Genomic DNA, 50,943 nt, shown 5'->3' on the forward strand with positions numbered 1-50,943 from the left:
AGTATTATTAAACTAATCATAAACCTGGGATCCACTACACATTCTGCAATGCTGCGAACCTTCAACGACTGAAAGTGACTACTTATGATCCAAATACAGCTAAGTAAACATGACCCAATTTGGTCAAGTGGATGAAACTAGGGATAATAGCACTTTTGGATACTTAATAATTTGATCCATTTCAACTCGAGAACCCATTTTTCAAACGTTTCAAGTTGGGAATCGAAAATTCGAATTGTTCCAACTTAGTCACTCGGTCAGTTTTCAGACCTTTTGGGCAGTGAAAATGCTTATCAAATTGTTTGCCTGAAAAAGGCAGAAAGCTGCTAGTGTGGATGGTTTGAAACAAATTTGAATTTTCGATTCCCAATTTGAAACGTTTGAAAAATGGATTTTCGAATTGACTGTGTCAAATTATTCAGTACCCAAAATTACTAGTACCTCCATGAAACTATTTCCCTTGGTGGGATCCCAATAGGTCAACCGGGAGTTCAAATTCACTAGCTTAAGAAAATAATTAATATAACTTCACACTAAACGATGTCATAATCTTTGGGCCCCATATTCTCCATTGCAAACTAGTTTACTAAGAGAAGGAAACTCACATCATATATACAAGTTCAAGCTTGTCAACTCAAGCGATGTGGGATATTTCACTCCGACACGTGTGAGGTGGACGTTCAACAGCTCAACACGTGGAGAATAGTGCGCCTCATCTAGACCTTGGCCCCCTCTAATACCATATCATAATTTGTGGGGCTCATATTCTCCCTTACAAATCTACGTTCAACAACTCAACACGTGGAGAATAGTGCGCCTCATCTAGACCTAAACCCTTACAAATCAATTTACAAAGGGAAGGAAACTCACATCATATGATTCATGCATACAAACCCAAACGATATGATACATTTCACAAAAGACAAAAAAAATATATCTTATTGAAACAAAAAACAGAGATGGTGCGAGAAGCGTAGCCCTCCTAAAATTTTTGGGGGCTCGAGGAAGAACACATACTAAAAACAAAAGCAACAGTGGCCTGGATTTCAAATATCATTCCCTCTTTATATGTTTTTCTACTTTAGCTTTGGCTGCTTTGCTTCAATACTAAATAGTAGCATTGACGGTTTAAGGTTTGTCTTTATTACTAAATAATGTAATAAGATTTATGTTTATATATAGTTCATTCCCTCCTATCTCATTTTACTAGTTGTTCGATCAATCAGAACAAGTTTTCAGCAATCACAAAAGGGCTATTCGATCATTCGCAATCCAAATGTAAAATACTAATGTTTTGCATGAGGACACGGGAAAAAGTTGCGCAAGAATCTTTAAGAGTACCAACCAGAGGTGGCTCAGCTTGACAATTGACTGAGTTGGACACAATTTGTTTTCAACTGGTAACATATTCCTTCACATATTTCGACCCAATCAGGCCTATCACATAGTGAGAGTGCAGCCCGGGGTTTGGATCTGGCCCACGAGTCACAAAGTGTCCGTTGGGCCTGGGATTTCCCAATTTATATATTAAAAAAAAATCTTTAAGAATGCTGAGACCAGCGAACCCAAACAACATAAATATGCAATCAACAGTCGAACTTTAAAACTGAATGGATACATTATATTACTAACCACTGCAGATATTACTGCCAAATAAAATTATCTAGTGTATCAACTACTTTAAGCAAAACCTTTCCTCCATATTGGAAGTTAGGTCTCTCATATGGTGGCTATTGAGGACCCGGGTATCTGACCCAACAACAACAATGACTGTAAACTACCAATTTCAACCACCAACTCACCCTTCAGCTTAATATGACATAACAGAAATGCACTTCGATTCAAGAGTTCAAAAATCACAGCAACCAAAAGCAAAAAACATGAAACAAAGAGTGGATTAATCGTCTTTACGACAACAAATCCAAGTAATCTCTAGGGTGGAATCAATTCGTTGATTCCAAGGATTGAAAATTAAACGGAGTGAAACTAAATCTGAACAAGAAGTTGTACCATGAAAGCAAAAAACGATACAATTGATCTAAGCTGGTAGACCTATGTAATATATCAGTCTCAGTTTAACTAAGTGATGTAATCTCCAAGCTTCAATCACCAATTTTATTGAATCCAGCAAATAAAGATAGATAAACTATACTTGAATTCCAAGTCATATAAAGGTTCTTTAGTTCCCATTTGGCATGATCCCCACGTCGTCTAGTGAAACAAACACAAATGTAATATCCTAAACCCTAAACTGGCCAAAATGCCAAAAAGAAAAAAGTGAGTGAGAGCTGATTCCATCACCTGCAGAGTCAGTTCATTGAACAACTTTTGAAACACTTTGTCTGCAGTTAATCTCCAAAACAAGCCTTCAATGCTGGACTTCAGCTAAAGACCAGGTTCAGGATTCCTTTTCTCAAAACAGAACTCCACGTCGGAGGCGAATAGGACTCCAAAAGGCAATAGTCCGAAAAGACGGCAACCTTTAAATCATGCACTTCAAAGTAAATCTTCAGTTTCAGTTAACTTTGCATATTCTGTTTCATCAATAGCCCCCCTTTTCAATTTTTTCAGAAGGCGATAGTCCCGAGTAAGCTCATCTGCATCTTCAATTGTCTGGGCAGCACGTCTCTGTTTAGCTGTCTTCTTTCTCATGGCACTGGGTCCAACAGTTGCAGGCTTGTTGGGCTTCAGGGGTTTTGGCGCTTGCTGTTGCGCTTCTTTCTTGGCTTGCAAATTCTTTTTCCGTTGTTTCTCACGAGATTTATCCCTAGCAATTGAGGTAAATTATTAGCTATCCCCAGATTCATTTAGAAGATGCAAAGAAATCTAACTTTTATTAAAGAAAAAGGCATGCGGAATCAACAGCTTCAGCATAAAAGTACGCAACAGTCGGACAATTCTAACATTGGAAGTGTCCTCCTTGGTTGCCAAGAACGTTCAGGGGATTAAGTTCCACTCGGATCATTGCAGTAGGTTCTTGAAGCAAAGAAATGGTTTCCAACAACAGATTCAGTTGGAACATTCAACAAATGAATCAAAAAATCAATTTTCAGAGCAAAACCAACTGAATAATATTACTAATCTTCAAGTAAAAAGAGTTCCATCCTGTGGTTATTAACTTGAACATTGACATCTTATCCAGCAATTACTAGATTTTATTTATTTGGGAAATTGTGATGAGTTCTTACTTGAACTTGATGTCCCCCAAATTGATGTCTTCAACTGGAGTGAAACCCTCAGTGGAAAGTGAATGAAGCTTTACCTCAGACATTGATGGGAGTTGCAATAGGCCATAGTCCATCGCCAGTTTCCCTATTTCAAGTTCCTTCCATCTGAAAAATACTTAACTAATATCATAGAGGAAAGAGAGGGGGTTGGCGGAGATAGAGAGATATATGCAAATACGAAAAAAAAATTCAAGGTATAGGTTGTGACCTAAAGATGTAAGAGCAGTGATGTTCTTTATATGCTCGAATAAATGAAACAAATGCCCTGAGTCCTTTCTCCATGACATCACGATCCTTCTTTGCAGCAGATCGTATCTGGAACAAGTAGGAAATAGTTCCAAATCAATTACCAAAAATATAAAAAGAAAATAAAATATGTTGGATTAAATAAAATACAAACAACAGACAATTTATATCAAATGGAAACATTCATGCTGAAAAATGCAAAATTTTTCAGGGTGTAATCACGCCCACCATCATTATGTTACAATCACAGATTTGCTTACCTGTGGAACAACATCAGAAGCATCATCAACAAGATTCCTCTCTTGAAGAGGAACCCTTCTTATGCGAAGAAATTCAACATAAGCTTCCTCCTGCGCATTCAATAAATCAATCAGGCTCATCATACATGAAGAAATAATAAGAAGAAAAAAAATGAAGGGTATTGAGATTTCATATATACAGTCCCAACAATGCACCTTTGGCAATAAATAAACTATAGCACTGCCTTGTCTTCCTAAACGAGCAGTCCGACCAACTCTGTGAATGAAAACATTTGGATCTTGTGGCGGATCGTACTACAATAGCAACAAAATGGAGAAGGGGAAGGGGATAACCCACCCATCAAACATGACGTCATAATATTCATTCACCACCAAATCACAAGAATCAGATAGTCTACACCATCTGGGTAGTCTGAGTCTACACCATCTGGGTAGTCTGTAAGGTACCTGAACTATACAGTCAACACCAGGAATGTCAAGTCCACGTGCTGCCACATCAGTACACAGAAGAACACCACTTGAAAGAGTCGTAAAGGAAGCCAGTGCTTTCTCCCTGGCACTCTGTCCAGAATGAATGAATTTAATTAAAGCATCACATATGACTGTAAATTAGTGAAAATCTAAACCTAAAAGTAGCTGCTGACAATATCAAAGGTTTTACCTGCTTCATCTTCCCATGGAGAGGGATCAAGGAGAAGCCCTTAAGAACAGAAAGACATGGAAGAACCACTCCCCAGTAATCAACACAAGCACAAGTCATGAAGTATCTGGAGGAGTTATATTCAGATTATGCCTAGAACTCTGGCCTCAACCACAAACGAAAAAAGTGCTGGCCACCATTTTAAAAATGAACAGCAACTTACACTATAATTTTTTTAGATTTGTTCTTGATCATGTAATCTACAAGCTGTGATGATTTCTTATCCGCTTCGCATTCCAAATACTACAGAGTCAAAGGAGAAATGAACTTGTGAACAAATGAAAAAGCTCAAGGCACATGTTTTTGCAATAGTAAACAGCAGGCTCGAAAAATAATGGGTGAACCTCCTGGTACGTGAAATCATAGCAAAATCATGCAGTGTTCAACTTATTTCAAAAAAGAAAGCAACTAAAATTCATACTTCAACTACAAACTCCTGACATTGTGGGGAATGGGAAGAGTAGATGTACACAATTTAAAACCCCCATCTCCACCCATTTTTCACTCTCTTTATTTTTGAGAAGATTACACTTATTGGAAGAAAACTGTTTCTGTGATTTCAACCTGCAACATCTCTAATATATTGAAACAAATTTACCAAACACCAAGGATCAGCCTCCCACGTACAAAACTTATTGAAAAAAAACTTTGCATGATAATTGTTCTGAGGTTGGATGAGACTATTTTACTGATAAGTTCTACAAAATGCTAATAATGAGAAAGAGATTAATGATACAGTTCTGATAAAAAACTTTGGAGCACCAACTTGACAGATAATAAAGTTAAAAAACGATTGTTTTCTGATATGTTGGTTGAAATAGACATGGCAGTAAGTCAATATACCTCAAGGTGAAGGCCTGAAGGTGTTTTGGAAGATGACAATTGTTGCGATGATGCTGAATCATTAATGAATTTTGTTTCTGCTTGAACTTCAATCCTCACAGGATTCCTCAATCCTGCTTTGGATAGCTCTGCAACAGCCTCAGTTTGAGTTGCTGAGAAAAGACCAGTTCTTCGAAGCTTTGGCAATCGAGAGATAATATAATTTACCTGCTTCTGGAATCCCATATCCAACAACCTATCAGCCTCATCTAAAATCAAAACCTGTTCCAACCACCAAATGTACCATGAAGATCATTACATCTCCTATAAAAAAAAATGAAAAATAATGGTAATTTTCTGATGGAGGATACAGACTTAACCAGCAGAGGAACTCAATGTACAAAAAGCATAAGCCTCTGGTGACCATTTAAAAACGAGTTTTGTATTTTTCCCCTTCTACAATTTATGCAGTAATTCCCAGTGATTCAAACAGGATTTTTTTTGATAATATAGTTCTTTCCAACATCAACCACAAATTTAAAGGTGAACCAGATGAGGATCGCTAATCTACATTTGAATCTATAATCAATAATATGCAATATGCAATAAGTTATTAGTTTTTCCTTCATTTGTTGCACCAGACAATTAATTGCACTCTCTTTGCAAAATCTCTCTAGGGCGTAGACAAGAAAATCCATGTTTGAATAAGCACCTCGAGGTTTTTAAAATCCAAAGCATCCACGCGTTCCATTATGTCAAATATTCTTCCAGGGGTGCCAATCAGCAAATTTGCACCGTCCTCAATTTTCTTCAAATCTGCTTTTACATCTCCACCACCAACAAGAAGGATGGACTTAACACTCGGCAATGTCGATATGAAAGGTTGCATCACATGAAATATCTGCGATGACAGCTCCCTTGTAGGAGATATAATTACACCCATCACCTGAAAAACTTAACAAATGAAAAACTTGATTCTAAGAAGTAAAATACATAGTATAATTGCTATCGAGCAATGCATATTCATACCATAGTTGAGGCAATTGAACAAAAACTATCAACAACATCAAATTAAAATAAACAAAGAAGCTAATAAACACAAATTACACTTGTACTTAACAAAAGAAAATTAAAAACATCAACAAATTAAGTTACTATAACTTAAATTTACCAACAAAATCAAGCTAAGCATACTTAAACCTCCAATAAATTAAGCTCAGCCCAACATCAAACTCACTTTGCTCTAAAAATTTTCATTCAAAAAGAACATAATGATGCAAAAACAAAAAAAAAAAAAAAAAATCATGCATTTTTCAAGAAGCATACAGAGTATATGGAGTTTTTTCAGGAATAACACTGCTGTATATTTTAATTGGGCATACATCGCCCACTTCCAATTTATTAGGTAAATAGCACCTAGCTGCTATTATGAACAGCGGCTTTAGTTTGTCTTTAGAGAAGCTACTAATAGCAACGGCGAATTAGTGAACAAACGACATGAGTTCTCTATTGTCCCTCTCTGCAATCCTCCACCAGCCTCACTGTGTTCTCCGACTCAGAATCCATGGAAGGTACTTTCAATATGCCACTGTGAGGCTGCTCTCCTGGCAGCACCACCCATTTGTTGCTATTTGGCGCCACAGCAGCTCAAATGTTGGAGACTCTCCGTCAATCTATCCAAAAAAATTTTGCAATCTCAACTCTGTTTCTCCACCGCCGCCACTTCGGAGGGCCCGAGTCTCCCAACTTCATTGTTATATATTGCTGGAAGGGTCTTTGGATCCTTTATGTCCTTGGAAAATTTATTGCAAATGTATTTAGGTCCAAGTCCTCCCTACATATATATAATGCAATTTCATTGATGATTCAATAGCAACAATATTTTGGGCAGCTGGGGCATCTGTCATCACTTCTGGAACAATGACCCTATGTCAAACTTTAGACTTGCAATTTAGATTTGCAAGAAAGAAAAAGAAGGGTCCATTGTCAAATTGCAACCATAGAAAGTCTTTATGAAGTCACTCTCCCTTCTGGTATACACAAATCAAACAAAATACCACAAAAAACAGAGCCAATATAGAAAACAAAGGGTAAGAAGACTTCTCAAGTGCACAACTCAATCGCTGTGCCTTTGGTTTCACAAAACCAGCGACATAGATTTTTTAAGACAAAATCGTATGTGCAAATTCACTGGCAACCTGCCAGGGTCGAGGAAACCATGTCCAACAGAGCTTTGAAATGCCCCGCTCTGTTTGAGAAATCATTTCGTAAGAGGCTAAGGAAAGGCAAAGAAAAAACCAATGATGATCAGACAGTAGCTCTCTTGACCTACACATTAGAAAACCATAAACTGATCTTATGGGAACCAAGTTTTAAAGTTCAGATGATCACAGGCCAAAAGTATAGGGAAGCACTGCATTATCATCTACAAATGTAGCCTGGCAGAACAAACTATGCCATCATTCTCTTCTTCTCTTCCTCGAGCTGCTGCAGCTCAGCCCATCTCTTGGTCCATGCTCTCTCCTTTGCCACTGCAGCCATCTTACATTCTCCATAACTACACGCTAACACCATCCCAAAACCAATTAACTAATCTGCCGTTGCTATTAGCGGCTTTACTAAAGACAAACTAAAGCCACTGTTTGTAAGAGCGGCTAGGTGCTATTACCTAATAAATACAGCAGTGTTATTACAAAAAAAAAAAACTCTTGAGTATATGAGAAGAAAGACATAGTGAAGCAAATAAGATCAGACAAAAAGAGTTCCATATATTTGCTGAATGAAGTAAAAAAAATCCAAAAAATAAAATAGTGTTACTAAAACGCTCAAGTAAAATCAAACGACTTATGCCACCAGTCAATCGTGCTGAATTAAACTATTAACCACATTCCCCTTGGTAAATGGTTCATAGTTATAAAAAAAACTGTTTTCTTCTCTGTAAACAAGGACAAAAAAATGAAACAAAAAGGAAGAGTAAGGGACGCCAACAAACAGTCAAAAGTTACTACATCAATTACTCAGCCGAAAAATTAAAGGACACATCAAGAATTATTTTTCCACAGTTTTCTCAGCAAAAGATAGAGAGAGAGGGGGGAAGGGACCTCGTGAGGTTTGGTAGGCCCTGTGGCGCGACGGAATATCTCAACGAGAGGGACAACAAAAGCGAGGGTTTTGCCCGACCCAGTAGCAGCGTCGACGGCGACATCCTTGAAACTACATAGCAAGGGAATCGTGGCGGCCTGCACTGGTGTGCAGTACTCGAACCCAGCCTCTGTTAGGGCGTTGAGGACCGGTTCCGAGAGTGACGGATTGAGGTCGGAGAACCGCGTGCTTGTTAAGGCTCTGTTTTCCACCATGATTTCAGCCGGAAACAGAACCCGCCGCTCTAACGAAGCACCTTAAGCTCAAACAACAGAAAATTCCACCACACACTTGCACAGAATACCTTCACCTCCCTATAGCAAATAGCAACTTTTCCACAAAAACTATAGTTTCATTAAACCAGTTAAGATAGAAGAAGGTCTCTCTATGGCGGGTTGCTTCACTTGGCGCCTTTTGTCTTCTTGAGCTGTCTCACGAAGTTCTTCTTAGCCCTAATGCGAGGATTGAGTTTTCTTCTTCATTGGAATGTTGGGCTCAGCTTTCATTCACGTTAGTGGGCTGATGCTGGGCTTATATCATTTAATCTATTTATGGGCTTCCTTTTATTGTTTTGGTCATGGCCCACGTGGTATCAATTAAAGCCCAGCTGATCCCTTCCTCCCTTCGTCGTCGTCGTCGTCTTCTTCTTCGACTACTTCAGTACTTCTCTACGCTGATTCTGTGTCCATTCTAATGCTCTGACCTGCAAAATAAACACACATTCATATTATTACAAAACCCCCTAAAATTCACTCAAAATACTCAAATGGGTGTCCAAAAAATCTTTTTCCTTTCAGTTGAAGGTACCTTTCAACGTCTTCCTGGACGAAACGAAGCCCTTGGAGTTCAAGCGGCGTAATTAGTAGATTCCGGTAACAGCTCCGTTCTGCAAGGCACTAGCTCGAGAGTGAAATTGGCGGTCCCTGGATACATCAGAAACGAGGTTTCTAACACAGAAATTGGAGCCGGTGGATGATAAGATATGAAGAGTGCTGTGATAGGCTGAGCTGGCGGTACACGTGTCATAGGATTTTTTGGAAAAGTAACCCCGGTAATAAACATTTTTTAAATATAACAACTCTTCTTCTTTCTATGGAGACATACTACTTCATTGTCATTTTCTATTGTTTTTTACCCATAAACAACGAACAATGAAAGCGACTAAGGTTAGTCTCCTTCATGGTTTCATAGTGTTGATTTACGTTTTTTTTTATGAATTTTCGTTGATATTGCCTTGTACTCTCTTTCTATCGAGACATACTACTTAATTGTCATTTTCTATTGGTTTTTTACCCACGAACAACGAACAATGAAAGCGACTAAGGTTAGTCTCCTTCATGGCTTCATAGTGCTGATTTACTTTTTTTTTTTGAATTTTCGTTGATATTGCCTTGTACTCCGTGAGTGTCTAAATAATGGGTTTGGTGTTCCACTTCGTTTATATATCTGAGAGTTTTAGAAGATGTTAGTGAAGCAGTCTTGCATGTAACATATATGTTATGGTTTTGGGTTTCTTTGGTTACGCTGTAAAAGGCATGCATGTTGGTTGTTTTTCGTTTTCCCATACTATATGGTTATGGCTGTTGGATTAAAACGTAAACGACTTTTCTTAAGTTTTTGTTTATCATGTGGTAGAAAATGTAGTACTATTGATGAAAGTTGTAACTTTTTCGTTGATAACTGTATTATTTTTAGATTGATAAATATATTATTTTTGGTAGAAATTGCAGTTCTGTTCATGAAAGTTTGTAACTTTTCCGTTGATAACTGTATTATTTTTTACGTTGATAACTGTATTATTTCTAGGTTAATAAATACATATATTTAAATTGATAACATATAGTTTTAGTTGATAACTGTATTAGTTTTGTGTTCGTTTATATGTAGAATTCACATAAAATGACATACAAAATTCCCATCAATGAGAGATTTGTTGCAAAGGTTCTGTCGTTTTCTAAGGTATTTTGCAGACTTTATTACGCAACCAGCAGATGGCAATAAAGCTATGCAATTGAAAGTCACATCATGATAAAGCTGCAAAATAGACTTCAAAGGACTAGAGAGGGCAAATCCCTCTCATGGGTAGAACACAAACATCTACCATGATCAATTATCCAATAATAATCAGCTAGATTTACTGATAATCTTGTTGGACTTTCTCATTTTGTCACTAAACGTTTTCATGCAACTAATTGCATGGGTAAGGGCTCATACGAGAAGTGCCAGCAATTACAATTTATTATTATTTTTTGAAGAAGAAATTAAAGCTCTCTCCAGTAGATATTATTAGTTATTGGTGAAAAAGGTTAAACCCATCTTTACACTTGTATGAAACTAACATGTTAACAGAGTTGAATCAGCCAGTTAAAGTTGAGGGCCTACCAATTAAAACATCAAAGCCAAAAGCATTTTGACAATGATAAACTAATTTCACAGTCAACTCCAAGAGGACAGGTAGTAAAATACCAGGAATCAACCTTGCATACAACTATATGAGATCACACAAGCATTTCTGGTTTGTTGATCCAGCAGTGATAAATTTATCTGTCACGGTAACACCGCCAAAAGGAAATTCATGATACACAAGCAATGTGATAAGTACCACATCAGAAGATGTGGGCATGAGGATGCAATTTATAAGTAACCAAATGACATTCACATTGTATCAAGGGTTTTCTAAGGGGATTGGGCCCAAAGTATTTGGCTTGGGGGCCTATTGGGCCTCTGAGAACAGCCTAGCCCATGCGAGGGTGGAGGTTGGGCCCTTGATATAAGGTGTTGGAAGGCTGGTCCTTATCACAATGCCAGAAATATCAAGCATTGAAGGCTAAAATTTCCAAAACACTTACATAATCGCAGGTCCCCAATTTATCGAATGAAAGTGGCCCCTATGAAACAAAATGAAAAAAGAGTTTGTCCTTTTAATTAGCATTAATAAACATGGAAGACCAATTAAATTAGAATAGAAATTCCAAAGGAGAATCTCTTACTTGAACTCCAATTGAATCACATATAACCGAGACAGAGAGTGAGCAATTATGCTTTAACTTAGGATTCTGTTTATCTGTGAATGGGGAACACATAATTAATATAAAATTTTAAATTAATTTGCATTAGAATATTGGAATGTGGAGAAACAGATATCCGTGCCAATATCATCGCGTTCAACGTGTAAGATCATGCTAAATTGCTGGAAGTGAAAACAGATATTGGCATGATATTTTAATCTACAAAAAACACCGGACAAGACCCAAACCTACACACAAACTAATGCAGTCATGTACAACTGCATGCAGCTAGACACAAGGACAAAATTTTCCTACCCATGATGTCAATGACCATGCATGAGGCATGTACGAACTCCAAAGTTCTGCGTACAGGGTAACCTGCATGTACCACACAGATAGTATAAAACGCAGAACAAATAAGTTTTCCAGACTCACCACTGACTATCTTACCAGAAAAGACTAGGAAACATTCTCACTAAGTTTCCACGAAGTCAACCCATTGACAAATACAAATTATCGACCCAGATGTAGGAAATATGTTATAATGAATATGTAAAGCATAATCATTTACCTCCTATGTCATTTGACACCAGGGCACTACATTCCATGCCACATGTGAAGGACCCCACAGTCCTAAATTATCAAATAATGCAGTTTTATTAACAGAACACCCAACATATCTGCAGGGACTTCATACTATTCATATTATGAAAGCAAGGAAAGTGTAATAAACCAAATCAAGAAGCAATATTGGGATGTGGCAGCTTTTATATATAGCTCTAACTTCTGATGTTAGGATGGTGGACTGGATCTGTTTGGGCCATGCGCATTGCCCAAATTTTTTTTAAGGATATTTTGGTCATTTGTCCGTACTATAAATATTCTTATTGTGAAAACCTAGTGATAACAACTTCTTGCATTCAAAAAGACTACATGAGAAAGAGCTTGTAACTTCATAAATAAGATTATCATCGCCTATGAAGCTAGGCAAGATTTGTCGAAGCACATAAAATCATTTGTTACTTGTGTGTGATTGACTTTGGCTTTCAATTTCTCTGTTTTTCGCATTAGTTATTTGCTAATCATATTAATCGCGAATGTCTCGGGCGGTTTCCACACAACAACAGCATTCAACAGCCATTCATGGACATGCCCCTGTAATTTTTTGATTACATTAACGCTATGTTTAGTTAGTCCTGAAATGAGAATGGGAATGGGAACATGAACAAGAATGGGAATGGGAATATGAATGAGAATTCCTTGAATTCTGATGTTTGGTTAGTGAAGGAATTGTGGCAAGAACAATGTATTTCAATGTTTGATATGTGGAGATTCATTGAGGAATAGAAACGAGAATAATTGACAAAAGCCTCTATTATCCAAGCCTTATTAAAATTAGTTCAGTTAGGCATGAAGTGTATATTTTAGCCAACTCGGCACTGAACCAGATTTTACTAACCCTTATGGGATCCAAATTTACGAGAGAAATATAAAAATGTACACATTTTGATTGTCATACCAAAGAACATTATTCCCTTTGACTGCGGAATTGACCATTCCGTTCCGGCTGGAATGGTCAGACCAAACATAGCATATATTCAATGAAAATTCAACTGTCGTATCACAAGGAAGCTTAAGCCAAAGTACGAGGGTAGCAACATATTATGACCAATAATTAATATTTACATAAAATATATTACAGGAGACATCGAATATTGCAAGGAAATATTATTATACCTTTTTCATTTTATAGTACAACAATAGTAGATAAAGTAAGTAGGTTTCGCCCTTTCAAAAGGTAAACAACTCTCATGGATAAGACTCTCGCATTGGGAGGGGTTAGGGACATGCACGATATACGTAGACCTTACCCCCACATAATAGTTAGAAAGACCGTTTCCAGGAATTAAATATGTGACCTATAGGTTACACCTCGACAACACTAGAATGAACTCTACCATTGAGAATGAAGAATACATCAAATTGAACTAAGTACGAAACTTACTGACGGTTAACATCCAGATGATAAAATGGAGAATCATCCAGCTTCTGGCATAACCCATCCGCACCACAAACTTGAATGACGAATTTGAGACTAGAAGTGCCATTGGCAATGGAAAGGTGAGAGACATAGTAGGCTTGCACTTGTGCCTCTCCAAGGTATTCTTGTATCCCTTGCAGCCTTTCACTTGTATTCTCAACACCTTCTTTCGATAGTTTTTCAACATAGATATTGTACTTTGTAAATATCAAATCGATTCCATCTTTCAATTTCCAAATGATCTTGAGACTAACTGTCCTTGAACCGTGAGTATCTGAAGTCCATTCGATATGCTGACCCTCTACCAGCCATGAAGCAGGTGGTGGAAAAACTGAGTTCTGTGTTGAAGTTTTGATGGTGATATCACCAAGGACTGCAAGATATTGTGATGGGGTGTGAGTTAATGTAGCACCTGGGCGCTCCTCTCTGTATTCTAGTTTCTGCCTATTGTTTAAAGGCATTGGCCTGTAGCATACAGCATGTATTTCTGTCAATATGTATCCATTCATAGCAATGCCAGCCTCATTCATGACCCATCCTAGTCCCATGTCTGTCTTTTTTACGAGATGTGGCACGATCACTTTGCTGTATTTACGAGATACTTGATTTCTTCCCCAGGATGCAACAAGTACGGATGTTCTTTCATTCTTGGCAGAAACGAACTCAAGAGACAGGCCCAGTAGAGATTTGCTGTTCGATTTCACCTGCATCAGTTTATGATATCATTAGCGATAAGAACAAAAGGCACATGCTAAAAAATGCCATTTGTTTTATCAATTTGAGCATTATTGTCCAATGTGCATGATAGGTTTAAATATTCATCTTCTATAAGGCAAATGTAATCAGTCTTCCTGAAACTTAGATAGTATATTGTCATCAAAAGCTCTCCTTAGCAAGAGATGCACAAGGACATTGATCTCACGTTGGCGTTCATATTCACATTGAGCGTCGCAACAAATCCTTTGCAACACTTTGACGTCTAGTGGTTTTATCTAAGGAACAAACGAACTTACCGAATATGTAAGGTGAATTGGTGAATTGTCTAAAAGCAGCTCTCCCCGAAAGAGCTGTGTCATGAAATCAGCATCGTCTTCAAGGGTTCCTTTGAATGTCACGTTTCCTCCGCCACTATAAGATGGTTCATTAAAACTACCAAGCAGAACAATGATATTAGTGTCCAATCAGAACCACAAGAAAGGGGAAAATGTAACAAAACAAAAGGAAAGGGAAAAACAACAAATCAAAGAAGAGATTCCACAATGTGCTCCTAAGGTCAGGCTTTGGGCTTATATGTTCATAACTAGTTATCAGATCTAAAATACTTGTACACACTCTCATACAGTTACAACTACAAGTTTATGTCTCAAGGAAGAATGAAATAACCAATAACGTTGACAAAGTTTCATTTTTTTCTTTTATTTAAAATGGAAAGTCAACAAAGTTTCATTCATCTAGTGGTTGACTGGTTGTCCGTCCAAGGCATATTTAACTTGTATAAGGTTTCAGTGAGGGGCCAACTGAGCTGAACAACGTGTAATGAGGCCAAAATTTTTGATCCTCCGGCCCATCAACAAACAGGACTGACCCATGTTCACAAGTTGGAAAAAAAAAAGAAAAAAAAAAAAGAAGCTGGAGCAAGTGAATTAAAATCTATCTGTCATCTTTATTGGCTAATGCTTCAAAACTTCAATGATCTGGCATGTCATGAATAATCAAATCATGATAGTACATGGGCTCTAGAAAGAAAATTATATTTTCCTGGATGGCCAAAAGCTGAGTATGACCTACCCGACAAAGACTTGTAAGGCATTTGAAGTTGAGTCATTGATATTCTCCAGAAACGGCTGCCACAAAAGAAACAAATGACATAAGAAGGGGTAAAAGGAGAAGATGAAAAGGGATGAAATGATAATAAGCCCACAAAAAGAATTTAATATTTGCATTTTCAAGTTTGGACTCCAGTGACAACATTCCATCGTATGCATGGTAGTACAAAGACAAAGATACAAACATAACCCGTATGTGTAAGTCTCTTTTACAAGTAAATCTTGTATGGCATATCTCCTTAATTCTACATCTAAATTCAAAACATTTCAACTCTTTTTCTAGTTTACTTAGTTTCACCACAAGTAGGCATTCAACTTTCTGAGTGCTAGATTGATTATAATGACGTGACTTTTTGAGTGCTTAATTTATAATACTCCTTAAAAGTGGACGCCTTAAAAACAAGCTCTATTATAATGTCTGTGTACTTTTTTGAGTCTTAATTGATTGACATGTGTCCATAAAGGTATTAAAATAAAATTAATTAAATACGACAAAATTAATTTATAGAAGGGACTTTTGGAGTCCGTACACTAGATTATACTTAATTGTAAAAAAGTGCAATCACTAAAACATCCTTTTAAAAAAGTACACTGGGGATCCTTTTTTACCAAAATAACCTCAAATTTGATTTTCTCTCTCCACAAATTGTGATACTTTTAAATAGAATATCCAATTTAGTGCTCAATTTATATCTTTTGCTCATAAAATGATGATATAAATGTTAGAATGTAAATTTAATTGCTTTACATGTCTTTGTGGTTCAATTATGTCATTTTAGTGGATTTTTGGTGTTGATGATACTATAGTGATACATCTCTGCAGCTGTAAATATTTTTTCAAAACAAGCAAGAGATGTACAAACCAAGAAAAGAAAACCAAAAAAGGAAAAGTAATTAGGAAGAAGAAGTATGCATACAGGTTCAATTATATCATTTTAATGAATTTTTGGTGTTCGTGATACTATAGTGATACATCTCTGCACTTGTAAATGTTTTTCCAAAACGAACAAGAGAGGTAACCAAGAAAAGAAAATCAAGAAAGGAAAAGTAATTAGGAAGATGAAGTATGCATACTGGTTTAATTGTATCATTTTAGTGGTTTTTTGGTGCTGATGATACTATAGTGATACTATACTGATACTATAGTGATACATCTCTGCAAAAAACGAGTCAGAGTCCAGATCTGCAAAAAAACGAAGCACAACCCATATTGAACAACGAAGCATAGTCCAGATCTGTCAAAAACGAAGCAGAGCAACTCGACGCAGTCCAGATTGAGCAACGACGAAGAAGGCAATGAAGAGAGGAGAAACTCGGCCAAAAAGGGAGAAGAATGCAACGAAGAACAAATTCAGATCGAGAACCAGAAGAAGAAGAAGAAGAATGAGAGAGAAGGAGATAACTTTTAGTAGAGAAGAATGAGAGAAAGAGAGGACACACTAGAGTTAGGTAGTTGGAGGGAGAAGAAGAAGAAGAAGAAGAAGAAGGAGGGTATTGTAGGTATAAATTAAAAAATATCTTAAGTCAATTGACCACATTACCCTTAAATTGTACTTTTTTACAATTTTAAAAATGTTCATGACTTTTTTACAATTAAGTTGTCCAAAGTGCTCTTATTCCCAATTGTCCCTTTATAGAAAGAGTTGCAATTCTAATATTGAAGCAAAAGATTTTATTCTTTTTCTCTTCTAACATATAAATATTACATAAATACTCAATCAATTGATTAATTTTTTATGTTTTAGTTCTTAACAATAAAAAGAAATAAAAGGTAAAAGAAAGAGATAGAAACAATTAAGGAAGAATTACCCATAGGTCCCTCATTAAAACTTTGTATTTCAGTCCAATTACATTTTGGACAATCCAATATGTCTCTGAAAGTAGTTTGGATAATAATGGCCTTATATATAACATAACCCTAAGATCTTTTTCACCTCTCCTACCTCACGCCACTCTCATCTCTCTTCTCTCCATACCTCACTCTTCTCTCTTCTCTCTATGTAAGATCTGCTTCTCTCTCTCTCTTCAGTTCAAATCGTCTTTCTCTCCCTTCCTTTTTTCAATTTTTTTGAATTTTTTGGTTCGCTTTTTTAGATCTGCACTTCTGAATATGTTATTGATTTGTTGTAGCTGTTGTGGATGAAAAAAAATAAAAAATAAAAAAAATAACGGTTTTTGTGCGATTTGAAGAGGAAAAAGTTTTTTTTGGGGTTAAAAACAGGGACCCTCTCACCGAAAATGAGAGCCTGGTAGAGGATTGAAAATCTTTCGGAATTGATATATTATAGGCAAAAATTGGATATCCTGACAAAAAGTTGAAGAAAAACAACAGCAAAATTTCAATGTTTTCAAAATAGTGTTTTCAAAAATCACAGATCCTAGCAAAAAGTTTCAGGAAAAAAAAAAACAGTGAAATTGTTTTCAAAATAGAGGAATTTGTAGTGACAGAAAAACATTGCAATCTTAGAAATAGTGAAACTCATGAAATTAGGCAAAAATAGATAAATTTGTATTGTTGCAGAGAAATCACACCAATACAAACAAAAGGTGAAATTTCTCAGTTTTTTTGACAAAGTGGAATTTAACTTTTTTGAAACATAATATTTTATAATGTACAGAAAAATTCCACAATTTTAAAACAGTGGAATTTAATGGAAACACAGGCAATACTCTCAAATCATGGTGAAAAAAATACGCAGATCATATGAATATGGTAATTGAATGCATACTTTTTGATTACAACCATCGCAATATACGATACCTCGCTAGAACATATCTCATTAGGGAAATTTCACTGTTTTCAAAGTTTAGGAAAATTTCACAGTTTTCAAAATTTAAGGAAATTTCACTGTTTTCAAAACAACGAAATTTCATTGTTTTCAAAACAGTGGAATGTCAATGATTTTCAAAATAGAGAAATTTGCAATGACAAAAAACATTGCAATTTTAAAACAATGAATTCATGGAATTAGGGAAAAACAGAGATTTAACTGTGAAATTTGGCCTAAAACAATGAAAAGTCACAAACTCAGAAATACAAGAAATTTGACAGGGTTTAGAATTTAAGGTACTTACTAAAAAAGTTTAGGATTTTGAATTTAGACAATTGATTCAAAATCTACAATATTCTAACATTATGACCACCCAAAATACTCAATAACACATTTTAAATCATGATTTAACATTGATTTTCGGGTGAAATTGTAGTCAATTCTAGCCTTAGGGTATAGCCAATTGACTCCTACTAAATTCTAAAATTATGAGCAACCAAAATACTCAATAACACATTTTAAACCATGATTTAACATAGTTTTGGGTGGAATTGTATCCAATTCTAGCCTTATGAATTGTAGCCCCCCCCCCCCCCCAAAAGATCCATGTAACCCCATGCAGGAAGACGTTGAAAGTTCAACTGATTTGCGACAAAAGGGGAGAAATTTGCAATTAGAATAAATTGCATATATAGAAGGTTAGGAAAACCACTTCCACCAGAGGATACAAATCAATTAATGCAATACTAAAGAATCAAGAGGTGTATTTGGTGCACACCTGAAAGCCTTGGCTAGAGATGTTATTCCAACGGGCATCAGAGACTTGTGCTCCCTCAATGAACACATGATAGCCATGACCCTAATGAATGTCAAAGACTGCCCTTTTAGAGGACTGATATGCACAGGTGAATGACTAATGATATAATCTTCCTAAGAGGGCATAACTACTTTTCAGATCATTTTAAGTTTCAAAATCTATACACTGAAACCCATTAAGCTTTTTCTTCATATATTTGTAAGAAAATAGTTACTGTTACCATTGTATTTTATACATCTCATTTTATTGAAGTTAAAATGTGAAAAGACAAAGAGATAAATGTAGCAGCAACCTGATCAAAATTTGAGTAGAAAGGCAGCAGTCTAGGATAACGTTTCACAATTCCCCATGATTTTTCAACAAGGTCCCACCAACTGCAAACACCAAAACACATATATCATTAACACCACAGTTATAAATATGTACTGATGCAAGAAAGTTACATTCATGAGTATCAAACAATTCATAAAAAAATAAAAAAAAAATCTCAGTTTGAAGGATATCTACTAGGTAGCATTATAAAGCATAATTGAGTGTGATAAATCGAAAAATTCTCTGAGCTTAAAGCAGGTAAGTGATTGGAAACATGACTGTGTCAAAGCAGGTAAATGATTGAAAATGTGTCTGTGTTAGAGGAGGATATATGATAGCAGACACAACATCTATAACACAGAGCAGTGTCATTCTTCCCAACCATCTATGATTCCTGCTCTGCTCTATCCTCTCTCGAAAACAAGTGGGACACATGTGGGTCCAGTCCGCATGAGTGGATCCTGCTGAAGTAAGAGAAGAAAAGCTTGGCAGTAGAGAGAAACCTGTTCTTTTATGGTAGTGAGACAATCATGCATGTGCTGCAGAACCATCTGGGAAAAAGAAAGGGTCTTTATCTATCTATGCACTATGAACGTTAGATCATATACAACATGCAGATGATAAGCAAATGAAATAATCAAGCACTCAAAATCGCCGAATGAATGTGTTGCCAGGTATTACAAACTAATTCTTCTATGCTACCACACAACTGTAAACTAGGATGGAAAGATTCAAAGTTTAGGTATGTCATCATAAAGCCTTAGAAATATGTAACCATACCCAATGCATAATACAAAATGTTCATAACCATTTTGCGAAAAAAGATAAAATATATTACCGATTTTGAGCAGTCTGAAAATCAGGCTTCTGCTCAGTCTCATAAACCCATCCAGGAGCAAATATGGCAGCTGATACATCATTCTTCTTTATAACATTGAGTGCAACATTTGTCTGGAGTTCAAAAACTAATCAAGAACCTTGAAAGAAAATGAATGCTTCATTGTACATGAGAGAAAAGCTATATTTCAAGTTAGAAAATAAACAAAAGTCACATGCAGAATTTCAAGTAAGATGCATACATTCCATCCTCCACCACCATAAGTGTTTCTTCCAAATACATCAATTCCCATGTAGACATCAGACCTTCTGCTACCAGCAACTTCTGCTGAAAGTTCAGGGTAGCTTTCCTGCATGATAAATTGATAACTAAGCAACTGTCCATAAGGATGATGGTAAATCACAAATAACTTTCAATGGGAATAAAATGAGAAGAATTACCTCCCATGTATAGTTTACAAATATGCCATCACAAATATCAAAGAAAGGTTTATTATTTTCGTTAAGCTGATCTTGCCAATCAAGGGCTCCATTAATTGTTATGCTATCGTACCTGCAAAATCAACAAACATGAAACCAATAAAAATGTGTATGCTTTACTACAATGCCAATCCACATAACAGATGGTATTTACCAGGCTACCAGCACTCACCATATTACCAAAGATCCAGGCATCAGGGAATGCATAGTCTGGGTTAAGTGACTAACGAATTCTTTCAAATTAGGAATCAGCTCAAGGTCAAGATTGACTTCCATATTGATCTGCAGGTAACAGTTCCTACGTAAATATAGGTCAACGAAAAGCTAAAACTTTAATGAATCGTTGAATTGGAAGGAAGTTCCTTCTCTAAATGAACTTCTCTCTAAAAGCATTGAGGATTCTCAAAATTTATAACATTAACTCCTTAATGTAATATGATACGAGGTGCTCATTAATGTCATAGTTCCTAACAAATTGCTGCCTTTTCTAATAATAATATTGTTCAAAAAAATGTAGATATGAGTAACTATGATACTTTATTTCTGTTAAAATAAAAGATTGATAATATTGATTCGATATATTAAGTAATACAAAGAGACGCCTTATGTAGGGGAATATATGCAAAGTCAAATCTAGAGACTAAGAAACTTAGAAAAAAGGAACAAAATAATTGCGTAAATCAACATAAATTAGGAAACTACATCATAATAATATATTCTAACACCACCTCTCAAACTCAATATAGTAGCACATTATTGAGTTTGCAAACGAAGATCTTTTACTTCAATAAGAGATTGACTGGTGGTCGTTGATTGACTGCACCAGCAATACAAACATGTAAGTGTAGATTGAAACTCCAAAACAAATTGTTGAGTGTACGAAAAAGTATCTACGGACTGCACATGTAGTAAAACCTCCAAAGTGCGAATCAAGACTTAACACCAACGGGAAAAGGAGAGGGCAAATCCATAATAACTAGAAAGTCTCACAAGAAAAGGCCGGGAAAATTACGTAAGAGGATGCCAGTGCTTTGCAAAAGGAGACATAATATGACAACATACAATAATTCTGTATCACAAACATACTTGCGAGTTGCAATAGATCAGCGATTGAGACGAATAAGTAAGCAAACTGTTTTGAAACATGAGGGGTGGTCGAGAATCATGGCCACCGAGAACCCTGCCGGAGTTGATCCACAGCAAACCAAGGACGGATACACTGCTGGTGATTGTATAACGGTGATGGTCAAGATTCTCAACCACCGGAGGGTTTGTCAAAGTTGATTCACGGCCAAACCAAGAATGGACATATAGGGGAATAGATGCAAAGTGAAACCTAGAGATTAAGGAACTTAGAAATAAAGGAAACATAATAAGAACCTAAATCAACATAAATTAGGAAACTTAATCATAATAATATATTCTAACAAAATAGTCTAACAGTTTTTTAAATTGAATAACTCAAATAATTTATGAACACAGTTAGGACTGCAATGAGCAGAGTATTCAGCGAGCTACTAACGAATAGTCTCGGCGCGTATTCGTTCATGAAGGAAAATGAACATGTTTGAACATATTTTTTAAGCTCGGTAAATAAATGAGCCGAGCTCAAACAAAAGTGTGTTCGGCCCATGTTTGAGAACAAGCTTGTTCGTGGTTCGCAGGAAAATACTCATTTAGCGTTCGAAAACAAGCTTGTTTAACTCAAAAAAACACATTTATTAAGCTTATGCGGTGTCCATGAACAAGCTCGACAAAGAATTCGTGAACATGCTCATTATTAGCTCAACAAAAACTCACGAAGAAACTTGTTTACATTGATCAAACCAAGCTCGAGCTCGGTTCGCGGTCTCCTTTGAAATAAGGGAGTCGAGCTTGAACATAAAATCTGAAGCTTGTCTAAAGCTTGGCTAGACCTCAGGCCACTAAAAACCTTAGCGAATGAACAACTTGAACAACGCAAAGCTCGGCTATGCTCATTTGCAATCCTAAACACAGTTCTTCGTTATACCTTAGAAAAATCTTTCGAGTTAAATGATCTTTTTCATGAAGCTCTTTTCGGTTTTTTTAACCCCCAAAAACAAAAGTACTTTAGCTTAAAATTCTTCCTGAATTTTTTCTTCTTTCGATGTTTTGCCAACTTCTATTTAATCTCTTTCCTTGCCCAGTTACTAGGAAAACTACAATAAACTATGAAGTAAAAATCTAATGGATTAGCCAAAGTGAAACATCATGTAGCCATAACAGCTTCACTGGCAATATGAAGTGACCAGATATGAGTCACATGACATACACGCCCTTCAAGCTAATGCAAAAAAAATGAAATACCAGGACAAAAACAGCGAATACGTAATGAGACTAGATGGGCAAATACGCAGAACCACATACCAGCCAGCCATCAAAGCCCAAAGCGACAGAAAGTTCTGCTAATCGTTCAGCATACATTTGAGCAGATTCCTTTGTTTTGAGCAATTCCTTGGAAATCGCAGTCCCTTTTTCCCATTCTGTGATGAAAGTCCCCAACACCTTAGATTCCATAGGCAAAAGCAAGAACATCATGTATAGAGGTACCATTATATCATATGACTCATTCATACCCCCCACACAATTACTGAATATGTATAACCCAAACAGATACTAATCGTTTAACCCCAACCAAAAATTAACATTAGTTACATTCTCACACAATTCAAAGTCAATAAGCCAATAACCCTATCTAGCTCCAAACCTAAAAAGCACTGACCAGTCCAAAACTGCCTCATAACCCACATGAAAAATTACATGAAGTTATATAAGCGAATCAATAAAAAATATACCTTGACACCGTGCCTGTGAGCAGTATTAGTCCAGCAAGGAGGAGGCAAAGTGACCAAATTATGCGAGAAGTAAACGAAGATATCAATCAAGTACCAGTGCCAGATTGCGTAAGCCCCCTCATTATTTCCTCCCTGCACCCACTTATCATCGACATACCCTCCTTGCATATCGTGGCACACGAGGATTCTGGGGCGAGAATCCAAGGGCCCCGATTGGAGCGGAACAGAGGATTTGTTGAAAGGGTAGTGAAAGGACTTGAAATAGGCCCGAGACTCGAGCTCTTCGAGCGTTTCAATGGGGTAGGAGATGGGAATGGACGGCTTCGTCGGATCGAACGGCGCCGCATCGGGTGTGGCCGCTTGAGACTCCGTCGGCTGGGACATGGTGGTGCTGCTGAATAGGAGAGAGATGCAGTGGAGTTTGTGGAGGATTCGATCCCAGTAATTGCGAAGCCATGTGAGGGTGTTGCGGCTAATATACGCGCGCAAGAGATTCTCGAGCATTGATTGATTGATTAATCAATGAGAAAAAAACAAAGACCAACCAACGCTATTTTCTCGGAAAGTAAGTCATCGTCCTGGGAAAATTTAAAGTAGGGGGTCTCAAATTTCAAGTAGTATGGGAAAAATGTTGGCATTCAAACAACAAATTCTTTATTACAAGTCTTCACGTGGGGACATCTTCCCATCCTATCTCCATCATTAACAGTATACAAGTCTACCATGCAAGTCTCTACACGGCATCATCGCTGGGAGTGGCAAAACTACGTGTGACAATGACTGGATTTGTATAAATTGTATTAAATCAAGTTTGTATATAAAATTTATGGCAAAATCATTGTTTATGTCCTTGATATTTCTCAAATTTATCGATTCTATCCTCCAAGTATAAAATTTGTTGATTATGCCATTGATGTTTCAAAAATGTTCCAAATTTGTCCCGATTTTGAATTGTCCGGCTCTTTCTCAACGGAGAATGCTGATGTGGCGTCGGAGCTACATTAATTAATTTACATGTCATTTTTCTTAAAAAAGAAAAGCCACATCATTATTTAAAAATACCCATTCTATTTTATTATGAAAAACAAAAAAAAAAAACTTTAACAATTGACGAAACCCATTCCTTTTTGTCAAAAACCTTTTTCGTCCAAGAACGAAGGCGCAATGATCGTTGGAGCTCGCAACCGTTGATATTTGAAGCTACATTCGTTGATATCCGAAGATCGTATACTTGGTAAAGTACTCCATCTTAATCTGATAGTTTATCTTGTTGTTGGTTTGCGTCTCTGTTATACTAGTGACAATGAGTGGGTCTCCTCTTGAAGAAATTGTTGTTAATGATGAGGGTAATGATGAGGCTAGCGAGTCTTCAGATGAGAGTGACGTTGATTTTGATTTAGTTGATGTCTCCGTCGAAGATGATGGTCTTGACGAAGTTGAAGCTGAGACCTTCATTGATGTTGGTGTTGAGGCAGATCCATTCATGACTGATGATTTAAGTGATCATTATGAAGATGAGGAGTCATATGATCCCATCATTGAGTCAGTTAGGGGATTGAGTGATGATGAAGTAGATGAAGATGATTTGCATAGTTTACCCAGTGAAATTGAGAGTGATGTTAATGAAATTGAGGGAGCAAACTCTTTTCCTGTATACATTCCTTTTAAAGACATGGGAAATTACAACTGGGAAATTGGCATGCTTTTTACTTCTAGGCAACAATTTGTGGATGTTGTATCGACATATGCTGTGTATTGTGGTAAGAGAATGAAGTGGGACAAGTTGGACCATACCAGGGCTAGGGTAATTTGTTATTCTTCATGTAAGTTCATGTTATATGCATCGAAGATAACAAACGAGGAAACTTGGCAATTGAAATCTGCTATTCTTCTACATAGTTGTACAAGGAGCCAGAAGGTTAGGATGCTGAATTCAAACTGGCTTGCAACTAGATTAGTTCCTATGTTGAGAAGAAACTCAAAAATGAAGTTGAGGGAGATAATTATGAAGGTTCAGGAGAAATATGTGGCAACCATTAGTATTGGTCTTGCTGCCAGAGCAAAAAAAAAAGCAATGGATGTTGTGCAAGGTGGTCATAAACTGCAGTTCAAAAGGCTACATGATTTTTGTGGTGAAGTACTAAGATCAAATCCAGGAAGCTCATGTAGTGTATCTGCCATCTCAAATTCATATGATGCACCATCAAGATCTTTGATGCCAATATTTGAAAATATATACATATGTCTAGAAGCATGTAAGAAATCATTTGCTTCATGCAGACCAATAATAGGAATAGATGGATGCTTCCTTAAAGGAGTTTATGGAGGTCAATTGCTAACTGCTGTTGGAAGGGACCCTAATGATCAAATGCTCCCCATAGCATTTGTTGTGGTTGACAAGGAAACTAGAGCAACATGGAGATGGTTTCTAGGTAGATTACTTGAAGATATTGGGTCCCACACAGAGAATAGATGGACTTTTGTTAGTGACCAGCAAAAGGTATGTTTTGTTATCTCAACTATATAATTAACATTTGTTTTGTTTGTAAAGGTTTACTTATGTTGTTATGTATTATGTAGGGTCTAGGTCTAGTTCTGGATGAAGACTTACAGGGTGTTGACCATAGATTCTGTGTTAGACAAATGTATCAGAACTTCAAGAAAGTCTTCCCAGCACTGCAGTTGAAAGAGCTAATGTGGAGGGCTGCTAAGGCTACATACCCACAAGAATGGCTTAGGGTAATGAGAGAAATTGAACAAGTAAATAGTAGTGCTTTTGCAAGACTCATGGGTGTTGAACCTAGATTTTGGACCAGATCTCATTTCAATGGACACCCTAAGTGTGATACTTTAGTAAATAATATGTCTGAGACATTCAATAGTGTTATTATAAATGCAAGGGAAATGCCTATTGCTTCAATGTTGGAAGCAATCATCAACTACCTAATGAGTAGGTGGGCTGATAACAGAGAAAAAATTCAGAGTTTTGAAGGCAATATACTGCCTAGGATCCAAAAGAGGCTTGATCACAATTGGAATGATAGTGGCAAATGGATTGCAAGGTGGGCTGGAAGATCAAAATTTGGGGTGACCAACATACAAGATACCTTTACTGTTGATTTAGATGACAGAGAGTGTAGTTGTAGACAATGGGACTTGACTGGCATACCTTGTAGCCATGCAATCAGCTGTATAAATTTCAAAGAAGAATGTGTTAAGAGTTATGTACCAGTTTGCTTCAAAAAAGATGCATATGAGGAATGTTATTGGCCACTGGTCCTTCCAATGAATGGGCCAAAATTATGGGAAGACACTGGCATGCCTGATATTTTGCCTCCTCCAATCAGCAAAAAACGTGGTAGACCTAAGAAAAAGAGGAGATTAGCTGAAGATGAAACCACTACATCTGGTAGGATGAGGAAGTCATCTAACCCCATGAAGTGTGGTAGATGTGGAATACTTGGGCACAATAGAAGAGGTTGTAGTACAGAAATACCAGTAATGAACCCTGGATCTAGTGTGGTCTTGGAGGGTTGCACAAGAGGAAGGAGAGGCACCAGAGGAACAAGAGGCAGGGGAATGACTACTGGTGGAGGTAGAGGTAGGGGAATGGGCACCAGAGGAACAAGAGGCAGGGAAATGACTACAATAGGTACAAGAGGAAGGAGAGGGTTCTCAAATAGAGATGTGAGCCAAGAAGACATAAGTAGGTATGCTGGTGGAGCTTCTACTTCAACAGACCCACATGTGCTGCAGTTTAATGTATGTCAGGCTAACAATCCAAGAAGAGTAAAGGTATACCTTTAATCACATGATACTTTGGAACTCTCCCAACACGATATGTACTTATGTTTGTATTATGTATATTTCTTGCAGCTATTGTCAAGAAGGATCCAACCACACATGCAGAATTTCTTGGATTCCAGCAATGTCAATTTATCTAGTGGACAAAGTGAAGCAACTAGCTCACGTTGCATCAATACCAACAATGTAGATTTATTTAGAAGTGACACTGGCATTCATGATGAGGACTTTGGATTCTCTTTATCATTTCCGGGATTAGTGGATGAGGACCCGACTGTCACAGCAACTGAGGAACCTGGTCAACATACTTTTTTTAGGGACCACTGAGTTATCTTTTATTATAGTTTTTTGGAAGGTTATGTGCACATGATACTGTGTTATGTTTTGTTAGGGACCACTAAGTTATCTTTGTTTATGGTCTTTTGGAAGGTTATGTGTATGTGGATCCTGTGGTAACTATTGATTCTCAGTTGGAAGGTTGTATGTTTGTGGAACATGTGGTATCTTTTGTTAATCGGGCACAATGAAATGAGACAAATGTTCAAATGTTATCTATCACAATTTATGTACATTGATCACTCGTACCTCTAACCAAAAGGACATTTATATTATATTGGTAGTAAGCCAAGATGGCAGTATCAAAAGATAGCAGTATCAACAAGCCTTGATAATAAAATTGACTAGTAATTTGCCAGTATGGACAAAATGGCATCCTAGTAACATTATAGACTAACTAATATTAGGGCTACACAAGACTATTTCTGTCATCCCTTTGTGGCCACGTGATGAGCTTGCTATATCCCCAACTTCAGTCTTCATCTTCTTAGCATTTGTTTTATCTTCATGTTCTTTTTCATCTGAAGAAGAGTCAATAACAATTAACTCCACTTGCATTAAGTCATTGTAATGAGTTACACCACATTTACTCATATAAATGTACTATAAAATGGATGTGCCATTACCTTACTAGGTGACTTTTGATGGACAACATCTCCAAACCAAATACAATCCTTCTTACTTTTCTTGTTCTGCAGATACACATGCACACCACCAATGACTTGTTGACTAGTTTGGTTGGAAAGGAATAGAAGAATCTTTAGGAAGAAAGAAAACATTATAATTGTTTCATAAATGACTGCCTTCCCCACAACCAAGTTCTGGTCATCAAGCTACTGGCATAAAAAATTTATTGTATTATGGCTTTTTGCCCATAGGAAAAAAAAACACTAAGCACAATCATGTAAGGATGCAAATAGAGATAGAAGAATACCAAATGCTTGTCAATGATTTCAAGTGCCTTCTCATAATTTCTTGGCAACTTCACTCTTTCCCATAACTTATTGGGCATATGAGCTCTTTCTATGGTTTTCATATATAAATAGAAAACCCCTGCTTATGTCGCAAAATACCACAGCACCAAAAGTTAACAAAGCTACATAAAATCATCTCATAGCAACATAACTGAGAATTCCTGGAAACTTGAAATGCAAACACAAGGCAGACAAGACCATAACATTAGCAATCAAATAGCTATCCAAAAATCATACTCATAAATTTTTAAACTACAACAATCCGACCATTTCTTAAATGGATATAGTCACAGTACTTATGAGAATCCTCTCACAGGAATCAAGTTGTTTATGTCATATGGAGGCATCCCAGTTATTAGTTATCATTGTACATAATTACACAATACAAGCACCAATCAGTAAAAAACAAATTAATAAAAAGGAATTATAGACCATCATGGTCGTAAATAGTGGCGTAGCGACTGTTAGCGAGAGGGGCCAGAGGGCATGAGCTACGATTGCAGATTCCGGTAACATCATACGTGTATGTGTTGGTGTGTAGATTGATACCCAGATAATCAAAGGAATTGAAGTAGAAAGATATCCTACAAAGATTGATACCAGAAAATCAAAAGACTTGACATAGAAAGATTGATGCCCATAAAATCATTCCTGGTTTGTGTACCACCATTCGGAGAAGAGCCCAATCGCCGTCAATCCAGTTGCACAGTAGAGGGAGGAACCACAAAAAGAGGAGGAACTCAATCGTTGCCCTAATCGTGATGTTGCTCTTCTTTTTTTAACGTGTAAATGGGTTTTTTAAAATAATGATGTGGCTTTTCTTTTTTAAAAAAAATGACATGTAAATTAATTAATGTAACTCCGGCGCCACATCAACATTCTCCGTTGTGAAAGAGCCGGACAATTCAAAATCGGGATAGATTTGGAACATTTTTGAAACATCAATGGCATAATCAACAAATTTTATACTTGGAGGATAGAATCGATAAATTTGATAAACATCAAGGACATAAACAATGATTTTGCCTAAAATTTATGTCTCAAATTTGGATCCAAGCACAAATTTTTTATTCGGATTAAAATAAGATATGGATCTAAACACATAAATCTTGTTTGGACCCTAACTTAAATTAGATTATTGTTCGAATTTAAACCAATTCAGGTTTGATCAATTAAGTACGTTCGAAATTCAATCCGGGTGAAATCCCGTTATTTTTACATCTTTGAGGGTTTTCCACACTAAAAATTCTTGGTATTATTTCGGGTTTTCATCAGTGTTATTTTTCCCAACAAAAAATTAGCTTTTTCAATAATAAAATAAAATAGATTTTATATAAGATTTCACGATTATATTGAATCTGGTAGCTAAATAAAATAATAATAAATGGATCAACAAAAATTAATTATGCATTAATTTCAATTTTTAGATTAGAATATTTAATATTATTTAGTTTACTAAAGATATGTTTCTCATTAAAGATATGTTCACTAAAGATCATTGCTAAAGTTATGGCAATTAGGCTCGGTCTATTACTTCCTAAAATTATCCATGGGAATCAATCAGCTTTTGTCAGAGGTAGGTTGATTACAGATAATATTATTGTTGCATATGAGGCTCTGCACACCATGAGTTTTTTAGCACGAAGCAGAACTAATTACATGGCTGTGAAGTTGGACATGAGTAAGGCCTATGATAGGGTGGAATGGAATTTTCTGAGGGAAGTTATGATGTGAATGGGTTTCTCAGATAAATGGATACGTTGGGTTATGCAGTGTGTGACTTCAGTCTCCTATCAGATTCTTATTAATGGATCAGCTTCAGATGCTCTTTTTCCTTCCAGAGGTATTAGACAAGGTGATCCTTTGTCACCTTTGTTGTTTGTTTTGTGTACTGAGGCGCTTAGTTCACAGTTGCAATTGGCACATGAGCCGCATTTGTTCCGTGGTATACCGTTTGGTCGAGGCCGGATTCGTGTATCACATTTATTTTTTGCGGATGATAGTCTGATTTTCTGTCGTGCAAAGGATGAAGATTGGCTATGTATTCATAATCTATTATCTGAGTATGGTAGAGTGTCTAGGCAGTTAATCAACTATACAAAGACAAGTATTTTTTTCAGTAGGTTTACACTTGCACAGGTTAAGGAGAGATTGGTTTCCATGATTGGTGCTGTTGAAGTGAAAAGATATGATCGATATTTGGGTCTTCCAGCAATAGTGGGCAGATCAAGGAGAAATGCCTTTCAGTATATTTTAGACAAAATGCGAAAGAAAGTTATGAGCTGGTCGCATCGAAATTTATCTCAAGCTGGAAAGGAAGTGTTTGTCAAAGCAGTTCTTCAAGCAATACCGACATATGCCATGCAATTATTTAAGCTCCCCTTATCTCTCTGTAATGAAATGGATGGTATCTTACGCCAAGTATGGTGGGGTAGTAATGCCAACCAGAATAGCAAGAGTTGGCTGCCGTGGTCAACATTGTGTGAATCAAAACAGATTGGAGGAATGGGTTTTCGAAATTCTGAAGCATTCAATATAGCCCTACTTGCGATTCACGAAATTTTGCCTTGTCATTTCCTACTGTTTCAAAGACATATTAAAGATAATTCGATATGCCCAATTTGTCAAAGGAATGACGAGATGACTCTTCATGCTCTTTGGGAATGTCCTGGTGCTAAAGATGTCTTTTCCGCAAGCTTAAAGAAGATACAAAAGATGAATTCTGTTCATAATGGAAGTTTTGCTCAATTCTGGGAAGTTATTTCTCACACTTTGAATGTACGTGAACAAGCCACCCTAGCAATGACTATGCGTAAGATTTCGCTCCGTCGTAATAAGTTTATACATGAAGGTATTCTACAACATCCCACTCAGGTTGCTTACTATGGAATTCATTCTGCAGAGGACTTTGCTTTAGCTCAGAGTGAGGGTCCTACTATGTTGGAGTCTACTGGCCTTACTAATAGCACCCTCAATGCACAATTGTGGAAAGGCCCTCCAGAGTTGGTAGTTAAGGCTAATTGGGATGCAGCTCTTCATTCCCCTACTAACTCTACTGGCGTTGGTGTCATCTATAGAGATTCAAGTGGTGATGTTTTGGCGTGTAGTTCCTTGGTTTGGCAGACCAAGCTTGACCCTTCTCTCGCGGAAGCCATGGGAGTCTTACATGCTATCAAACTAGCAAGGGAATTGGGCTTTAATAATCTTTTATTAGAAGGCGATTCGTCTATTATTGTTGATGCTATTCGAGGGCAGGAGATGCATCTTTCGGCATGGCGGCCTATAATATTGGAGATTCGACGTTTGCTTGAATTTTTCCTTGCATGGTCCGTGTCTCATGTGCCTCGCAGTATCAATGTTGCTGCGCATAATCTAGCGAAATATTCTTTTCAAGAGCAGGGGATGCAGGTGTGGATTGAGGAGGTGCCTATTGCCATCAAAGAAGTAATTCAAGATGAGAAGCGTGAATGGATTCAATTTGTGAGAAATGATTTCTTTGGATAGTTTGTTTAGTTTTCAATAGAAGTTTGTGGACCTTTGTAAATTTCACTTTAGATTACCATTTGTTTTTGTGATGTTCACTATTCCACCATGGCCTCCAGTTCCTTTGCTCACTTGTTGAGTTGATGAATATATCTGCGGTCTTCTGACCTTTTCAAAAAAAAAAAATAAAAAAAATTCAGACGAAGAAATAACACATTTATTTTGGGAGAAATTTTTGTATGCACACTTAAAATACGCAATTATATTTTCACCATAGATTTTCACCACTGATTCAAAAACATATAGGATTCAAAAACATATAGGATTCAAAGCAGTGTGTTCCGCTTCCACTTATCATTTCACTCATCTGCATCCTTAAAAAGTGATGCGTATTTTAAGTGCGCAATTTAAATGTGTATTAGAAGAATTTATGTTATTTTGGAAAGAGCAAAAAGAGTATAAAAATGAATAGCTTGTGATCTCCAAAAGGTGATCCCACAAGCACATGGTGCATCAAAACCCACAAGCACATGGAGCATCAAAGACTCCATAAAATAGTATAAATAGAATAAACGTGTGATCTGCAAGAAGCAATCCCACATGCACCTGGGCCATCAACGACTCCCCCGTAATCAGTAACTACCACATAAAACTTCAAAACATTCTTGACAATCTTGCGATGGCATAAATTTCTAAAGGGAATAAGCAACAAACAAGGCTGATAGCCTGTGGGCCTGTGGCTTTCCCCAAAAGATTAAAATTGCTACAACACATGTAAAGTAAAGCGCACAGAAATTCGATACAATTGTTGCAAGCAATACCCCAACAGCCCAAATGGAAGTTTTTTGAAAGTAGAGTTGGTATTCTCAACAGCTCTGCATATCTAACTTGAAAGAAAACATCAAAATTCCATGACAAAGAATAATGTCACACATGTAAGTAATCAAAATCTTTCTGCTAGTCTAGCAGTGACTGCCCTGAGCTTTGAGTACACCTTTCCAGCAGGGGAACCCAAAATCAGGCTGCAAAGGGAATCCCTTGCAATTTTTATGTTCGCAAAAGAACCCAATATATGAATCTTGGTGTCTGCAATCACAATCCTAGTCTTTGTCGCGTTCTCAATCGCAAATTTTGTTTTACCACCTTTTCCAGACAATCTTCCTATAGCACGGGATAGATGCTCACCTCTAAGTGTTTTAACATCCTTTATCTCAAAGGATTCAACATACAGCTCATCCAAACGCAGAAGGGCAATGGCATCTATAACATCAAATCCCAGCATGAAAGCATGAACAAAATCTGCACACTTCTGAAGGTTACTGATGTCAGGTGTGTCCAGCCTAGTTTTCAGCTCAACTTTTCGAGCCTTGAGATTCATACGGACATCAATCTTCATCTGCTCATATATTGGAGTATAAATTTCCATCCAGACTTTCTTCAGAGGTGTATACCGATGCGGTGGAACAGATACCTTCCGAAATTGAACTCGACCATCAGACATCTCATGAGCCTTCAAAGGCTCAAACATGGGCTTTGGCGGAAGAGATCCATTTTCAGGTTTGGCTTCAGATGTAACTGCTTCGACTTCCATAGATGCAGGGGCTCCGTTGGACTGCATCATGCACTTGCCCCAAGTTTTTGGCCGTCTAAAAGTATTAAAAGTTCAGATCATACTCATTATCCATGAATTACAAGAAAATCAAAGTTGTGAGACATTAAATTGATAATGGAAACAGAAAATCATATGGCTACAAGAAAACTACCCCAAATACAAGAACTTATGAAAAATCAACAAACAAATAAAAAGCTAAGAAAAACATCAACACACTACAGAGCTTGCATAAAATTGAACAAAGTTTACTTTTATTGATCTACTTGATACCGATTTTTCACTTAATGATCTACAGAATACCGATATTTACTTATTGATATACTCATATCTTTTAATTAAAGTGATAGACCACAAACAAAACTCAGTCATCCGTATTGCCTTTACCATATAATCATCGCCAATGAGACAGTCAAAATTGGTATTTTACATAAAATCGGAAGGGGGTGTAAAATCAGAATCGTACAATCGCAAGATTTTATGAATTTTATAGAATTAAATATAATTATCAATAATATAATGCAAAAATGTCATATAATCCATAGAACATGTTCAATGACATAAGTATATAACAAGTTTCAACACCATATACGCACCAATCACAGCATATACATATACATTTCAATAGACGTGGTCTATGTAATCTGAATACATTTCAATAGACATGGTCTATGTTAATATATAATCTGAATCTCTGATACGTGTATGTCTGCTGTAATCTGATAATAATAGGGTATACATAATATGCTAAGATGTAATCTGATATAATAGGCATAATATACTAATATGTAATCTGATACAGATCCAAAAAAAAAGGCAAAGGCATGAGATGAGATGAGATCAAGGCATACAGATCGCATAAAAGGCAGGGGAAGACCCAAACCATCAGAAGCAACAGCAGATACAGTCATACAGATCACATAAAAGGTAGGGGAAGACCGAAGACTCAAAGGCATGAGATGAGAATATGAGATACAGTCGTACAGGTGCTTCACGAATGCTCAATCGAATGCAAGTCGAATAATTAGAGAAGGTGAAGGAGAGAAGACCCAAAAATCGTACCTGGTCGAATGTTTGACGGTGCTGGGCTAGAAGAGGAAGGCGCGGGAGAGAAACAGGTGCTTCACGAAAGTCACGAGAGAAGGCGCGGGAGACAAAAACCAGAGAGAGTCTTCACGGCGCTGGGACTGGGAGAGAAGACTTAACTAAACCCTAAATTTGTTGTTATTAAATCCTACAACCATATCCCACGATAAAGCCCAATAAAAAGCCCATAACATTAGCCCAAAAATAACAAAACCCACTAAAATGACCCAATCTCCAAAACCGTAGGATTTTACACGATTTAACAATCTATTTTACATGATTTTATCCGATTTTCATATTTTTAGTCACCTTACAATTTTATGATTTAAAAAGATATTTTTATTGCCACGGCATTACCGCATGACTACACATAATCGTTTATTATTCTTCAATCATTAAGAGATCATAAATCCAAATCTCCTAACACCACTTGTTAAAAAGAAAAAAAAAATATCTTTACTATTGTTCTACCAATCATAAATCCACTTATTTACATTCATTCCCACCTCGGATGACCTAATAAATTCGAGGATGTTAGGAAATCAAACTCAAATTTTCCAACCAAACCAATTACTCCATAATTCACCTACCATCCATCAATCACTTAAAAGACATCATAAGTTCAAATCTTCTTACACCACTTGGTAAAAAAAGAATAAAAATACCTTTACTATTGTTTCTCCCAAATTTATTACATAAAAGAACTACCTTAACAATCTCACTAGCACATTTTGTCATCATATATTTTGTTTCTATCGGGATTTGAACTCTTGAAAGGCGCAAATCCGAATACCCTTTAATCGTTCATACTTGTAGTACAAAAACAAATGATAAGTACCAGTTGGTTTCACATAAATCCACTTATTTAGATTCGTCCCCTCCCCCTGATGACCTCGTAAATTTTAGAGCAATTATAATGGTAATATTTTAGGGGGCATGGATGCTCAAAAAATAATATCTGATGCGACATGAAGAAATGAGTGGATACAACAATGACATTTTGATTGTCTTTTTTGTTGTGGCATGGAGAGAAGAGGAGACTTTGGTTAACTGACATGTTGGCTCTATTTGTGGGTCTCATAGCACACACTCGTATTTTATACTAAAATCAATACCGTGTTTTATCTTTATTACACAAAAAATAAAGCCAACAAATTTGTATCATTGTACCCGTACATTTTGTTGACCCAATCACATGAACAAAATATTAATGAATACCTGTCACACGGGATGGAGGCTCAAGTCTATTATCACAAGTTTTGGTCTAACTCTCTATTGAAAACGCAGGTTGACAATATGAGGTTTGTCCACCCTTATAAACTAGACTTCAAATCCACCATCTTCCAATGTGAAATTCTCATCAATCCTCCCCCTAGGAGTATGCATGTCCTCGTGCATGGCTAGGGCTGGACCATTTCTATCGTCGACCCACTTACTGCCCCAGACCTATGAGTCATGATTACATAGCTTTGCCAATCCAGTGTATCAGGGCTTTCCCAGTTACTTGAACAGTTTTTTTCTTTCTTTTTTTACGTATTTTTCTCTTTTCCAACTTGCCCACCATGGATTTGGCCTACTGTTCGCTAACCCAACTCCACAAAGGATGAACTCTTCCAATACATTTAATTGTCCCCAACAAAATTCTACCATTCTAGTTGCACTTAAGATAGGAAATCAAACTCAAATTTTCTAACCAAACTAATTCCTTCATAATTCATAAATCACCCATCACTGAGAGGTAATAAGTTCAAATCTTCTGGCATCACTTGTTAAAAAAACTCTCTCTACTATTGTTGTTCCCAAATTGATTACATTAAAAACAAACTTTAACCAATTACCTTAAAAATCTCACTAGCACCTTTTGTTATGATACACTTTTCTTATCTCGGAATTTCTAACTCTTGATTTTATAATCCCCATTTTAAGGGATTGGATGGTAACCACTCAACTTTTTTAGATGTCAGCGTTTAATTAGGACCTACCTAAAATTTAAAGCCTTCAACCAAATCAAGTGCTTAATGGGTTCTAATCTCCCAACTCCATTTTACTAAAAAAGGAAAAAACTCAACTACCTGAAAAAATATGTTAAAATGTAATCACCCTTCCTTAAAATTTTTGATTTTACTGAGTAATTTTAGGTCTAACCAAGGGTTAAGTAAACTTTTGGATAAATACTTAAGATTTCATTTTGTTCACCCAAATATTAAACGTTCAAAGTCAGTAATTTAAAATTTTTTTGACACATTTTGGTCACTCGGGAAAATTCTAGGGATTTCGGGTAATCAACGTGCTCCGAAAATTGCCAGAGTGATCAAAGCGTGTCAAAAAATTTTTTTGATGTTTAATTTTTAGGTGATCAAAATAAAATATTGAAAATCTTTCAATGATAAAAAATTTACTTAAGTCATCTAATTCTAACCAATGGTGGATCTCCTCTAGGTAAAAGTTATCGTTAAAAACAATAAAAAAAATTCAGAATTGAGATGTGAACCCTTGACCATATTATCCTCATTTCAAGGGAATCCTTAATGGGACCTACTAAAAAGTCAAATAAAAATGAATCACAGCCATTCATTTTGGAAGATCTGTACATCCCCTCGCAATTAATAGTGCTAAAAACGGAGTTACTGCTGCTACCTGCATCAGAATGGGTTAGTAGAGCCAGTCCACAGTTTACAGAGTCGTAGGGAGTAGCGGGTGGCGAGAGTGTCCACACCCACCCCCACTAAATTGATTCATGCAGACGCACGATGCCCGAGACAACTGAGACAAAACATCGAAGTCTTCGCTTCCCTGTCTTTTTTCTCACCTTTCCTGTCTCTTTTTTCAGTGCCCAGAGCAGTCGCACCTCTCTATGGTCACTACACTGCTCTGAAACTCCCAACTCGTCACGCATTCTTCATTTCTGGTGAGAATCTAACAGCGATTTAACTCCTTTTTCAATTAATACTTACCCGATTTATGAATTACCCAGAATCCATTTCTGTTCCTGGTAATGCTGCTTCTGTTTCCTGCTGAAGTACTGATTTTGTATGTGGATACATATATTTGGGTTCGACACTATCACTGATTTTCCTTCGTTTTGGCCTGAGTTTGATTGATATGGTTGTGAAGTCAGAGGTGTGAGTGTTTGTTTTATTGATTGATCGAGATTTTGATTTTCTTGGGGGTTCTTGCACATGCATTCTTTTCCCATTTGAAGGAATATTCCTTTTACATAATCTTTTCTGGGTTACTCATTATTGGGTATGTTTTGATTACTGGTTTGGGGGAAAAAACGTGGTTGTAGTCAGGCTACAGTTTCAAGTGATTAGGTAACTAACACTGTAAAGAGAGAGAGTTGTGGTAGCTAGGGGTGGCTCTTGAATGAAAATTGACTGATTTGTTGTATTATTAGATGTTGTGGGATGTGATTTCCGTTAATGGCAAAAAAATCACATACTATCTGCCATCTGGTGAAAGCCAGAAAGGAGAAAAAAAGTGTTTGTTGTAAGGAAAAGTAAGTTCATATCTGTGGTCAGAATAATAGTGGCTGAAACAGGATTATGAGTCTGTAATTTTAACTACTTGCACGGTATTTAGCAACCAAGTGTGATCAATCCTATTTGATGTATAGTATCTAATAGCATATTTGTCATTTTCATGTGAAAAAATGACATATTGTCCTTATGGTATTCGGTGGGTTGGACAATGTAACGGAAGTATAGACGTAATATATTTGGATGCTACTAATTGTTATTCCCTACACATAGTCTACATTTCCATTAGAACACTCATAGCTAATGTTGACATTTGGTATTGAGAATCATATATAATCTCTCTCCAAGTTTAAGTGGCGTGAGTTTTGAAAATCTCCAATATATTGAGTTCTGTGTTGTAATAAATGAGATTTATCGACGCTTTTGAGCTGATGAATACATGTGTAAATCTTAGTTGAGAACATGTTTTATCACTGACATTTTCAAGCCTATAAATGGGATCTGGTGGATAAAATTATGGTATTGCTAATTAACGTAAGCTCATGTGATTTGAATTATAGTTATTAAAGGAACCATCAAAGCAAGTATAATGCTTTAGACAATGCATTTTCTTCTGTGTAAAGCTTGGTAGATGTGGTAGAAATCTCATGGAGACGGAGATGGAGTGGACCTCCATAAATGATGCAACTTGGGGTGAGAGTTTAAGCCAGGATCTAGAATAAAAACTTTTACATACGTTTGCCTTGGAGATGGTGAAACCATTTCTTGATGTCTTGGTGAAACCATTTCTTGATGTCTTTCTTCTAAATGTGTTACGACATTTTAATGTTGCGAAAGTGTTGAACTTGGAAATATGAGTGATGACTATTCAATAAATTGGTTGTTATTCGCATTTGTACCTCATTACTGCAGGGACACTACCATTGTGAGAGCCTTGTGAGTGTGACCGATTGGATGATCAACTATGAAGAGAAGGCGTTTATATGAGCCCAAACATCCATTTAATGCTTATCGTAAGCAATATAACTTCCTCTTCTCACTAGTTATCATTCCCTTTTCCCGCTCAAGTTACGACCTAAACTTTGATTCAAATATAATAAGGTTTGGCAGTTTTCTGGGTGATTGTGTTGTTAAGTGAAATTAAACTAACCATTGAAAGCCCCTCGACTCGAGGGACTCAATTTTGTATTTTTCATAAATTGACATGCAAATTTTCTTAAATGTGAGGAAGTAATCTGTCTCTAAACATGACAATTGGTAAATGTTGAATTTATAAATTCTGTTCTAAACACAATTGCACCTCATCTGATATTTTTATAGACAAATAATGGAAAAAATAACCATTGGATATGTCATAGGAGTTTCTTCATGAGTTGCTTTCTTTGTCATTTTCTCTCCAAAATCTCTACAATATTTTGTTCAGCACTTGAACTGTTCATCGTGGAAACTTGTTTTACAATGTAACTAACTGTCTGCTTGCCAGCCTTTGAGGCACTTAGCTGTGGCTCATGGAAAGCCGTGGAAATCATACAAATCAAGGATGCAGCTATGAACCTTCACTTCATGGATGGTCAGCATGTGATTGAGGAGAAAGGTCCAATTGCAAACCTCCGTGTAAGGTCGAGGCAAGCTATAGTATCCGACTGCACCTGCTTTTTGAGACCTGGGGTTGATGTTTGTGTGCTTTCGCCCCCTCGTAAAACAGAAAATTCAGAGAGAGGAAAATTAGAACCTGTAAAGAAAGAAAGTTTAGACCCTGTAAGTTATTTTTTTATCTGTATCTTTAAGCTTTGTAACCCAGAATGCTAAAGCATTTCAACTTCATACCATGGTTGTAAAGGGACTTGAACTGCCCATGTTTACTTTTCACATACATTCTAAGCTTCAATGTCTTAGAACAGAGTTGTTAGACCCTTGGTCTGTAGATAAAATGCTGCTCACGATTTAGATTTTCTTTCCTCAAATACCTATGCATGAGCAGTCTTTTGCTTTAAATTCGTTATCAGTCCGTAGAACTAGTGTGGATGCATGTGCATTTATGAAGATGTTTTTCTTTGTACTTGCCATATTTAGAGTCAGGGCTGCCTTAACTATGAACTGATATGATTCGTCAATTCGTTGAATAAAAAGTACTGGTTTTATTTTTTTCCTTTCTTCTTACAATAAAGGTGGTACCTAATAATGCGTATGTCAAACAAGGAATTCATCTGTTCAAGTAAGAACGTATTTAATGGAGTTCACCAGAGTGATCTTACTATCTGAGATTCTTGTTTTGTGATAATGGAAATGCTGCGATGTTTCAACCACTAATCTATTTTCAAGGATTTTGTTACGCCTGAAGTCATCCAAAATTCAGTATGTACGTTAGTAGTTTCTGGTTATGAAACATGCGGTTTTCTTTGAAGTTGTAGCCATCATTGTAAGTTTGATTACCAGATTCCTTTTAAATGCAGGTGTGGACTGATGCTAAAATAAGTACCATAGAGAGGATGCCGCATGTATCTCACTGCTCTTGCCGGTTCTTTGTTCATTTCTATACTAATCAAGGTCCTCTAGGTTCGGAGAGGGGAACACTTACTAAGGACACTGAAGAAGTTGGCATCAATCAAATTTCTATCTTTCAAAAGCTTGAACAAAATGCCTGTGAAGATGAGTTTTACCGTTGGAGTTCATCAGAGGATTGCTCTATGGTTCAAAGAACAAAATTGCTGTTGGGGAAATTCTTATCTGATCTAACATGGCTGCTTGCTGTATCTGCTTTGAAGAATGTCACCTTTGAGGTAAGATCAAAGCAAAATAAGATTGTCTATCAAATCGTGGGCATCGAAGATGAATGTTGTTCACCAAACTCTGATAATCACCTTCATACTATGAATTTCAAAGTAGAGAATGATGTTTTAACACCTATCATGTTTAAATATGTTCCCCTTAGTGCCATTACGGCAAGTCCTGCTAGTGATATGCTTGAAGCTGGACCGTTGACATACTTTGATGTTCATAGCTTGAGGCGCTCTAAACGTCGACAAGTACAGCCTGATCGTTTCCTTGGCTGTGATGTTCCTTCAGAGTTGGAAATTGGCATTGTTCGAACACTGCCATACAAGACTGGGAAATATATAGAAGAGGAAGAATTGGTTTTTTCCTCACCACGCATGTTCAGTATAAATTCAAGTATTTCACCGGAGCCCGCTCAGCATGGACTGAAGGTCCATTCTCCTGTGTTAAATCCCTGTAAGGATCTAATAGTGTACCAACGCAGGAACAAATCGACAAAAGTGACATCAGGTTCTGCTAATGAAGGAGAACATCACATTCCACTTGCAATTGTTCCTGCTCCTAATGAAATTCATCTACTAGCCCTCAAAATTGATCATCTTGAGACCAAGATCCCTGAAAATGATACAAGACAGGTTGATGAAATTCCATTGAAGAAATCTAATACAAAGGGTGCCCCTGTTGTGCAGAGGAAGAATAATGTTTCAAAATTGAAAAACAAGAGGTCTAAGAGTAGATTGGAAGAAAATGCTTCTCAGTCAAATCCTCAAAGTAGAAAATATTCTTCGGTGCAGTCAAGAGGGGACGATAATTCAGAATTGGAAGATATGGTGTCTGAAAGTAAATGGAAGGGAAAAGCTTCTCAGTCGAATTTTCAGAGTAGAAGATATTCCTCTGTGCAGTCAAAAAGAGATGATTACTCAGAACCATTTGCTTTTAGGAGAAACACTTTAAGCGATGGCGCTTACAATAAAATAATTAATTCATACATGAAGAATATTGATTCCTCAAAAACAGAAGAGCCTCGTAAACTTGATGAGTGCAAAGAGATAACAGGAAACTGCTCAGAACAGAGGAAGGAAATGGACTCTCCTGAAGAAGAAGAAGAGGAAGTCTCAGAAACAGAAATGTTATGGAAAGAAATGGAAATGGCCATGGCATCAGCTTATGTTCTCGAGGACAATGAGGTAAACCATTAAAAATTCTCTGGAATCTGATTTTGATATTCTATGACATTGATTTCATTTTTCCCTATCCCGCCATCCCAAGTACATGATTGTAGTGTACTAGTTCATTTATTATGTTTTTTCCCCTTTATTTCTAATTTTATTACTTTCAGGTTTCAAGTGTTGCAAGGTCCACCAAGTCTGCAGAAGAAGCACCTGAAGGTTGCCGGCACTATTACATATTGGATGAAGAAGTTGGAATACTTTGCCGGTTATGTGGTACCGTGAAGACTGAAATAAAATATGTTACCCCGCCTTTTGTAAGTACTTTTTTCCCCATCTGTTCGTACTTTTCTAAGTAAAGTTTCGAACTCAGGATTCCTTGTTGAGCTAGCTGCTTTCTTATTGAGCCTAGTAAAACTTTTCTAATTTTGATAGAGTGCATCTGGCATTTAATTGTCCCTTCCATACCGGAATTGAAGCGGAGAAATGCATTTCTTTCTTGTAATTGCTTTGAAAATCCATTAAGGATAGCATCTGAGCTTATAATGTTAATTGTCAACCATCTATCGATCTATTGAGTTTCTGCGACTATCAATTTACGTCATCCTGTAATTTAAATGCTCAGAGTTTTCATTTTGATCGTCGTTGATATAATGTCTGGTTGGGACTATTTATTAGGTCTGATTGTTTTCTTATTTTGTTTTATCCAGCTGGAAAATGCAGGCTGTACCGCTAGGCCATTCAATGAAGAAGCCGCAGAGCATATGCAAGTTGAGGATGAAGACTTGGATTTTGTCTGCAATGATGGTTCGCCTGATACGATTTCACCAGAGAATAAGGATAATGTCTGGGCTTTAATCCCCGAGCTTGGAAAGAAGTTACGCTCACATCAGAAAAAAGCTTTTGAATTTCTGTGGGAAAACATTGCCGGTTCTTTGATGCCTGCACAAATGGAACAAGCATCCAAGAAACCTGCATCCAAGAAGAAGATAGGTGGTTGTGTTATATCTCATTCTCCTGGAGCCGGAAAAACTTTTCTGATCATTGCATTCCTCGTCAGCTACTTGAAGTTATTCCCGGGTGCAAAGCCTTTAGTCCTTGCCCCAAAGACAACTCTCTATACCTGGTACAAGGAATTTATCAAGTGGGAAATTCCTATACCAGTTCATCTAATCCATGGCCGTAGAACCTACAGAGTCTTTAAGAGTAAAAAAGTAACAATTCGAGGAGGTCCGAAGCCCAGTCTAGATGTTATGCATGTTATAGATTGCCTTGATAAAATACAAAAGTGGCATGAACAACCCAGTGTCCTTGTCATGGGCTATACTTCTTTCCTATCATTAATGCGAGAAAATTCTAAATTTGCGCACAGAAGATATATGGCCAAAGTGCTGAGAGAAAGTCCTGGCCTCTTGGTGCTGGATGAAGGTCACAACCCCAGGAGTACAAAATCAAGATTGAGGAAGGCTTTGATGAAGGTCGAAACTGACCTGAGAGTGTTGCTTTCAGGTACATTATTTCAAAACAATTTCTGTGAATATTTCAACACACTTTGCTTGGCAAGACCCAAGTTTGTCAATGAAGTGTTGAAACGTGACCCGAAATACAAGAGGAGGAAGAAGGGTTCAAAAAAGGCATTCCATTTGTTAGAATCAAGGGCAAGGAAGTTCTTCATAGACAACATTGGGAAGAAAATTGATTCAAGTGGAGGTGATGATAGAATCGAGGGAATAAACATGCTAAGAAACCTGACTAGTGGATTTATTGATGTACACGAAAATGCCAATTCAGAAAATCTTCCCGGTTTACAACTTTACACCTTGCTGATGAATTCAACAGAAATACAGCAGGGAGTAGTGTCAAAACTTCAGACCATTATGGATTCATTCAAGGGTTATCCACTTGAATTGGAGCTTCTGATAACTCTTGCATCCATTCATCCTTCGTTGGTTAGAACTTCAAATTGTGCCAAGAAATTTTTTACCCCAGAAGAATTAGTTAAGCTTGAGGAGCTGAAGCTTGACTTCAGGAAAGGTTCTAAGGTGATGTTTGTTCTGAATCTTGTTTATCGTGTCATCCAGAAGGAGAAGGTTCTGATATTCTGCCACAACATTGCACCCATCAACTTATTTGTAGGATTGTTTGAGAGAATTTTTCAGTGGCAGAAGGGAAGAGAAGTTTTGGTCCTCACAGGGGATTTAGAGCTATTTGATAGAGGACAAGTGATGGATAGGTTTGAGGTAGCTGGAGGGCCGTCAAGGGTCCTGCTTGCTTCAATTACAGCTTGTTGTGAAGGCATTAGTTTGACAGCGGCTTCACGGGTGATTATGTTGGATTCAGAGTGGAATCCTTCCAAGACAAAGCAGGCTATTGCACGGGCTTTCCGGCCTGGTCAGCAAAAAATGGTTTTTGTATATCAGCTCTTGGCAACGGGTTCACTTGAAGAAGATAAGTACCGTAGAACAACCTGGAAGGAATGGGTATCAAGCATGATCTTTAGTGAGGAATTTGTTGAGGACCCTTCCAAATGGCAAGCAGAAAAAATTGAAGATGATGTTTTAAGGGAGATGGTGGAGGAGGACAGGGCTAAGTCTTTTAATATGATAATGAAAAACGAGAAAGCTTCAACCAGTGGATCAGCGACTAGGATCGTACAATAATGAAAAAGTCTATAAAACTGCCCAATTCGTGTCACAGGTTCCTCCTGCTCTCTCTTCCCATTCATGCATCCATAAGGTTCCCGTTCTTTCGCATGTAGATAAAGCATGGCAGAGTAGTGTGATGTCCATTATTTAATATGACTGCTTGCATTATTACAAATGAATTTGCAAGCTTGGAACACTCTTTAGAGTTATACTTTACTTTTTTAAGGGACCTAAAACTTGTCTGATCAAAACCAACAATTGTTAGCTGTAAAGTTGTTATTGGAAGTTTGTCGACAATCTATTGAAGACACGATTACTACCTGGAGTCCCTAATAAGAAGGCCGAATTATGAAAAATATCCATGTATATACCAGTTCCAATGCAGTGAGGTAATAGCAACTACATCCACATACATATATATATTGATCCTAGTTTTTTTTTTGTCAATTATGCTTGCAAAACGTGTATTAGTGTGACTTTTCTGCGAGCAATCTGAATCTGCGCCTCTTAAAAGGTACTAATTTTTACTGGTTTGCTGCATCTTGATGGGAAGCTTACTTAACTGCTGCATGCATGCTTTTGCATATCACCATCTCATCAATCATATTGCAACATTTCTCTCTATTTTACGAGATTTAACGCTGGATTCTGCACGAGTTTTTCATAACCAAATTTTAATATTTGTAACTCTCATCTTTTATTAATTAACTACTACTTACCATTTATATTCTTTGCAGGGCCAAAAATGCTGCATATGTTTTCTTTTGAAGCTGAAAGATCTATGCAACATAAATAACCAGAAACTGATATTGGAATCTTCTTTTATTATGTCTTTAGTTTTAATTTCTTGTTATTATAATCAGTATGGATATATAAACATACTGTTGCTTCTCTTGTTTATTTTCCATTGCATAAATAAGCAGACTGTAGCTTTTTCTAAATGTTCTTGATCCTACCATTTACATATTCAAGAGCCTGGGAAGGTTTGTGTATGTTATAAAGAAGGTAGCTTTAGGCCTATGATTCTAATCTGTTCCTTGAGACCCTTCTAGTTCTTTTACATGCTCTAACTTGCTTGTGCCATGAGTAGTATTTTTGTCCTAGTGGTAGTCACTCTTTAAGATTTCGAACAAGTTGAAAGTTTGAATCTTGGCACATCCCTCTGGCGGGATTTGATCCGGGAACCTCTAGGTTTTGGACGGAATAGTCCGCGAACTGAGCTACCCCTAAATCTCCATTCCACATGAGCTCTTGGTGTTGATATATATCCAGTATCCTCTAGCTTGACATTCTCTTTAATTATCTACAACATGCATTTTTGTCTTGTATCATTACTAAGTAGAAGACACAGCTCACCCTGCCATTAGGTTTTATCCTACGACAGAAGTGTTTGGGAATATTTGCCAAACAAGCTTACATAAGGCCATGTTTGGGTGATAAGACAAGAAACTCATGCCGGACCAAGACAAACTATTAGAAAACAAAATTGCATGTGGATAACCTTAACGAATATGGACATTTATTTATATATTAATAATTACCATTTGTACATTACTATAATTTATAATTGCTGGAAGTTTCTGCAGAACAAACATTTTAGGTCAAATTGGATTTCTAAAAAAAAAAAATATTTCCAACTTGTATTTAAAAAATATGAATATATTGTCTTCTTCCAGATTCTCTAAAATTGCTTGACTAGGTATTCTCATATATTAGTGCTACTTGGCTTCTTTTAATGAATATAGGCAGGCCATTATTCATTGAATCTCTAACCATATATATTATTGTGTATCTTTTGTGTTGATTTTTTCTGACAATTTCAAATATTCTAAAAAAACCTATACATTATCTTCTTCTCTTTTTTTCAATTTCAAGTGGTGTTTTTTTTTTCCAAATTTATTTTATGGGTTTTAAATTGGTTGCCGGGGACTTGGGCAGTTGGGCTGCTAAAGTATTGATATTTTAGTTAGGGAAATTTTATCTACACATCACAAAAACATTATCTTTACACCACTTTTAAATTTTGTATAGTTTACGTAAATATCTTTATATACAATGACATATTAACAATTAAATTAAAATTTTAAAATAAATAATTTTTATATGTTTAATTAGGGACTACTGAGTTTACAACATCCATCCCTGCAAGCCTGCAACTCAAAATGGAGTTAAAATCGGTGAGGGAGGAGAATATTGAGTTGTGGTTAATTTGTGGGTAAATTTAACAAATTCATTTTTAATATTGTACAAAACAAGAGTATTTTCATATATTCATCAAAATTTTGTATGTAAACTTAGAATTTTTTGATGTAAACTTATACTAATGTTTTAAAAGTGATGTAAAGATAGTATACTAGTGGTGTGTAGATAATTAACTAATCTACACTCAATGTCATCAAGTTTGAATTGGCTTTTGATTTTCAGAACTCATTATCTCAATTAAAATTTGATACAGAAACTGTGATTGATTTTTTTTTAAAAAAAAAACTTGAATTTGAATATTAGAAAATAAATAATTTATGTTTGATGTATATAACTAATATTTTTTTCTTGGATTTTTTTTGGTGTATTGGAAAAGTTGGGTTTCAACTTTCAACTAGAAAACAATAATCAAGTAGGTGAAAGTTGGCGGGAGAACAGAAATGAAGGAGAAGGGGACAAGAAAGCAAGTTTCAGCCCAAATTGGCATCATTTCAAAAGCTGTAAAGGGTTTTTTTTTAAAAAAAAACTTAATAACTTTGAACTTTGGACAACTTTGTATAGAGAAAGTTCAAGTGGGTGATAAAATTAATGAAAAACCAAGTTGACGTAGGAATTTACTGATATAGTCTTTCAATTCACAAGCATATATCCATTCTTGGAATTTTATCAAAATATAGGAATAATAAGACAGATACAAGTTGTTGAATAAATTATTTTGCTTTGATAACATAAATTGTGAATTAATTTCGTTCTTTATATATATATATAATTATATATATGGCATACATTCTTAATTGAAAATATTTGGAGTTTATGTTGTCAATCTTCATTAGGTGTTGAAATTCTCAACCCAAACAAACCAACAATATTGTCTTCTTTCAGTTGACAACTTCACTGTAGATATATTTGGCCTCAAGACTTTGTTTTTCATGGATAGTCACCAATAGTACTTGGGTTAAGTCACTCGGCTGTGCGTATTATGCCAGACCGATGTGATTATAGTCTTTACATTAGTGTGTCTATATATATATATATATATATATATATATATATATATATATATATATATATATATGCATTTATGCATGCATGCATGTGATAAAAGGTTCATATGCATTTGCGGTGAAACAAGTCACATGAACTATCTTCTTTGCATACCCATTTGTCAAAAAAAGATGCGTTTGACGAGGCTGCTAAAGGTGGCCGGCTCTCACGGATTGTCTCAGCAACAAGGGCATGCCTACACTCCAAGTGGTAATTAATTAAACGCATGCATGAGATCTTGAATTCAAATTTTCGCTACGATGAAAAGGAGTTATTGACCTAATGGTAGCCACTCTTTAAGATTTCAAAAGGGTTGAAGGTTATCAATCATACGTTAAAATTGACAAATATTAAAATCAATATATGTGCGTTTTTAAAAAAGAATTTGCTAAAATTTATTTGGCATATTAATAAAGAAAATATACTCTAAATTATCAAAGTCGAACGCACACAACAAAACACACTACATATACAAAAATGTTAAGGATCCTAGTAAAAAGCATCACAGTTATCCCAGTAGTAATCTTGTCCCTTGATTGATGTAAGTACTGTAGGGGCCCACAAAACCTTGTGATTGAATCAGAGAGTGACACATTCACTAGTGGAATGATTGAGATGCTTTTTATTGGGATCCCTATCACTTTTGATAAATATATCCTATATCCTAAGCTTATCAAATATCAACTAGTTATATAATACAAGAAGAGCAAGACACGAGATATCTATATATACACATGATAGATACATACACCAACAGAAACATTGAATGGAAAATCAATAAATCATAACGAAAATAACATGTTTTATCCGAAGATATTTGTGGGAAGTCTTCTTTGTGTAGAGGCATAGGCCAAATGTGGGGCGATATAAGTTGAATTCAGATGGAATACAGTAGTTTGGGAAATCCGATGGTGGTATTATTCAGGATTGTTTTTAATGGGAATCGAACTCAGAATATTCCATATGAATTAAAAGATTCACCATCATACTACCACTCATTTTTTAAAAAACAAAACTTAATAACATATTTTATAAATAAACAAAAAATATTATATATATATATATATAATGTGGCAATATTGTAGTTTGAGTAGAATATTTGGAGAAATGTACAAAAAGTAAGTCCAAAGAAGTTTGCAAGTTGACGATCCACTTGCATTAGTCCGGCGTAAGCTTGCTTGATAACTTCAAAACTATTCCCAACTTGGGCATGCCACCAACAATATCTTTCTCGGTTTCTACATCTATACATATACATATACACACATATATATACACGCTCACATCTATGTATGAACATTAAGCAATGCCTTCTTCACTGCAGCTTCAGAGAAACCACCGCCACACCCACCACCACCACCACCACCACCACAAACAACAACCCCTCAACGTGTGGCACGTTCTCTTGATAGAAGAAGATATGGTCGTGCCAGACCACGTGGAGCGACTCCACACGCGCGCCGTGGGCCCCAACCAGTGCTGCTCCTCGGTGGTGCAGACCATCGAGGCACCCGTGTCCACGGTCTGGTCGGTGGTCCGCAGATTCGACAACCCACAAGCCTACAAGCATTTCCTCAAGAGCTGCCACGTCATCCTCGGGGACGGCAAAGCTGTTGGGACACTCCGCGAGGTGCGCGTGGTGTCGGGGCTCCCCGCGGCTTCGAGCACGGAGCGGTTAGAGATCCTGGATGACGAGCGACACGTGTTGAGCTTCAGCGTTGTCGGCGGGGAGCACAGGCTCCGTAACTACTGGTCCGTCACGACCTTGCATGGCTCGACCACCGGTTCGGGGACGGTGGTGATCGAGTCTTACGTTGTGGATGTTCCACATGGAAACACCAAGGAGGAGACGTGCGTTTTTGTGGATACAATTGTGAAGAGCAATTTACAATCTTTGGCTCAAATTGCAGAAAACATGGCAAAAACTAGTTCAAAAGATTGTATATAAAACCAATCTGCTCATAGGGTTTGTGTTTCATTAACTTTAATTGTTTTTTTTTTTTTTTGTTTCTGATATTGGGTTAAGAGATTGATTAGGTATGATTTTGTTTTGTGGATCAATGCCTCATATATAATTAATTGTAGATCGATCGAAAAATATTTCAAGGTGTTGATATGTATTTTATAGACTTTATTAAATATGTAATTTTGCTTGTAATTAATTATGTTTTCCTCTTAGATAATTTTTTTAATTATTTTTCTTTGCTCTTGTCCTCCTTAACTAATGTAGTTTTATTGAAAAAAATTTAGGTTTTTTTTTTTTAATTTTTATCTTTAAATTTGAAGAAGAAATTCACTTACTATTCATATCGAGTTAAGAGTTTTGTTTCACTTTGTATACATATACTATAGAATGGAATCTAGGCTTTTATAGTTATAGTTTTATGGACAACAACCTGGGATGATATTCTAGTGGTGAATCTCTGTGGTATCAAATCGTATGGATTCAGAAGGTTCTTAGTTTGATTCTCACTTTGAGTAATATACTTGTGGCCAGGTGTTGTGCTTTGGCCTAACTTATCCTATTGTTATGTGTGAAATTTTTGTGCGCACGGATCTATTAGCAAGAGTTTTTGTTCATATCGAATGTCGAGAATAAATTTGTTTTTATGGTTTCATTCTCGATTTAAAAAAAAAAAAAATATTATAGACAATTTTCGATGCTTTAGGACCTTCTATTATCTTTAAAATTATATAATTCAACAATTTGAAGACCAACTACTGCTTTCTTTATCGGGTTCACATATTAATGTTGCTACAAATTACAAAAATTTAATGTCAATTTAACAAACATAATTAAGTTTTGATGCACACATTGAGGATTTTTGTTAGCTTGGCAATGAAAGAAAATGTGGGAGGTGTTAAATCTTCTATTCTTTTCTATGTATCAAATTTCTGATCTCCAAGTTCTACATTATTATCGCCCAATTCCAAAATGTTCCATCGAATTTGCATTTCGATAATAAAATATGAGGAAAAATTGTCGATGGAGTAAACCTATATTGTATAAAAGGATGGTTAAATTTAATGTAA

The 50,943-nt window shown here is 36.4% G+C and overlaps 5 protein-coding genes across 6 annotated transcripts; 2 read left to right on the top strand and 3 right to left on the bottom strand.

The window, feature by feature from the left end:
• Positions 1-2,089: 2,089 nt before the first annotated feature.
• LOC119980320 (DEAD-box ATP-dependent RNA helicase 18) lies at positions 2,090-9,356 on the bottom strand. Of its 2 annotated transcripts, XM_038823088.1 has the most exons (13): positions 9,204-9,356; positions 8,747-9,099; positions 8,357-8,701; positions 5,968-6,201; positions 5,277-5,537; positions 4,597-4,676; positions 4,395-4,500; positions 4,181-4,294; positions 3,929-4,027; positions 3,734-3,823; positions 3,436-3,542; positions 3,189-3,332; positions 2,090-2,767 (listed from the first exon to the last, which is right to left on the bottom strand). In XM_038823088.1, the coding sequence occupies exons 3-13, from the start codon at positions 8,609-8,611 to the stop codon at positions 2,497-2,499; spliced, it is 1,761 nt and encodes a 586-aa protein (XP_038679016.1). In that variant the 5' UTR covers positions 8,612-8,701; positions 8,747-9,099; positions 9,204-9,356; the 3' UTR covers positions 2,090-2,496. The 2 variants fall into 2 exon arrangements, with proteins under 2 accessions (XP_038679016.1, XP_038678942.1); XM_038823014.1 differs by having other exon boundaries at positions 8,357-9,099.
• A 3,761-nt stretch (positions 9,357-13,117) lies between these two features.
• LOC119980246 (cytosolic endo-beta-N-acetylglucosaminidase 1-like) lies at positions 13,118-23,900 on the bottom strand. Its single transcript, XM_038822907.1, has 11 exons — positions 23,305-23,900; positions 22,877-23,014; positions 20,661-20,770; positions 20,450-20,561; positions 20,251-20,358; positions 20,010-20,122; positions 19,152-19,233; positions 18,821-18,901; positions 15,234-15,289; positions 14,459-14,594; positions 13,118-14,149 (listed from the first exon to the last, which is right to left on the bottom strand). Exons 1-11 carry the CDS (start codon positions 23,806-23,808, stop codon positions 13,406-13,408), a joined length of 2,184 nt encoding a protein of 727 aa, XP_038678835.1. The 5' UTR covers positions 23,809-23,900; the 3' UTR covers positions 13,118-13,405.
• An 8,623-nt stretch (positions 23,901-32,523) lies between these two features.
• On the bottom strand, positions 32,524-34,727 carry LOC120002105 (RNA-binding protein pno1). The gene is made up of 2 exons (XM_038850736.1): positions 34,573-34,727; positions 32,524-33,547 (listed from the first exon to the last, which is right to left on the bottom strand). The coding sequence occupies exon 2, from the start codon at positions 33,520-33,522 to the stop codon at positions 32,845-32,847; it is 678 nt and encodes a 225-aa protein (XP_038706664.1). The 5' UTR covers positions 33,523-33,547; positions 34,573-34,727; the 3' UTR covers positions 32,524-32,844.
• A 2,506-nt stretch (positions 34,728-37,233) lies between these two features.
• Positions 37,234-45,665, top strand: LOC119998071 (SNF2 domain-containing protein CLASSY 2-like). The gene is made up of 7 exons (XM_038845282.1): positions 37,234-37,504; positions 38,988-39,088; positions 39,559-39,833; positions 40,529-42,037; positions 42,190-42,336; positions 42,730-44,716; positions 45,402-45,665. The coding sequence occupies exons 2-6, from the start codon at positions 39,040-39,042 to the stop codon at positions 44,677-44,679; spliced, it is 3,930 nt and encodes a 1,309-aa protein (XP_038701210.1). The 5' UTR covers positions 37,234-37,504; positions 38,988-39,039; the 3' UTR covers positions 44,680-44,716; positions 45,402-45,665.
• A 3,463-nt stretch (positions 45,666-49,128) lies between these two features.
• Positions 49,129-50,088, top strand: LOC120008011 (abscisic acid receptor PYL4-like). Its single transcript, XM_038858545.1, has one exon. The coding sequence runs from the start codon at positions 49,217-49,219 to the stop codon at positions 49,856-49,858; it is 642 nt and encodes a 213-aa protein (XP_038714473.1). The 5' UTR covers positions 49,129-49,216; the 3' UTR covers positions 49,859-50,088.
• Positions 50,089-50,943: the final 855 nt, after the last annotated feature.

This window comes from Tripterygium wilfordii, chromosome 1, assembly GCF_013401445.1.
Source record: "Tripterygium wilfordii isolate XIE 37 chromosome 1, ASM1340144v1, whole genome shotgun sequence".
Lineage (NCBI taxonomy): Eukaryota > Viridiplantae > Streptophyta > Magnoliopsida > Celastrales > Celastraceae > Tripterygium > Tripterygium wilfordii.

Excerpts from the sequence above, each read along its gene's own strand:
- LOC119980320 (XM_038823088.1), bottom strand. The coding sequence starts at position 8,611 with ATGGTGGAAAACAGAGCCTTAACAAGCACGCGGTTCTCCGACCTCAAT. Across the intron at positions 5,538-5,967 it reads TGGATTTTAAAAACCTCGAG|GTTTTGATTTTAGATGAGGC; the intron begins GTGCTTATTCAA and ends TGGTTGGAACAG. Across the intron at positions 3,333-3,435 it reads CACTGCTCTTACATCTTTAG|ATGGAAGGAACTTGAAATAG; the intron begins GTCACAACCTAT and ends AGTATTTTTCAG.
- LOC119980246 (XM_038822907.1), bottom strand. The coding sequence starts at position 23,808 with ATGCTCGAGAATCTCTTGCGCGCGTATATTAGCCGCAACACCCTCACA. Across the intron at positions 19,234-20,009 it reads TTTCAGACTGCTCAAAATCG|TTGGTGGGACCTTGTTGAAA; the intron begins GTAATATATTTT and ends TGGTGTTTGCAG. Across the intron at positions 14,150-14,458 it reads CAATTCACCTTACATATTCG|GTGAAATCGAACAGCAAATC; the intron begins GTAAGTTCGTTT and ends AAACTGATGCAG.
- LOC120002105 (XM_038850736.1), bottom strand. The coding sequence starts at position 33,522 with ATGATGCAGTCCAACGGAGCCCCTGCATCTATGGAAGTCGAAGCAGTT.
- LOC119998071 (XM_038845282.1), top strand. The coding sequence starts at position 39,040 with ATGAAGAGAAGGCGTTTATATGAGCCCAAACATCCATTTAATGCTTAT. Across the intron at positions 39,834-40,528 it reads AGAAAGAAAGTTTAGACCCT|GTGTGGACTGATGCTAAAAT; the intron begins GTAAGTTATTTT and ends TTTTAAATGCAG. Across the intron at positions 42,337-42,729 it reads AATATGTTACCCCGCCTTTT|CTGGAAAATGCAGGCTGTAC; the intron begins GTAAGTACTTTT and ends TGTTTTATCCAG.
- LOC120008011 (XM_038858545.1), top strand. The coding sequence starts at position 49,217 with ATGCCTTCTTCACTGCAGCTTCAGAGAAACCACCGCCACACCCACCAC.